The sequence below is a fragment of the Nannospalax galili genome, unplaced genomic scaffold (assembly GCF_000622305.1).
Source record: "Nannospalax galili isolate Female #2095 unplaced genomic scaffold, S.galili_v1.0 scaffold309, whole genome shotgun sequence".
NCBI classification, from domain to species: Eukaryota; Metazoa; Chordata; class Mammalia; order Rodentia; family Spalacidae; genus Nannospalax; species Nannospalax galili.
The window spans coordinates 1,322,512-1,383,724 of NW_008359589.1; the positions used below are offsets into that span (position 1 = coordinate 1,322,512).

The following is a 61,213-nucleotide window of genomic DNA, read 5'->3' on the forward strand; positions in this document are numbered from 1 at the left end:
CTTGGTTTATTTCCTCCCTCATGGGGTTTGAACCTTAGGGTCTGGTCTGCATTCTTCCTGGGATCAGGGATTTAACTTGATTCCCCTAGTCACTTCAAAATTGAGTTTTCCAGGAGTTTCCTTAGGGCCCTTCCTAAGGAAAAAAGACAAAGGAGAAAATTTCAACACCAGCCACCACACTTCTGATTTTGTGTGTCAAGCTCATCTTCCTGGATCAGTACATTTGATTACAAACATGAAGCAGAAATGCTCAGAGGGAAAAGAATACTTTATTGCCCTCTGGTCACCTGTCTGAGATGCTCAGGTTGGAGCAGGATCATGTTCTTGCCTCGAGATGGCTGAAATCCCCATCCTACTATCACTTTTACACTTCACAAGCCCTGGCTCACAACCCAAGGGAAAAGACATAATAACATAATTTCCTGATTATCCAATTCCCCAGCTGTCTCATGGCTATAAGACAATCCTCCCAAACACCTGAATTCTGCCATGCTTTCTTTCAGGAAGACCCAGTTTTACATCACCCTCAGCCAGACCTTGAAAACTGAGGTCCCAGTGCAAAAATAAATAGATAAATAAATAAAGAAATAGACATGGAAGAGACTGGTTCAAGGCCAGCCTTAACTACAAAGTGAAACCTTGTCGCCCCCCAACAAAAAGGTCTTTTCTAGAAACCCCAGAGCTCTACCTTCCTGCAAAAATATCTGAACTGTTTGTTTGGTGCTTAGATAGAAGATCAATGAGAAATCTAACCCCCTTTGTTTCTACCATGGAGGTCCTAGAACTTGTCAAGAACATTGTGGCTGATGACCGAGTCCAGTTACATGTGTTACGAGCCTTTGACCCCCTGCCCATCAGCCCCTCTGATGACCAAGCCTTGGGCTACCAGCTGCTCCAACAGACCATACATTCCGTCTTCCCAGAAGTCACTGTTGTTGTTCCTGGTAATGACTTCATTAGCTGTGGCTGGAGGGAGGTGGGGTCTGGAACTGTTTCCTATCTGATGCCCCCTTCCCTACCCCAACCCAGCTGTTCATCCTGGAAACAGCTGGCTGCTTCTGTTCCTGATGGGCCTGGAACTATATTTTCCCCTTGGGGTGGAAGTGAGAAAGCAAACAGGAAAGGAACAAAAACAATAAATTAGGTCCGTCAAGCCTGGGTCTTTGCTTAACCTAGGCAGCAGCAGTCTGTGCTTTTCTGACATTAAGGAAGATTAGCTGAGAAACCACCTCTCTGGAGGAGTTACCTCACCACCATCCTAGGATAACAGTTTAGCAGCAGGGCTCAGAATGTCAACCCAGAAAAGCTTCCAAGAAGTCCATGACATTCACATTAACCCTGTAACTCCCAGTATAATCCTTGCAGCTCCCTCTGCATTTTCCCCCATCCAAATTAATCTATGACAGCTGTTCTCCGAGAAAACTTCATAAAATGTAGAACACCTGAGCCTACTCATAAATTCCAGCTAGCCAGACTGAACGGTACCCTAGAATCTTTTTGACAGAATACCCCCAAGGGATTCTGACACAATGATGACTGAGTAGATTCAGAATACCAGTTCCCTCTATGTAGGTTTAATTATTGCTTTCTCTGAACATTCAGGAATCCTGGACCTCACAGTCCCAGACCTTCCTCTCTCCATCTCAAAGTCTCTCTCCCTTCCCATCTTCTTCCATGCCACTGGCCATAATCCCATCACTAAGGTCAGGCTGCAATGGAAGTGGGGGAATCAACAGGAAGATAGCCACAAAGCACAGAATTGGGAAGCACCTAGATCCCCATTGAAGCCAGGAAAGAAAATAGAACAAAATAATGTTACCATCTTGAATCATCTCACCATACTTGAATAGATGCTGAGAATGTCTTTTCCCGAAGAGCATGCCTCTCCAGGACAAGTTCCAGCCCTAGCAGGGTGACCTGTCTGCCTGCCTTTGGGAAAGTGGGAGACCTGGAGGAGTTTCCTGGGACTTTCCAACCTGAAATTTGCCTCTAGACTGGAATCATCCCTCAGAGGATGAGAAGAGCCAAACTTCTGTTCCATTAAAAGAAGGCATTTCTTCTCGGTGAAGTGCCCTTGGAGGCTGATTATTTCTGATGGGATGATACAGAATAAAGGCCAAGTGATAAAGAAGTGATCTCTAGATTAATGATTTCTCAAACAAGAATTGTCTTGACCATAGGGTATAGAATGAACACTTTGGCCTCCCTGGTCACCATTGGACCATTCAGGGGATAGCTCACCAATGCCTTCAGGAGAGTCCACCTTCCTGGCTGAAGTTGTAGTTTTTATAAGGTTTTGAGAAAGGGCAACTTAGAAAACAAAAAAAAAAAGGTCCTAGATGTATGCTCTTAAGAGGTCCCAGACCTCTACAGTGACCCAACATCCTAATCCCCCACTCCGTCATCCTGTGCTTCATTAGCTTGGCTGCTCATATAAAGTCCTTTTTCTCTTACTCTCCCCTTTCTAGGTATTTGTATTGCTAATACAGACAGCCGACACTATACCAACCTCACCAATGGCATCTATCTGTTCAACCCTGTCTACCTACAGCCTCAGGCCTTCAGTAGGTGAGTGGAACAGGTCTAACCAGCAAGGGAGGGAAAAGGAGATACATCTGACCTCCCCCTTCCCACTCTGATGATTCACAGAATAGGGGAAAGCCAGATTCTTACAAACTAGAGAGATTATAAAAGCCAAGCTGCCCTCATTTATTGCCACTCCTCAGAAATTGTGGGAATTACCCCTCCTACTTCTAAAAGGATAGAAAGAATTGGGTAATTCATGAAAATAAGATTGTTGGGTAGAGATAGATGTGGTGGCACTGGTTTATAATCCCAGCACTTGAGAGATTGAGGCAGGAGGAATGCCATGTTCAAATCCAACTGGAGCTATGTAGTAATATTGTTTAAAAAAAAAAAAATGGAAAACACCCTTGGGGCTGGAGAGATGGCTCAGTGGTTAAGAGCACTGGCTATTCTTCCAGAGGACCCAGGTTTGAGTCCCAGCACCACATGACATCAAACAACTGTCCATAACTTCAGTTCCTGGGGATCCGACGACCCCCTCTTCTGATGTCCATGGGCACTGCATGACACAGGTACACTTAGACACATGCAGGCAATACACTCATTAAAAAAAGAAGAAAAGAAAAATCCCTTTGTGTTCTTCCTCCCTTTGGGAGCATACTCACCCCTGGGCCTCACTTTCTTTACCTATAAAATATGGAGACCCTCCAACACTCTTTGAAAAAGCCAACACTTGAACTCAAAGGTGGGCATGTGTTTGCCTTCTCAGAGGAAATACTACAGAAATCTAAGGTCAGAGCACCAATTTTAACTGCCATGCATGACTGTTTTGTGGATTTCTCAGCAATTTTTTTTTTTTTTGGTCTTTTTGAGACAGGGTCTCCCTGTAGCCCCAGCTGGCCTGCAACTTTGTAGACCATGCTGGCCTTGAACTCATAGAGATCTGCCTGCCTCTGCCTCCCAAGGGCTGGGACTAAAGGTGTGTACCACCACACCCACACCCAGCTGTCAGCAAATTTTGAATCCTGAGGTATGGGAAGATAGTTTCCATTTAACTCTCTGCAATGAATCACATCCAGACTTGATTTCTTTGCCATACCACAAACCACTTGTAGATAGAATGAAATTATTTAAATATGATCTTAAGAATATCTTTTATGTTTGCATTTGTTAAAGTGGGGGAAGGGTTAGTGGCTGCTCTGTTTCCTATCATCATTGGGGTTACAAGTATAGTTTGAGGCCTGGCATGGTGATGCACACACACGTTTAATCCCAGTATCCAGGAGGCAGAGGCAGGCAGATCTCCGAGTTCAAGGCCAGCCTGGTCTACATAGTATGTTCTAGGCCAGCCAGGACTACACAGTGAGACCCTATCTCAAAAGAAAAAGTGTGGTTTGATTATCACTTGGTGAGTGAGCATGAGATCTGACAGCAGGGTTCCTAGATGAAATAGAATCTGATAGGTGTCCCAGCCAGTTGCCTTCCTACCCTCCCTTACCCTAGCAAATGGAAGCTTAGAAAAAACCTAGCAGGAAACTCTGTCCTAAGAGAAAAGAATCAGGAAGATAGTTCTACCAGAGAGGTAATTATTGAATTTCTCAGAACAGAAAGCTGAGTGAAGTCCCCAGGAATTTATTCATTATTTTCCTCACTGTTCTTTGCCATAAGCATAGATAACTTGAGAAATGACAAGTATGTCACGTGTATGTCATCACTGACATATGTTTCTCTCACCTTGTCCAGTTGGAAGGTCAAAGATCAGTGGTGTCAGGTGATGAGAGGAGAGGCAGGATGAGTGCCCTGTGATGGCACTTGTGCTGTAGCGTTTGGCCCTTCTCTCCTCTCCTAAATATTTCTTCCCTCAGTATCCATGGAACCAATGAGAAGATCTCAGTCCAAGCATATGAGACCCAGGTGAAGTTCATCTTTGAGTTGATCCAGAATGCTGACACCGACAGGAAGCCAGTTCCTCACCTGCATGAACTATGAGGCAAGGAGCCAACTGGGGTAGGGATGCCCAACACTAGGCCAGGACTAACCCAAGGCGGAAAGCCGATGTTGATGGAGGGTTTGGCCAAAACCACATTGTAATTCATAGCTCACCTGCCAGACTCCCTCCCCCACTCAGCAGAGAGCAACGCCAAGGAGAGAAAGAAGATGAGCAGAATCTGGCCTCTTTTCCTCTCAACATCTGTGTTCCTCCACTGAGTGGCATTTACTGCTTTTTGGTCTCTCCTGTCTTAGGTACTAGCCTATGTTATGCTGGTTATTTAACTGTCCCACCTTCCCAGCCTGACTTAACAAATGCAGATTTTGAGAAAAGTCTCAGCCAGGTTTTATCTGAATAGACTGTTAATTTAGGGTGCTCTAGCTGGGTTGTCTTCTAGCCTCTAGCTGCCTCTTAGCCTCTCCTGTCCCTGCCTCTTTCCTCCACTCTCCAGTCTATTCCACAACCGTAATAGGACTCAGTGAAACTAGAAAGCTGCAGGCAGGCACCACCACAGTTGGTCAAATAAAGGGATTTATGTAGCATCAGGTGGTCACTGACAAGTGAACCTGAGGTGAACACTTTGAGAAGAACCTCAGCACTCCTGGTTCTAGAGGCTAGGGCCAGACAAAGAAAGCTGCTGTCCTTGGACTCCTGCAACTTTGCTCTCTTCCCTGCCATGTTCCTGCCACCTGCCACTGCTGCCCCACCCCAAGAAGCACTAATCTGTGGAAACATTTCCCTGGCACAACCGATGGACTAAGCTCCTGAGGGAGGAACACTCGTGACCTAGCCTCTCAGTGGAGCTCAGAACCAGCAGAGCTCTGGTCCTGGCATGTCCTGGTTCAGAATGGCCAAGGAGAAATGAAGGGCATGGGAGGGGGGAAGTTAGACGAATTCTGTTCTGGACTAGAGGGGCAGAGGGAGGTGTGAGCTAGCCTCCATTAGAGGACAGCAGAGCGCCTGTCTTTCTCTCTGGACTCCAACCCTGAGCATATTTGAATCTGCTCACTAGCTGCCAGGTGGAAGGAATTGGAAAGCAGCATTCTTGGCTCAAGGCCAGGATCTGTGCTTTGTGGATCACAAGGGAGTGGAGGTCACAAAGGGAGACAGAGAACTGGGACTGGAGAGACTCCCTCTTTTCCTTCAGCAGGCTAGGACTTCCCATGCCTTCCTGGGGTTTGATAGCAGTGGGTTTCTTTGCCCTCTTTTGAGAACTCCCCAACCCAATTCTTTACCTTCCTCCCATGGATATGAACTGTTTGTTGGAATTCTGGCTTAATTATCAGTGTTAGAAACAGTGTGGGAATTATTCAAGCTTTTTGCTACTTCTTCTAAGATTCACATTCCTTCCCTCACTCTCCCTTTTTGGCCAATTCAGTATTTATTCATTCTTTGTTAGAGAACAAGCTTAAGAACAAAAATAATCCTTCACTTTGTACACAGCCCTAGTAAGTGGTTTCATGCACCTATCTCAGCAAAGCCCCGTGAACATGGCATTATTATTTCTTCCTACAGGGGTGGAATTGGTTGAGTGGTTACACTTCCAGCTGGAGGCAGTTGCTCAAACCCACTGTTATTCTGTGATCCTGAATCACCTACATCCCACTGATTACTTATTTAATCCTCGGAACAACTACTGTGGTGTGAGTGTGTTCCCCAAAATTCACATGTTGAAACCTTAATCATATGAGAATGGTATTCAGAGGAATACCAAATGAAACTAACCAACTATAGTGGATAGTGATTAGGATTAGACATGGCCATCAGGCAGAGCCCCATGTTTGACTTACTGGTAGCTTTTTAAGAAGAGAATTTGAGGAGATAGACATTTAACCTGATTTAAACATTGTACAATGAATACATGTATCAAAACATCATATGGTACCCCATTAGAATAAAGATGAAGAGAAAAAGACCAGAAGACAGACAAATTCATACACACATTATCTGTCCTTGATATGTGATAGACTGTGCTACCTTTGGACCCCAGCAAGAAGACCTTCACCAGAAGGCAAACCAAAGCTCCCCACCACATGATCTTGAAGCTCCACAACTGTGAGCCAAAATAAACCTCCTTTCTTTATAACTCACCTGGTTCATGATATTGTATTCTTAGAATTAGAAAACTGTAATACAACTCTAATGTGTTATTGCCCCATTTTATAAATGAAGTAATTGAGAGTCTCAGGTTTAAAAATTCTAAGGTTGGGAATGGAGAAATGACTCAGCAGTTAAGAGCACTGGCTGTCTTGCAGAGGACCTGGGATCAGTTCCCAGCACCCACATGGTGACTGACAGCCATCTGTAACTTCAGTTCCAGGAGATCCAACTCCCTCTTCTGACCTCCATGTGCACTGCACGACACGGGTGCACTTATATACATTCAGGTAATATAATCATACACACACAAAAAAAATTTAATAATTAAATAAAAAATAAATTTAAAAAATAATTAATTTTTTTTTAATTCTAAGGTTGTCCAAGATCATACATGTGTTAGGGACAGGATCTGTCTGAATCCAAAGTCTGTGCTAATATCTCTGAAGAGAAAACACTCCCAGAAACCCCAAGATAGCATGATTCTTTAGGGACAGTTCCAGAATTAAAAGGCAGGTCTAAAATCCCCAAGTATAGCCTTCCCTAAGAACCAGTAGTATTTGGCTTGTTCATTGTGACCCAGAGAGATGGTGAGAACAAAGACTCCTCTGCTCCTAGTTCCTAGCTCTAGCTTTCTGTTCCCCTGGCTGACCTTTCCCTATTCACACACCTCTTCCTTTGTCTGCTAGGATTTCTTACCACCCTACCCCTGGTATCTAGGTTCAACTCTTTTCCCTTCTCTGAAAATAACCCGATCTCTAATGATCCACAGAGTAACTGGGAGAATGACCAGGGGACCTGCCCCCATCCATTTCACTTCCTTTTCCAATTTTAGGAAGGATAAGCTTTCAGAAACCCCAGTGGAAAGGAAGGTCCCTGAGAGGGAAATACTCTAACTTCTGGTCCTAAGAAAACATAGATGCCAGCTCAATGGCTCTGAGGGCTTCTGGAGGGAGCAGCTCAAAGTGCTGGCTTGGCTCGAATAACAGGAACCTCAAGACTCTGGGCAGAATGGGACAATAAAGCTGAGTCACTCCTCCAACCCAGACCCTACCAATCTACCACTCCTCCAGCAGACAAATGCCCCCATATACATCCCCTAACCCCAACCAAAGCCATAGCTCAAGTTTTCTACTCAGACCTCACTTCACTCCCACTTAGGTGGGAAGGAAGACAAAATATGCATAAGCAAAGAGAATGGGGAAGGAGGGTAGGTTGGGCTGGAATCCTTGATTTTAAGTCTTTTTTTTTTTTTTTTTTGACTTTATATGTATGAGTGTTTTGCCTGCATATAAGTGTATCACATGCATGCAATGCCCGTGGAGGTCAGAAGAGGACATTGGATCCCCTGGAACTGGAGTTATGGATGGTTGTTAACTACCGTGTAGGTCCAGGGAACTGAACCTGGGTTCTCTGCAAGAGCAGCCAGCACTCTTAACCTGCTAAGCCATCTCTCCAGCCCTTTGTTGTGAATCTTGTTGCTAAAAATACCAAGTATTCTTTTCTTCCAGGGAAGATAATAGGAGGCAAAGTTCCTATGTAAGAGCTGAACATTTCATCAAATGTTTTTGAATTTTTAAAATATTTTATTTATTGTTTTTATAACTACTGAGCCATCTCTCCAGCCCCATGTTTTTTGAATTTTTAAATCAAATGTTTTCATTAAAGTGAAACAACTTGCAATTTTAGTGTTCACTGTCCAGAACAACTGTCAATAATGAAAATTCTCTTTATATATGCTGTATTTAGGTCTAAATGGAAAATTTTTAAAATAAATTGTTTAAGAATACAAAATGTTCCTTGGCCATCATACAATATTGTGAATACTACACTACACTAATTCATGGGCACCCAGACCAGGGATTAGAACTCAAAGAATAGCAAGAAAATGGACACTCGACACTACTGGCAAATAGCATGTCACACAAGAATCTATTGCATTCATTCTACCTAAAATGAAAGATTTGACAAGTTAATTTTATTTGTCTTAGCATTTTAACAGCTCAGTGCCTCCCTGCACTCCAAAGCCATGTCAATCACCAAACACAATGACACAACCCACAAGCCTTTGGGGCAGTCAGACATGGTTAAATTTTTTGTGAAAACTTGGGGCATACTTGCTTTGGCAGTACATACACTAAAAAATGAAATGATACAGAGAATGGTAGCATGGCTTTTGTGCCAGATGGCATGAAACTTTTATAAGGCATTCCATATTTTTAATGTATACCTATACTTCAAAACATCATGAGATACACCAAAATATGTAAAATTTCATTTATCAATTTAAATAAAGACATAGGGTGGGGCTGGAGAGATGGCTCAGTGGTTAAGAACACTGACTGTTCTTACAGAAGACCCGGGTTTGAATCCCAGCAACCACATGGCAGCTAACAACTGTTCATAACTCCAGTCCCAGGGGATCCAACAGCCTCTTCTGACCTCCTGGGGCATTGCATGACACGGATGCACTTATCTACATGCAGGCAATATATACATACAAATAAAATATTTTTTTAAAGACATAGGGCAAGATAGAGAAATAGAAAATAACAAATGTTGGTGTGATGGCTAATCTTGGTTGTCAATTCGACTGGAGCTGTGGAGCTGGAATTAACTGAAATGAGACTTTCTTGATCAGATTATTTGAAGATGGAAGACCCACCCTAAATGTGGGTGTTACCTTCTGATAGCAGCCCGTATAAAAAGGTTATGGCAGAATGGCACTTTCATTTTTTGCCTGCTTGCCTTCTCTCTCACTGGCAAGTTCATCTTGTTGCCATGGCATTCCTCCACTGATAGAAGAACCAACTTCTTCGGATTCCAATGTAGACTGAAGACTAGTAGATCTCCAGGAATACTTCAGGCCTCCAGTGCCAGATTGGGACTGCTGAGACATTCAGCCTCATGGACTGAGCAACTACCAGATTCTCAGCCTTTCCAGCGTGATACAGCCATTGTTGGACTACTCAGACTCTATCCTGAAAGCCAATCTAATAAGTTTTATCAGTTCTGTTCCTTTAGAGAACCCTGAGCCCTGACTAACACAGATTGTGGTACCAGGTGTGGTTCTAGAGAAACATAGTTGAAAGGATGAATTTCTTCAGTGGGCTTGGTGGTATCTGAAGCAGGTTCTCTAACTCAGGGAAACCTACAGTTGCTAAAGACTCCCCTGGTAGCATGGAGAACACTGAAAACCCATAGTGTAAACTATTTAAAGAAATTATGAAGATAATTTCCAATTCACCTCTTGTGAGGAACAGGGAATTCAGTGACTCTATATATAAAACATTTGACAATTTGTGGAAAAATAAGGAAAACAATGATGCTGACTGGCTGCTTCTAGCGTTTCTGGATAAAGTGATGATGGGAAAAGCATGAGCTCAATGATAAAATTCACCCACTCCAGATTCGCATCAACAGCCTAATGGTTTCTAAATGTGCCCTGGAAGAGAGCCTTCTCTCCAGCAGCCATGGAGCTCAAATTGCAGAAAATCAAGCCAAAGCCCTTATTATACATTTGGCTGACTTTTAACACAAATTTAATTCCTAGCCTCAAAGAGTATCAGCAATAAAAGTGAGGGTACTCTTAGAGCAAGAGTGGGATCCAGTAACTTAGGCTGGAGATGTGTGGGAGAACCCTAATGAGGCTGAGGACTTAGAACCCTCAGACTCTGAAGGGTTTATTTCACTTGGTAAATTCATCTTTCCACCCTCAGCAGAAAATGCATCTCACCCCAACCCCTGCAGAACCACCCTCCCCATCCTTGCCTGAAGGAATGGCCAGACAATGCTAATGTCTCACCGCATCCACCAAGTGTTGCCTCTAGGTCAGACTCAAGGCTAAGCAGTCCCCTAGATGTGAGATAGAAAGTGTGGTCCATGAGTGCACTACACCACTAAAGAACGTAGGGAGTCTGTTAATTCATTTAAGAAGTCTGGGAAAATATGTGGGAATGGATTTTAAGAGTATGGGATAATAGTGAAGCATAGAATTGGATCATGTTGAGTTTATCAACATGGGTCCAGTGAGTGGAGATTCTAGGTTTAATATGGAAGCTCAGGCAGTTTAAAAAGGTGCCAAAAGTGTGGTTGGTTGGCTGAAGTATTTATCAAAAGATGGCCTACTGAGAAAGAACTGGAGATGCCTGGTATCCCTTGGGTTAGTTGATGAAGGGATTTTAAGGCTCAGGCAAATTAGAATGCTCAAGTGGATTTGCTGTGTAAAACTGAATCCTCTACAATAGGAGGGTCCAAAGGACTTGCCTTTCACTGATGTTGTAATACATAAAATGGTGAGAAAAGCACCAGCACACTTGAAGGGTTGTGTTTTTGCTCTTTTCCTTGTGCCAGAGTTGGAGATGCCGCTGCTCAATTGCATAAATTAAATGTGATGGATTTAACTGGACCTTGGAATAGGGGCCAAGTGGCAGCATTGACTTAAAGGCAAGATGAGCATAGCTACCGTGATGGGCAGCAAAGGCAAAACAATGCATGTAGTGGCAAAACTTGCATGGACTTTTGGTACTGGCTAATCAATCATGGTATTTTCAGGGACAAAATATATAGGAAGCCTACTAAGTTTTTATTTGATTGTGCAAGCAGAAAAGCTCTAGAACAAATGACAGAAAGTCTACATTGGATAATAGCAATGGGGAATCTCATCCAGTCAACCAGTTTCTAAACTTGAGCCAGTTTACAGAACCAGAACTCCTTGAATGAAGGGAAGACTGAGTCTCTTTGAGGGAGGACCTTGTTACAATACCTAAGAGTTATAATGTTAGTCTTTCTCTTCATCCTTCCCCCGAGGGCCCTGTGGCCATTTACTATGGTAAATAAGGAAATAATCAGACTTTCTGAGGCCTATTGGATACTGGTTCTGAGTTGACACTGATTCTGGGAGACCCTAAAAAGCACTGTGGCCTTCCAGTTAAAGTAGGGGCTTATGGAGGTCAGGTGATAAATGGAGTTTTGGCTGAAATCTGACTCTGAGTCCAATGGCTCCCCAAACCTGTCCTATGATTATTTCCCCAGTTCCAGAAAGTATAATTGGGATAGATATACTTAGAAGTTACCAGAATTCCCACAGTTGGCAAGGATGTAGAGAAATTGGAACCCTTGCACATTTGCCAGTGGGACTGCAAAATGATGCTGCAGCTGTGGAAAACAGCTTGGTGTTTCCTCAAAAAGTTAAATATAGGCTGGGCATGGTGGTGCACACCTTTAGTCCCAGCACTCAGGAGGCAGAGTCAGGTAGATCTCTGTTGAGTTCAAGGCCAGCCTGGTCTACATAGCGAGTTCCAGGCCAGCTGGGGCTACAGAGACCCTGTTGTTGGGGACTCCTGCTGTGTAAAGTAGCAGTTTCTCCATGTCCAGAAAGCCCACGGGCTCGGATTCAAATGCAGACACTCCCTTTATCAAAAGGGTGCCTTCCCAGCATCTTCCTGACTCATCTGTGAAGTGACCGCCACAGATGCCCTACCATAAACATGGCCTCTGGCTCTGAAACTGCCAGCTTTTCCTGTGTGATTTTCAGACAATGTCTGGCAGCCTGGCAGGACCCCACCACCACATGTAAATGAGGCATCCTAAAAGTACCTATCAGCTAAGGCTTTTACCACTTTACTGTGGGGGTACCACAGTATAAAGTATCCTGGTTTTCCCTCAATAATCAGAGCTGGATCACTAAGGCTTGGAGCCGAGCTGAGTCACTGAATAAAGGGGCTGTACCACTGACTGAGCTGAGTCCTGTGTCTTACTGCCTACGGTCCAGTCTCCCCGGGGGGCGCTATCCTTCCGTCATCGACTCAGCCGGAAATCCAGCTTTCGCCATCCTCACACATCCCCACGTGATCCAGCGGCCGGTGGATTTCGTATCTCGAGGGAGTGCACGGTGGAAATTGGGACAGAACCCGACCGGGCCAGCCCCAGTAGCAGAGACCCACAGCGACGCGGTGCGGGACCCGCTGCACCCCAGGTGCACGCAGGAAACCGGAGCCACGCCCAGCAGCTGGCGCCCCGAGATTCCTGCGCCCCCATACCCTGTCTCAGAAAGACCAAAAAGAAAAAAAAAAGTTAAACATAGAATAACCATAATACCCAACAATTCCACTTCAAAATATATGGTCAGGAGAAATGAAAACAAAAGGTATCCAAACAAAAAACCTATGCATGGATGTTGACAAAAAAAATCACAGAAATATTTATATAAAGTATATAAATGTCTATGCTCAAGCAGTTTGTAATGTAGACTGAGAAACAAAATTATTATAATGAAAAAACAAGTTCATGAGCCAGCCAGATGACTCAGTGGGTAAAAAGCACTTACTGCCCAAGCCTGACCACCTGAGTTTGATCCCCAGAACCTACATGGTGGAATTAAAGAACTGACTCCCACAAGTTGTCCTCTGGCCTACACACACACACACACACACACACACACACACACAGAGAATCAATCAGTGTAAAAGAAAAGGGGGGGGATAATAGGGCTGGAGGTATAGCTTGGTGAAAGAGTACTTACCTTGCATACCTGAAGCCCTGTGTTCCATCCCCAGAAACAGAAGGGAGAGAGAGACGAGGCAGAGAGGGAAGGAGGGAGAAATCTATCTTAGAACTCTTGAGCTATGTGGCGTTTTCAAAGCCTTGCTGTTTCATCTCCTACTTCTCTACATGTTCCCAGTCAGTAAACTGCTGTCCTCTGCTAATGCCACATTCTACCTGCCATTTCACTGTTCCTTTTAACCTGAGTGATATTCCCCCTGCTTTCAATTCTTCTAGGTGCTTAGTTAGGGGTAAAACTGCTCGGTGATATGGAAATTCTGTGCCTAACTTTCTGAGGGAATACATGTTCCTGCAGCAGCCAGCACCACTTTGCTTTCCCACCAGCAAAATGCATTGATGGGTGTTATTCTCTGGGGTTTTGTACTTTTTTCTAAATGACCAATGTAGTGGTTCTGAGTGTGGTTTTGATTTGCATTCCCCTAATAACTAACTCAAAATAGCTTTTTAATCATCCTATCTTGTTTTCTATCCACTCACTCCATTTTCTACTTGTTACATTGCAACAAACTTCTTCATAGGGTGATTACTAGGAGCAAATGAGTTTTCATATACACCCACACTATCAGATTTGATGAGAATACTATTGTGCCATTGGATACTTCCTGAGCCTTCCTAGCAAAGGCAAATGTCTCTTGCTATGATGAAGGCATGCTCTTATTAAAGATTTTAATATAAAGCCACTAGGCTAGGGCACTGTTATTCAAACTAGTCAGATCATTAACACATTGCCTAGGGCACTTCTAATAAGGTATATTTTCAGGCCCATCTGCTAACTTTTGGAAACAGAATTTCTGGGAGGCCAGAAATCTATATTCTACAAGTCATTCCACCAGTTTGGTAAACTCTGAATAAGGAGTAATACAAGAAGAATGAACACAAAGGGTAGTTGGAAACTACATAATGAGGTTTGAGGACATGGTCTTGCTTCCTGGCTTTCACAAGATAAAGCTTCCTTTCTCTGACTTGTGACCCACTGCAGTGATGACATCCCTTTAGGTCCCCACCAGCATCTACATGCTGGGATTGCTCATCCTTAACCTTTGCACTCTGCAAAGTTTAGAATTCAGTGTGAGGCCCAGAGAGCACAACCTGACCCTTTCAGATTCTTCATGTGTGACTGTGGCTCTTCCTCTTTAGTGAAATCAGAACAATCCTACTGTGTGAGAGAATTTTCCAAAAGACTGTCATGTCTCCACTCTACAGATGTGGCTCAGAAACATAAAGGAACTCACCAAGGTCACATATCTATCATGTAGAATACAAAGCTGTGGCACATTCCACTCTGTCACACTGTGTTAGTTGTAGCACAGCCTCCTGTTGCATAGTTCATTGGACTATTTTACCTGCTGCTATTTTTCCAACTATATTCAGTGATTTTAGCACTATAGTTCCAAAACACCTGGAACCATCCTGCTTGAAGGGATCCCAGTGTGGGTGTCAAGGAGAGTTTGGGAACTGAGAGATTATTTAGAAGCCAAAGGGAGGGTGGCAGCAACTAGCTCTAAGAACAGATGGTCACACTTCCTGATACCACCCGCATCCCTACATCCTCCTAGAACTGAATGAAGCCGGAAGGAGCAATCACCTCAGCTCCTGACTGGAAAGAACTTGACCTCCGGGAGGGTGGCAGTAGGGAGGGGTTGCAGCAAGGGAAAAGTGGGAGGGGGCACACTCTCCCAGAAAAAACAAAAGGCAGGAAAGTTTCCAGCTATGTTGGGTTAGTCTTGTGACTGAGTCTTACTAGTAAAGGATTCTGGGATGTATGGGACTGTGCTGGATAGCTTTAGTGTCAACTTGACACACCTGGGTTGAGAGAGCCTCAATTGGGGAATTTCCCCCATAGAACTGGCCTGTGGCCATGTCCGTTGGGCATCTTCTTGATTGTTGAGTGATGTGGGAGGGCCCAGCCCACTGTGGGTGATGCTATCCCTTGGCAGATGGGCCTGTGTTGCATAAGAAAGCAGGCTGAGCAGGGGCCAGGGGAAAAAGCCAGTAAGTAGTGTTCCGCCATGGCCTGTGCTCCAGCTCCTGCCTCCAGGTCCTTGCCCTTGGCCTCCCTGATGAACTGTGACCTGGGAGATGTAAGCTGAATAAATCTTTTCTTCCCCAAGTTCGTATTGGTCAGAGTGTTCTGTCACAGCAATGGAGAAACAAACTAGAACAGGGGCTCTGGAATTTTATGATGCTACAAGAGGAGTATCCACGTAGGCCATGGAGAAGCCCTTAGTGGTCAGGCAGCTATTCCTAAAAGAAAGCCATGGGTTTTGGAGGACCACAGGACAGAAGCTAATTGAATGGCATATTAAGATGGTGCCAAGCAAGTCTGAAGAAGGCTGTCCCTCAGAAGCCTTCTTCTCATGGGCTCCTCATGGGCCCCTAGTTGTGATCAACAATTCTGTTTTCCCCACAAACCCCTCTCCATTTCCGCAAAAGAAAACTGTGCTTCCCACACTAATGTCATTTCACAAACCATTCTGCTTCTCTTCAACTGGCCCACTACCCCATACTCATCCTATTTAGACATTTCTGGAGCTAGTATTAGCCTCTGGCTCAATGCCACATTGCTTTTCTAGAACCTGAGCTAAGGACACTGAGTGTTACAGCTGAAGCTAGAGGAGGACACTAGAGAGAAAGATAGCAAGTAGAAAGTACTACACAGTACAACAGACCTTTGGAAAGACTTCATGGAAAATAATGGTCTTCTAGGTTCACAATGAACATTATAGGCTATGTGGAAGTTAAAGGCAGATCTAAGGGGCTGAGAGATGGCTCAGTAGTTAAGAGCACTGACTGCTCTTGCAGAGGACCCAGGTTCAATTCCCAGCACCCACATGGCAGCTAACAACCATCTGTAACTCCAGTTCCAGGGGATCTGACGCCCTCTTCTGACCTCTGTGGGCATTGCACAACATGTGTGCACTTGCATGCAGGCAATACACTCATACATATAAAATAAAAATAATAAAATACTTTTTAAAAAGAGTAGCCATGGGTTCAGACCTGGAGTTGGCTTGGAGGCTGGATGTTCACTGTGAGCACGGAGAGTCTGCTGCGTCAGGCCAGGTACTCCTGAGACCGGGATAAGGGTCAGAGGAGGTGACAACCCAGCAAAATTGCAGGAGGAGCTAGAGCAGGTGCTGGGACCTGCTGGACAGGAGGGAGAACCCATGTCTGCAGCCATAGGAGGTCACAGCAGAGCGAGGCTGAGCCCAGGAGCTGGAGCCTGGCCTTTTCCCAGGGCTCAGGGACACGGGACCAGGCCAAGAAGAAATCCTCACCATGTCTGCTTCCCAGCTGGCTCGGACTTCCACCTAACTAGCAGGGTGTCCCTTCCTTCCCAGCTAGCAGGTCTACAACCTGATGGTACTTGGTTAAAAGAAGAAAATGCAACCAGAAGTCCAGGCCTGCTGCAGTTGGTAAACTTCAAAGGCAAAAGAATAAATTTGGATTCTGGGATGGGCCTACTGAATGAAAAGGTTAGAATGGGTGAGGTCTCTAGCATGCATCTTAAGGAACAAAAACCTGAAAGTTAAAAGTTGAGTCTGTAAACAAGGCAAAACTCTGACACCCTCTTCTGGTTTCTTTGGGCTTTGCACAACACAGGCACACTTACACACATGCAGGCAATATACTCATATACATAAAATTAAAAAATAAATTTAAAAAAAAAGTGGTCTACTTTTGGGCTGGTCAGATGACTCAGCTGGTAAAGGTACTTGCTGCCAAACCTGATTACATGTGTTCAGTCCCTGGGTCCCACATTATAGAAAGACAAATTGTTCCACAAGTTGTCCTCTTACCTCCACAACCCCACCCCACCCCCACACACACACATAAATAAGTAAATTTTAAAAAAAAATTTTTTTGTCTTTTTGAAACAGGGTACCCCTGTAGCCCCAGCTGTCCTGGACCTCACTAGGTAGACCAGCCTGGCCTTGAACTCACAGAGATCTGCCTGCCTCTGCCTCCCGAGTGCTGGGATTAAAGGCATGTGCCACCACACCTGGCCAAAATTTTTTTTAAAACCTCCCAACCAGGCAGGCGTGGTGGTGCACGCCTTTAATCCCAGCACTTGGGAGGCAGAGGCAGGCGGATCTCTGTGAGTTCGAGGCCAGCCTGGTCTCTATAGAGAATCCAGGCCAGCTAGGGCTACAGGGAGACACTGTCTCAAAAAGACCAAAAAAACCCCCAAAAAACAAACCTCCCAACCTAATTCACGCAGATCCCCTAGGAAAGTGCTTTGATGAATGTGGTCTGCCCCCATAGCCTGCCCATGAGTATACAGCCCTGCTTGCTTGCTTTCAGTAGTGGGTAGCTGAGGCAGGTGATCTCAGATCGAGGCCAGCCTGGTCTATATAGTGAGTTCCAGGTCAACTGGAGCTACAGGGAGACACTACCTTAAAAAATTAATTTTTTAAAATTTATTATTATTGTGTGAACAGGTACACATGCCACGGTGCACTGTGGAGGTCAGAGACAACTTTTCAAAGTCAGTTCTCTCCTTCCACCTTTACATGGGTTCTAGAGATTAAACTCAAGTCACTAGACTTCTGCAGCAGTGCCTTTACGTACTAAGCCATCTCACCAGCCCAAAAGTAGACACTTTTTTTAAATTTATTATTTTAATTTTATGTGTGTGAGTATATTGCCTGCATGTGTATAAGTGCACCCATGTTGTGCAAAGCTCAAAGAAACCAGAAGAGGGTGTCGGATCCCCTGGAACTGGAGTTACAGACAGTTGTTAGCTGCCTGCCATGTGGGTGCTGGGAATCAAACCTGGGTTCTCTGGAATGTTCTTAATTGCTAAGTCATCTCTCCAGCCCTAATTTTTAAATTTATTTATTTTTATTTTATGTGTATGAGTGTATTGCCTGCATGTGTGTAAGTGCACCCCTGTTATGAAAGCTCGCAGAGGCCAGAAGAGGGCATCGGATCCCCTGGAATTGGAGTTATGGACAGTTAGCAACCATGTGGATGCTGGAATTCAAACCTGGGTCTCCTATAAGAACAGCCAGTGCTCTTAACTGCTGAGCCATCTCTCTAGCCCCCATAAGTAGAAAACTCTTAAGGCCAGGAGATGGACATGTGTCTTGCTCATGTGGAGGTTCTTGTCTTACAAAGGTCCACAACAATGCTCAGAGACTCACACTATCTTCCTGACACTCCCAACTGAGTCCCTCCTGGAGTCTCTGGCTGGCTTGCTATCTGCTGCTAGTTCCTGTCTTTTCATCTGTGACCTCTGCTCCCTTCATCTGTACTTCTCACTTCACAGACTGTAGTGTTTCTGCTTTTTCTGGAGAGAAGGTGGGATGTCTTCCTCTTCTCAAGGTTACAGCTGCCTGGACTAGGAGGAAATGTGCTTCCCCCCAGGCCCTCTTGGTGTTTGACTATAGGAATAAGCACAGCATAGAGCACACAATCTACCTGAATCTCTACTATCTCATCCATCAGCCACATTACTGAGCACTTACTTGTGCCAAGTGCTAGAGACACACAAGTGACCAAACATCAAGATTATATAATCTTGTTCCAGTGGCCCTGACACTTGAGGATACCCCAAAATAAAGTCTTCTGTACTTATATACTCATAGAAATGTTTGTGATTCCTGAAACTAACAAAAGACTCATCTGAAATGTATGGTGTGGAATACAGTCTTGAGCCTAGAATGGAAGTCCTAGTGACAGCCATACAGCAGGCCTGAGGCAATGGCCCAATGCTGGAGCCACGAGGAATGTCTTGTGATTATCACTCCATTTGGCAAGTCATAGGGCTGACACTTAAGGCTTTCCACTCCCTAGTCGCCACCCCTTGAAATTCCAGGTTGCGGTTTATCTACAGCTTGCAGCACATGGGCATAACAACAGCCATGGTCACATGATTTCCCAGAACCAGGGCTGCCCATATATCACATAGTCATATCCTTGTCTGATTGGTCCCGGAACCCTATATAAGCTTGTAAATTCCTCAATAAAATAGATCTGCATCACTGAACCTGGTCTCTGGTCTCCTGTGTCTGAATGCGGCTCTGCTGACACAGTCTCCTCACCAGCCCTGGGGTCCAGGATCGGGTGGCGGCGACGACCATGAAGGTGGATTTGATGGACGGCTGCAGTATGGAATCCTACAAAGCAGTAAGACAAAAAGCCCAATAGAAAGTTGGCACAATACTTGAACAAATGGCATAGAAATATATGAAAAAAGTGCTCAACCTTATGGTTATCAGGGCAATGCAAATCTAAACCTCAATGAAATACCACTACATATCTACCAAAATGACTAAAATTTTTAATCTTTTCAGATTGATAGCTCCAGTGTCAAATTGCAAACATTACTAGCAAGAATATAAATTAGTGGTCTGGAGAGATAGATCAGTAGTCAAGAGCACTGGCTGTTCTTGCAGAGGACGTGCGGTTTGGTTCCCAACATCCATATGGAAGCTTAGAACCTTCCTTAATGCCAGTTCTAAAGGATCTGACACTCTTTTCTGGCCCCTGTGGGCATTGTATGACATGAGTACACTTACATACATGCAGATACTCATATACATAAAACTGAATAATTTAAATCTATGAAAAGAATATAAATTAGTACAAGCACATTAGAAAATTATTTAGTAGCTAAACACTTGCCTGTCCTATGTCCCAATAATCCTGTTCCTATGTGTATTTCCAACAGAGATGACTGCAAGTGTAGCAGATTACATAAAGATGCCACAGCAGTCTTATAGAATAACCACACCTGGAAAGAATGTAAATGTCTATCAATAGAATAGAAATTGTGGTATATTCCTATAATGACATATTACACTACAATAAAAGTAAATTAGTGTTATATGTATGAGTGAGAGGAACCAGACACAAAATCATACCTCCTAGGTGGTTCCATTTATAAAAAGTTCAAAAGCAGGCAGACAAAATTGTTAAAGGTTACCTTTGGGAAAAGGGATAATGACCAGGAAGGCTTCTGGTAATGATCATTAGTAATGATCTAATTCTTTTTAGCATTTAAAAAAAAATTATATGTATCTGTGCCTATGTGAGATTATGTGCATCAAGTGCATGCAGGTGCCCTCAGAGGTCAAAGGGCATCATCAGATCCCCTGGAACTGGAAATATAGGTCGCTGTGAGCCACCTGATGTGAGTGCTGGGTTTTCTGTAAGAATAGTTCAGTACTCTTAAGAGCTGTTGCTGAGCCATCACTCCAGCTCCCATACTTTTTTTTTTTTTTTTTTTTTTTTTGAGACAGGGTCTCACTATGCAGACCTGGCTGACTGGAACTCACTATGTAGACCAGGCTGGCTTTTGTCTGCCTCCGCTTCCCCAATGCTGGGTTTAAATTTGTGAACTACCAAGCCCCGTTTTCTTCTTATTCTTGTTCTAGGTGGTAGCTATGTGGGCTTGTTTACTGTGTCATAAGTTGGTCTATACTTGCTTTTATACACTTTTCCATGTTTTACTTCAATAAAATAGGGCAACTGTTTTCAAGTGTGTTTTAAAAAATGGAAAAACAGGAAGCATAAGAGACCAAGATTTTATTCATTGTTTGTTTGTTGTTAGGGAATTCTTTTGGTCTTTGGAGACAGGGTGTAAACTATGATTCTCACTATGTAGCCCTGGCTGGCCTGGGATTCTCTGTGTAACAGACTATAGCCTCAAATTTGCAAAGATCCCCCTGCCTCTGTCTCCCACAGGCTGAGAACACTAACATGAGCTACCATGCTGGGCACCCAACCTACATCCACTATTCACAGACATAATCCTTCTGGAGGAGACCTGGTGTTAATCTGTGTAGGAGTAACTTTCATGCCAGTCCCTGAAGCCAAAATTGAGATTCTACCACAGTAACATTTGCTTTGCTAGGTCCTTTAAGACTGTAAGGCCTTGATGCCCCCCAAGCAGCTGAACTGGCTTGGAGAGTGGGGACAGGTTTGTGCAGATATAATTTGTCATCGTTGTGCAAAGGAATGACCCGCTTGAGTTGGCTGTGTACGCGCATGCGAGCCAAAGCTCAGGTAGCCAGTCAGCTCCAGCTCCTCTCCCCAGGCACACCTCTGAAGTCGGGAGGTATGTTCTAATGCCCCGTGAGCACCTCTGTGGGAGGAAAGACAGGAAGGAACTGGTCACACGTTCCACTAACAAGAGGGGAAAACCTGTGAGTGGGAGTTCCTTTATGGGGGAGGTCACATCCTCATGCACAAAAACATCCCAAAGAGAACCGGTGCTGAGGTTGCACTGAAAAGTGGAGACACCCCAGGGAGGAAGTGGCAAAAAGCAAGCAGGAATCACTCCCCTTTGATCCCACCAGATGCGTCAGGGAAAGTTGGATTTCATTTCGCCCGGGATGGAGACATCTCTCTCCCGTGGGACCACGGGTCAAAGGAAGCCAGCTCACCTCCGCCCTCACCTCAGGTGATGCTGGTGGGCTCCCAGCCCTATTTTCCCAGTCTAGCCAATTTTCCCTCCAGCTTGCCCATCTCCACCCCTTTCCAGGCTGGGACTTTATTAAGGGAGATCGGTTAGGGATCAGTCAGTTGCTGAGAGGAACGTGGAACCTGACGGAAGGACGTGCCGGAGGACAAGGAACTGAGTTCCAGAACGTGGTAAGAACCGGGCACTCCCGGGCTGCGGGTGCCCGCGCGAACAGCCGGTGGGCGGGCCTCCAGGGGTGTTGGGGACTTCGGCAAGGCCGGAGGCTCAAAAGAGACACTCGCGATACCGGGGTACGTGCGCCAAGGCGCCCTCGCCTGCTAAGGCAACAGGAACTCGGCCGGCGGAGCTGCGCAAGGACTGCTGCGGAGTGCAGTGTCCGGACGGAGCTCGGCCACCCGCCGCCCAAGGTTCCCATCACTCCTCGCCGGCGTTCCCGACACCCCGCCCCCAGTACGCGAAGCGAAAGAAAGGGGCGTGGCCTGGGCGGGGCTCACCCCCTTCCGACCCTGATTGGCTGCTTCGGTTGTCCATCCAGAATCTATTTTTGATGGAGGGGGTGCCACCCAGTTTGTCCCAGATCACGTTTGCCACCCACAGCCAACCACTCTTGCCCAAGTCGGCGGGCAAGAAGTGATTGGGGGTGAGCGAGCTCGGTGCCCAGGCCCCATCTGGTCCCCGCCGGCCTAAGGCGGTATATCCTGCCGTCCCGGCCACCTCCCTGCAGTGTAAGCGGAGTTGCGGCCTCGCCGGCACGCCGACACGAAATGTAGTGAGCCGGGTGTCCGGGCTGGACGCTCGCCTCGGCTCGGGGTGTAGCGGGGCACACGCGGGAGCTGGAGGACTGCCGAGGGGGAGGAGTGATGAGAAAAGGGGATAGCCTGCACCTCCCGAGACCTCGGGCCCCTGCTGCCACTCTCCAGGCGCCCTTCCTCCCCAGCGAGGGGCAGGTCAGTGCTGTTGGGTCTGGGGGATGGGCGGCGAAGGCAGGGGCTCTGGCCCGCAGTGGAGTTGCCAAGTGCGAGTTGCGAGGAGACGGTCGAGGCCACCCAGTTACTTCGCCCCTTCCCTGTGGTTGGGGATACCAACGCGGCTCTCTTTTGTCTGCCCCTCTTGGGAGGAGATGGGTGTCCCAGAGCCTGAGGCCCGTCCGTCCGTCCGTCCGTCCGTCCGTCCGTAGTGGCCTTACTGGGGATGTAGGCCAGGGGTTGGCCTTCCAGGAAGACGGGAGAGGGGGGTGTCAGATTTTAGCGTACTCAGAAACTTTGTTGGCATGGGGGCTGTGTCAAGAGTGTTCCTCTCGGCTGACGAGTAAGGACCTTTGAAAACAACAGTGGTGTGTTAAGGGTCTTGGCAAGAGACTGAGTTGATAGAAGACCAATAACTTGGGTCCTCGAGTTTGATTCAGCCATAACCAAACTGATGTTGACTGTGAGTGCTTGGAATATATGCCAGCCTGTTTGCCCTACCTGTGGAAACCCTCTGGAAATTTTTTATTTATGGGAACCATTCTGGTGAAATGCAACAAGTTGGAATCAAGGCCTAGAGATTCGTTTAGGCAAAGGAAAATGAGGGCCTGGACAGCCAGAGACATGATTTAGGAGTGAATGCATATCAGCTCCTTGCACTTGCCTTTGCCTCGTTTTGTTTCTCTTCTCCTCTTACTGATACTTTGGTTTGTTTTTTTAAGAAGTCCACTATATCCAGCTGTCAGCAACCCTAGAAAACAGGGAGAGCCTAGGTTACCAAAATATATAGGTAATAACCAGTAGTCTGACCCTGTTTCTTCAGCAGAGATAACTGCCATGTCCTGTCTGACAGAGGGAGAGAAGTAGAGCCAGAGGTCTGGACCAGAGTCAGCCTTTGAGCTTTCGGTAACACTGTTGACTCTCAAGGGCAGGAGTGGGTAGTAGGCCTCTGGTTCTTGGCCTTGGTCTGGCAGGCTTGCCTCGCTGCCTGGGGAGTGCTCCTGGCATATCCCCCTAGGGCAATTAGAGGTCTGGGGGTGTTTCTCTGAGTGACCAGTCTCCCTGTTTATTTGCACTCTTTCTGTTCTTTGATGCTAAGTCTTCTACAGTGGAGTGGCTGTGCTGGGAGTTTGCAACTGAATTTGTAACTTACCATTAAGGGACTACACTTAAGTAATATTGCATTCTTATTGGTATTCAATGTAACAGCTCCCTGAAGACAGCCCTGCCTACCTTAGGTTGCTCAAGCAATACTTAGCTCTGCTACACCACCTCTTTCTGTGGGGTAATGGGTCGCAAGCTGGGAGGATGCTAGGAATGGAACCTAGAAGTCCTCCAGATGAAGTAGGCAGGACTGAGGCATTTTAATGCAAAAGGAGTAGCAAATAACCAACTCTAGCAGACTGCTGTGTTCTGGGAGATTATCCCAGTAGGAACTGCTTTTTGCTGAATAGTAACATTCTCTTCTCTCTTTCTCTTTTTTTTCTTTCTCCCACATAAGGTGTTCCACACAGATACTTGTGACTTTAAGGACCAGGCGACTAGGAAAGCACAAAATCTTCTTGAGAAGGGAGGAGATCTCTGGAAGAAAGGGGTGAAACAGCAGATACTGCCCTGGGACTAGCTGAGCCTGAGGTGCTGTGAGAAGCAGAAGGCACCCAGCAGAGGGAGTGGGAAGCCCCAGCCTCAGGTTATATTGTGAACAGCTTCTCACAAGAGGCTGCTGAAGCAGACACTCCAGACTCAGGTTGAGCCCTTCCCTTCTGCATGTGCCTGCTCTGAGGAGCTGGCCACTGACCAAAGATTCCCCCCAGCACCACATAGAGCTGCTGGAGGCAGGCACCTGCACGCCTAGTGGAAGCTGCCTCTGCATCTGGTGAGGAGTTTCTTGTTTCCCTCCAGCCCCTGGCAGCATTGCTTCATTGCTTGATGGGGCTGCCTGTTGGTGAATCACTTTTAACAGTGCCTAGTAGGAGCAGAGAGCCGTGGGAAGAGGTCCCGCGGCACCCAAGCTTGGGTTCACCCCAAGACTAAGTTCTTTCCTAAGTTAGAGACAGAGAGAAAAAGAGGGAAAATAAAAGGAAGTTCTCCCCTCCTCTCCTCCCTGCCTGTCATGTCCTCTAAGTCAGAGCCAAAGGACATCTACCAGCTGAACAGTAGTGGCCCTACTCCCTCTCCCTGCTCATCAGATGGCCCTGAGCGAGAGCCCTTGGCTGGGACCTCAGAGTTCCTGGAGGCTGATGGGGCTGGGGTGGAGGTGGTGGTGATTGAGTCTCGAGCCAATGCCAAGGGGATTCGGGAGGAGGACGCCCTGCTGGAGAATGGGAGCCAGAGCAATGAAAGTGACGACATCAGCACAGACCATGGCCCTGCACCACCCTCCCCACTCAAGGAGACCTCCTTTTCCATTGGATTGCAAGTGCTGTTCCCCTTCCTCCTGGCAGGCTTTGGGACTGTGGCAGCTGGCATGGTGCTGGACATTGTGCAGGTAAGACCTGAGTAGGGTGGCTTCTGCTTTTGAGCCCTGACTACCTTTGCCTCCGAGGAAACTGTGAGTCTTGGAACTTCCTTTCCACCTCTCTGTCAGGAGCAGCTGCTGCTTCCTAGAATGCAATTTCCCCTTTGGATCACTTCCTTGGTTTCTTCATTGCTTTCTACAGACGCCTCAAGGAAGTAGCCTGGGGAGGCAGTCAGGGCAGTATTGCCTGACAGAAACACATGTAGTTCTAGAACTCAGACTTAAAAAGGAGGAGAGAGGCAGGACTGTTGCTTGCCATACCTTAGTATTGCTAAGTCCAGTGCAGTAGGAGAGTCTAGATGAGTCTCCTCTTTATACCTTCTTTCCCATTACTTGAGGTTTCAAGGATACCCAAGATAGAAAGCTCTGTTTCAAGTCTCTCCTCTGTTCTCCTGCTGGGCAGGAATTTGCTCAGCTGTCAGGAGGGTCTCAGATGAAGTGAGAAAGCTCTTAAAGACATTCTGTGTTGCTTATCTTCCTGCATCCTTGGCACGGTCTCCTTGGAGAGTAAGGATGGGCACATGCCGAAGCATGATTTGAAACTGCTATAAGTGTGGCCAATGGGGGAAGAAAATGTAATTAGACCTGGGCACAACTGTCTTTCTTTGCTTCTCACCTGTCATGAACCTAATCTTGGCAAATGAGGCACTTCATGGGGATACTGGGTAGAAAGAACAGTAAGCATTGGTAGGACCTGGGAGCTAAGAGCTAGAACAGCGTGTGCTGTGTTTAGTGTAATAACTTACTAAGAACTTCCAGGCTGGAGAAAGAGCCTTATTTCTAGGTTAAAGTGGGTTGTTTTGTGGTTTTGTTTGGTCTGGTTTGTTTTGACACAGGGTATCTCTCTGCAACCCTGGCTGGCCTGGTACTTGCTATGTAGATCAGGCTGTCCTCAAACCCATAATGACCTGCCTGCCTCTGCCTCCCGAGTGCCACCATGCCTGGCCTCAGGTAAAAGTTTCTGAAGCTCAGTGAGGCACACAGAGCTTTCTAATAGTGCTAGGTTTCTCTGAATTATTAAGAATGTATTAAGCAGCAGAATGTATTAAGTTCCTGCTAAGTGCTGACTCTGAGTATTCTGAGAAATACAGAGACAGGAGATTTGATCTGTGACCTTGGGGATCCCCACACCCCCAGTGCCTCACTATACCATCTCCCAAAAGAGCATGAAACTCAGCATCACCTCATCTTTGCACAACTAACACTGCAAGTCATGCACATATAATGATACAGTGACTATCCCAGGGCCTGAAGGTGGTTAGTTCTAGGTGTAGTCATTAGTGTCCATGTAGACCCTGAGTCCCACAGGAGAGCCCTGCACCTTTGGTAGCTAATAAGAATGGCGTTTGTGCCTTGCAAATGTGCCTGGTGTTGCCTCTCCTCTTCCCAACCCTGTTATTGTGAGTATTGTTCATACATGGACATTAGCAAGCCAGCCTAGCGCTTAGGACTCCTCTCCTGGTAGTTGCCTCTCTTCTTGGGGCAGTGAGCAAGGGAAGGAGGAAAAGGAGAAAGAAAATATGAGCCTGGTTTTGCAGTCTGCTGTACCTCCTCCATCCCTTTCCTGTGGCCCTGGTTCTCATTACATTTTTGGGATTCCATCTTGGTACCTCCAAAGGAGGACAGGGCTAGAGATGTAGTGCTTGCCTAGCATGCTCAAAGGCCCTAGCTTTGAGTCCCAGCACTATAAGAAGATAAGGGGTCAGTGTCCAGTGGTAAACATGGTTCTCATACTGTCATAGTTTCTGGATAGTGATGATGGTAGTGGGGCATTTGGGTTGTTTTGCTTTGTTTTGTTTTGGTTTTTAGTAGACATAAGAGGTAGGAAAATGGCATTCATCTCTACTGTGTTGTGGATAGGGAAACTATGGCATAGAGATGCCACTGGCCATCTGTCCCCAAAGCCTGCAGCACTAACCTCTGACCTTCATCATGGCCAGGGTTTGCTTCCCAGCTTATGATTTCTTGAGGAGCCTGCTGTTTTTGTCTTGTCCTGAAGAACAGGGCAGACTAAAATCTGGAACAGTTGGAGTTAGCTTTTGAAGTGAACAAGAACAAAAGTTCTTAGAGAAAGAAGAGAAAGATCCAGGCCTCACCCTCCTACACATCAGGGTTCCAGGGTGGAAACAGCCCTCTGATACCTTGCTTTATGCCCAAGTGACCAAGGGGATCTGGAGCTGCCCAGTGTGTCCACAGAGAGCTGGCATCTGCCCTCAGTGTGATACCTCAGCTCACACACCACAGCTAGTGTCCAGCTGGTATGGATGACAATGACTGGCTTGTCCTTGTACCCCTCCCCCACAGCTGGGCTAGAGCATGGCTGGCAGATGGCTGCAGCAAGAATGTAGGAAGAGAGGCTAAGTACAGGAGAGCAGGGCAGGGGGCCATAGGAAGATTCTTAAGTCTACATCCAGGGAAGTAATGGGGATGTCTGATGTTCCTGAGACAGGAGTCACACCTATATTCTTCCCTCACAAGAGAAAATTACCTGTAGTGAGAAAGTCTAGAAGTACCCAAGATGGGGCCCTCTGGAAGAGGTGACTGCACAGGGTCCCATTCACTCAGAGACCCAGGAATCGATGTGAACTTCCTTGGCCCAAAACTCCCACAGCAGCTAAAGATTGGGGCTTTCCTGGAAGACCCTTTCTGTCTCTTATTTGCCCTCTTACTCTGCTCCTCATGTGCAGTACCCTCTGCAGTGGAATAAGGAGCAGGGTACTTTGCAGAACAGTCTGTTCTGACTTACCAATGGAGCCAGAAAAGTTCCTGCAGCATTTAGGAGGAAAACAGGCATGGGTCCGGAAAGGGAATGGGAGCTTCCTGGTACCCATGCTTCATGGCCCTCTCCCATTTCAGTCCTGGGCTCCTGCAGGGTGTCACACACTTTCCATCAGCCTTTGTGAGAAATGGCTAGAGGTGCTATATGACCTCTACTGGAAGTCTCAGCTAGGTTAGGGCAAGGGGATTCTAAGTCCTTATTTTAACCTACCCCATCTTTTTTTAAATACATTTTAATATTTTTTATTATTTTATGTGCATGAGTGTATTGCCTGCATTTATATAAGTGCACCCATGTTGTGCAATGTCTGCAGAGGCTAGAAGGTGTCGGATTCCCCTGGAACTGGAGTTATAGATGGTTGTTAACCACCATGTGGGTGCTGGGAACTGAACTTGGGTCCTCTTCAAGAGCAGCCAGTGCTCTTAACTGCTCAGCCATCTCTCTAGCCCCTTTACCCACCCCATCTTATCAGGATGAAAGTCGATGGCAGCACAGCCTTGGGAAAGTAGTGTGGGAAAGTAGCAGAACTTTCAGCTGGTCTGCCCTGAGGTCCTGGAGCTCCTGGGCAGGATGCTCAGATCCTGTCTCCCTTGACTACCCTTCTGCCTTTCTCTGTCTCCTGCATGTCAGGGCTGTTTCCTTTTCTCAAGCTGTGTACAGCTCTGTACCTGCAGGTATTGCCCTGAGGCTCTTCTGTTTGAATACCTCCAACATGCTTCTCAGACTAGCCTCTGTCACATGGAGGTTGGGCTCACTATGATACAGCCTGGTTACCTGAAGGGTCCTTGGGCAGCCTAGTACCTGGCACTTGAATAGGGGTAGGGGTCATCTTTTACCAGCCCTGACTTAATTTCTTACACTAGCCTTCTGAAGCAAAAGGCTCTACCAGATGAGGTTGGGGGGTCGAAGAGCAGGTTGGATGGCCAAGAAAGAGGTCACAGCAGGATCTCTGAGCTGCGAGGCTTAGGGCATTTGTTCTGGGTCAGGGTCAGTTTTGAGTTGGAGGTAGCTGTCTCATCCCTTACTTCCAGAATATCAGTAACTGAGGAGAGAGATCAAAGAGAAGAGGGGCTGAGTTTCTGAGAAGCTCTAAAAATCCAGGGGTGCTCCTCCCACCCCTAAGCCAGGCAGTTTTCTGGACCCTTTTCCATCCCCAGTGGTACAGGACGGTGTGGGTGGTAGCTTGACTAGGCCGACTAGTTTGATTTTAGGGGCAGACACTCCCAGCCATGATGGGCCTGAAGGAGGCCAAAGGAGGAAGAAGAACCACTCTTAGTTACCCTGCTCTATCCTCAACTCCTAACCTCAGGGTCCCCCTGCTGTGTGTGTATGCAGGTCACAGCCTCCCTGCCCAAACTGAATCTTTGAGAGGGTTTTGTGAAGGAAAATAAATGTGAAGGAATTGGTTCTTCTGACCCAACTACCAGCTTAGGGCTTCAGTGGGCCAAAGATTAGGTGGTGTGAATTCCAGGCTGTGTTCTGTATAGGTTGGGAAGACATGGAACTGTTATTGTAACTGATCCATTTCCTTTCCCATCTGTCTTATCCTATCCCTCCTAAAACCCCACAACTTCCAGGTCCTCTTGTAGTTAAAAGCAGAGGGTACGTATGAATTTGGGGTGCTTATGGTAGCAGCCAGAGGGGTTAGCTAAACTTCATATGTTCTTATTTTTCTTTTACTGTTTTCAATTTTTTTAAAATTTATGTGTATGTTACATGTGCCTGTGTGAGTTTATGTACAACATGTATGTGTGGGTGCCCACAGAGGCCAGAGGACATCAGATCTGGAACAGGGGTTACTAGTGGCTGTGAGCCACCTGATGAGGGAGGGGTGGGAGCTGAACCTGGATCCTCTTAAGAGCTGAGCCATCTCTCCACTTCTCTCCCTCCTTTTTTTGTTTTTGTGTCTTCCAGATAGGGTCTCCCTGTAGCCTCAACTGACCTGAAACTCCCAAGTGCTGGGATTAAAGGTGTGCAACACCATGCCTGTCTTCCTTCCCCCCTTTTTAAGACAAGATCTTGTTGCCATGTAGCCCAGGTTGGCCTCCAACTCTTAATCCTGCCTCAGCTTCCTGAATGCCAGAATTAAAAAGGGTATGCCACACCCAACCACATTCTTTTCTCCCATACACTTTGAGTGCTTCTTTCTGGGTCTTTTCTCTTTGCTGGCATGTACCCATCACCTTAAAAAGGAGAGCTGAGCTTTCAGAGAGCTAGCAGCTTGGGAGCATGTGGGCAGATGTTTGGGGTGAGGATAGGATGTGGGATTTGTGTTCTGAGAGGAGCTCCAAAAGCCTACAGTCAGCACACTTGTTAACAGAGGGAGAGGAGGAGGGAATTTTTCCCTCTCTGGAACTGCTTATCCAGTTTTAGAGACATAAGCCTAGTTGGGCCTGGGCAAAAGAGAGCTGGATAGCCAGGGTTGTATGTCACAGCCCTGTTAAAGAGTAATAGTCCCAGGGCTCATGAGGCAGTCCTGGGGGCTGTCTCACAGGGAAGACTCTACCTTCCTCACAGGGGAGAAGAAATTCACCTCCCCCAGTATTTGGAAGGGGCTGGCTCTTCCTGTGACTGCCTGAAAGGCGGGAAACTGGTGTAGAGTTGGGAGCACCTCCTCCCCTTCAGGAGTCCTCAGAGAATCTAGGTCCCTTAGGAGACTCCAAAAAGAATCCTAGGTCCAGGAAGTCAGACAAGGGTCTGCTCTAGCCCTGATGAAATGACTCTTGTATCAGTCCTGTTGACAACACCCTCCTCCTCCTCCTCCCACACACACCAAGAACATTAATGGAAAGGCAAGGTTCTTACCTTATAGAACCTCCTAGTGTCCACCCTTCTCTGGGTCCTGGCCCTGACCCCAGCCCCTTGGATAGCCATGCTCATTTTGCTATTTGGTTTTTTGAGATAAGGTCTCTCTATGTCACTCAAGCTGTCTTCAAACTCAGAATCCTCCTGCCTCAGCCTCTGAATACTGGGATTATAGACACACCAACCTGGGTTGGCTGGTTGTTTTTAGTGCAGAAAAAAAAAAAAATCACATGAGACTTATAACCATTTTTAAGTGTATTAAATGTATTCACAGTTCCCAGGAATGCACAGCAGGTGTCTAGGACCTTTCATTTTCCCCAGCTTAAACTCTGTACCCATGAAACACTGACTTTCTTTCTCTAGGCCCTCAGCCCCCAGCAGCTACCACTCTAGTTTTTGTTTATATAAATGTGATGACTACTTCAGATAGCTCACAAGTGGAATTGTACTAGCTTGGTTGGTATAATGTCTTCAAAGTTCATCCATATTATGCATGTAACAGGATTTCTTTAAGGCTAAGTAGTACTCCAGTATTGATACATCGTGTATTATTGGTCCATTCAGCAGTTGACACTTGGGTTGCTTCCACCTCTTGGCTATAATGAATAAGTGAAGCTGTGAAGATGAATGCACAGCTATTTCTGCAAGACCCTGCTTTCAATGATTTTGGATGAGTACTCAGTATTCAGGGCTAAGTACTCAGGAGCAATACTAGGATTGCTAGATCATATGTCCATTTTACGTACTCATTTATTTGTTTATTTATTCATTGTGTGTATGTGATGTTTACATATATATGTGTTCATGGGGGTATTGCACATATGCATGCAGGTGCACATGCACATGTAGGCCAGAGGTCGACAAGGGATTCCTTACTCTCCCATCTTACTCTCAGTGAACCTGGAGCTTACTGATTGACTGTACTAAGTGACTACTGAGCTCCACGGATCTGCCTGTCTCTGCACACTCCATGCTGGGGTTACAGATGTATGCTGCTATGTATGTGGATGCTAGGGGGTCAAACTCAGGTACTCATGCCTACACAGTAAGCACTTTACTGACTGAGCATCTCCCCAGCTTATTTAATTATTATGGGGGCAGAATCTTACTATTTAGACTAGATTGACCTTGAACTTTCAGCAATGCCTGTGTCCCCCCAAGTGTTGAAATTGCAGCTTATTTTTTATTTAAGGAACTGCCATACTGTTTTTCATAATAATCAACTTTTACAATTCTACAAATAATGTACAAGTGTTCCAGTCTCCACACCCCTATCAACACTTGGTATTTTTTTTTTATTCCATTAGCCATCTTAACAGGTGTGAGGTGAGGTGATACCTCACTATGGTTTTGATTTGCAGCCTTCCTCATTCTTGGTCTTTTTGAGACAGGGTCTCTCTGTAGCCACAGCTGGCCTAGAACTCATTATGTAGACAAGCTGGCCTTGATCTCACAGAGATCCACCTGCCTCTGCCTCCCAAGTACTGAGATTAAAGCATGCATCACCATTTTAATAGAGCAACAGGGCTGGACTTGCCATTAGAGACTCTCTCATCTGGCCCCTGAACCAAACACTTGAGGAATTTGAGGCTTTTGTAACTTGTACAAGGTCCCCAGCTGGTCATTGTACAGAAACATGCTGGGGAGACAGCATGAGATCCTCTCCTCCCTGCATCTCTTGTAGGAGGCCAAGACTTTCAGCCCAGTGTTCTTGCCCATCGTCTGCAGATACCTAATCCAGCCTGCATACATCTAACCTGCATACCTCTACCTGCTGCCTGATTCACCCCCTTCTCCAACCTATAGGTTTTCCATTCTTAAAACAAATACAGAAAACTGCATTGCCCTTTAGAGCCAGGAAGGGAAACATAATCCCAGCTTCTACTGCAAATCAGTTTCAATTAGACTAAATAGCTAGCTCTGCTTCCTACACTAATTAGTGTAATACATAATATTTTCTGAACTTGCAAAGCAGAAACAAACCCCCCCCCCCGTTGGCTTGTTGGAAAGACTAAATGAGAAGATGCATGAAAGAAGTTGGTAGGAGCCGGGTGTGGTAGTACACTCTTTTGATCTCAGCACTCGGAGGCAGAGGCAGGCGGATCTCTGTTGAGTTCAGGGCCAGCCTGGTCTACATAGTGAGTTCCAGGCCAATTGGGGCTACAGGGAGACCCTTTCTCAAAAAAACCAAAAAAAAAAAAAAAGTTGGTAGGAAAGCCAGGACTGATTGTCTCGGAACTAGAACCCGTCATACTCCCAGGCCATACTACAGGGGTATACTTGCTTGTGCTGAGGGTAAGGGAGTGTAGCATGAAATAAAAATTTCCCTGAAAACCAGTATGGGGAGAGCACAGTCTGAATTCAGAGCCTGCTTAAGAGAGTCACTGTGGCTGAGGCCCAAAGCCCTTGGAGAATGAAACCAAACAAATGCTCTAATCACCCCAGCCCCATCCCTGTGGAGCCCAGCTCTCCACAGCTGAGACAACACCACCCAAGGTTGAGGCCACAGAGAAAATGAACAAAAGGCAAAGGGCTACAGAGTGCTATTTGAGAGGGTATCACAAAAGAGTTCTGGAGCAAAAGCCACCAACATGGAGGCCTCACTACCCTTTTCTGTCTTTAGGAAAACATACAGAAGAGGCGGAGTCAGGTCAGAGTCTCCCCTGTTCTTGGGGCAAGTGGTGGGGGTAGTAGGGCTGTATTTTAGAACTCATGGGCTTACTCTACCTCTAGGCTTCTTGGTTAGGACCCTCATATGCTCTCTCCTGTTTATCCTGTTCCTGTCTGCTGACCACACACTCTGCCCAGCCTCAACTCCTGTCCTTTGGGGCACTGAAATTCCTGGGTTCTGTTTTCATCTAGCACTGGGAGGTCTTCCAGAAGGTGACGGAAGTCTTCATCCTGGTTCCTGCGCTGCTTGGGCTCAAAGGAAACCTGGAAATGACCCTGGCATCGAGGCTGTCCACTGCAGTGAGTGTCCTAGCTTGGGGGAGGAGGGGAGGGGCACAAGAAAGTGGAGACTAGGAGGTGGCCATGTAACTGCTTAGGAGAGGGGAGGAAAGGGCAGGCCTGGCAGGCCAGGTGAAGGGAGATTCCAGACTGGGTGTCCTGTTCCTGGGCAGGGGATCCCTGCCCATAGTGGTTCCCAGGCTCCAATTCTGGATGTCCCAGCCATCCCTGGATGCCTGCCCCACTCCCTGCTTTGCAACCTGCCTCGTGACTGTTTGTGCAGCTTTGACAGGCAGGCACCATGCTGGTCCCTCCAGCTGCACAGGTGGGGGCCTCGTCTGATCTCTGGCCCTACTCCACAGCTGGACAGGAGCAGAGCCAGGCCCTCTGCACGCCCCTCCCAGCTGCCTCCTTTCCCCATGGTAGCCTGTTCTTCAAGAGGATAGATACTTCCACCTCCCAACAACCATTCAGTGACTGAGCCTAATAGAGGGGCTGGAACAAGAAGCAAGAGGTGATAAGATTCAGGGGGCCAAGCATGTTCCTGTATGGCCAAGAGTCTGGAGAAGATGGCACAGAAGACAGCCAGCCTAACCCATCTCAATGCTTTCTTTCATTCTCTTGGCTGGTGTTACTCCTTCCCAAATACTGGCAGCCTCCACCCTGGGCCAGACACTGACCTTGCTTTCTCTAAGAGAACAAGCTGCTTCAGAGCCAGGGCAGGGTCATGCTGACCCATGTGGGAGAGGGCTACCCAGTTCAACAAGACAGGGTTGAGCCTGCTTCAGCTTCCCTCAGATGCTGGGATGCAGCTTGCTGCCTTGGGAACCTCCTTCAGCCACCCTGCAGGAGTTAATTCTTTTTTTTTTTTTCCAAAGATTTATTATTTTGTGTGTATGGTGGGGGGGGGGGGTGAGTATGTGAACAACATGCATGCAAGTACCCATGGAAGCCAGAAGATGGCATCAGAAGAGGGTGTCAGAGCCCCTGGAACTGGAGCTACAGTTGTGAGCCACCCACATTGGGTGCTGGATATTGAACCTGGGTCCTCTGCAAGAGTAGCAAATGTTCTTAAACTCTGAGGCATCTCTCCAGCTCTAGGAGCTGACTCTGGTCCTTCCTTCACACCCAAACCTTCTGATCCTACTTTATTTTTCTAGGACTTTAATGTTATAATCCCAAGGTCTTAAACCTCATGTACTACTTTGTTGTATTCAGTCTAACAGATGGAGCCCCGGGTTCCGTGCAGCCTGGGAGCTCCAGTACCTTGCCCTCCCTCTTCCAGGCTAACATTGGACAAATGGACACACCCAAGGAGCTCTGGCGAATGATCACAGGGAATATGGCCCTCATCCAGGTAAGAGTTGGGACCAGAGAGGAATCCCTGAAAGGCTCAGGTCAGCCCCACTGACTCCTGAGTGGCTCTCCAGTATCCTGCAAAGTAGGCTAGGAGGTGACCAGTTTACTCAGGAAAATGGCCAAGATAGGAAGAGCTCCAGCAGCTCCCATGCTGCATGTCTAGGCTCCAGCTGGTACTAGAGCCTTCAAACCCCAGCAATCCATGCAGTAGAATCTTTAGATGCATGAGTGCTATGGTATCCTCTACCACTGTTGTCCCATCTCCCCAGGAGGCCACACAGATTCCATACTGATCCACCCCCTTGAGTCTCAGGTCTTGGCAACCCTGAAGTCTCTGGATTGTTGACCCTCGCCCCATCCCTAGAGCAATTCCCAAGCAGCAAGTAACAGGTCCTAGGTTATGCAGGGTGACTGCCCTATACTGGTATTGAGTAAAACTAAATAAAGACATCTTTCCAACCTACAAGAACTATACAGTCCAGCCTGCCTGCTGGGCCAGGAAGAGTCCCCTGGGTGCTCAGTGACCTCATCTAAGAAACTGCTCCAGGCTCTCCACATCACCACAACTCTCCCCAGGTGCAGGCCACAGTGGTGGGCTTCCTAGCATCCATTGCAGCCGTGGTCTTTGGCTGGATTCCTGATGGCCATTTTAGTATCCCGCATGCCTTCCTGTTGTGTGCCAGCAGTGTAGCCACAGCCTTCATTGCCTCCTTGGTACTGGGTAAGGAAGGGGAGGGGACACAGGGGTGAGGAGGTTGCTCCCAAGGTGTTGACTCTTCCTGGAACCTCTGCTCTCTTGTTTGTTAATACCCCTTTTCTCTTCTCACCCTATCTGGCCCACCTCCCCTTCTTCACCAGGTATGATTATGATTGGAGTCATCATTGGCTCTCGAAAGATTGGGATCAACCCAGACAACGTGGCCACACCCATTGCTGCCAGCCTGGGAGACCTCATCACCTTGGCACTCCTCTCGGGCATCAGCTGGGGACTCTACCTGGAACTGAGTAATTCTGAAGCCACTAAGAATGGCTCTGGTGGACTCTGGGTGGGATTGGGAGAGGTGGAGACCATTTTGCAAGCTACAAGGATTTTTCTTACCTGAAAAGCTTGTCAAAACTCCTGATCTTTGGGAGGCGAGGCTAGGCACTGACCTCAGTTCCTGCAGGCAGTAGCAGAGGGAAGAGTGTCAGGAACACATTCCTGCTTGGTCCTGTGGATTGTACTTCCCTTGGAGGGACGAAATGTGGAAAGGAACTGAAGACTAGAATCTGTGTGCAAACTGAAGAAGGGGATGGGAGGTAGTGATTTCTGGGATCAGACCAAGAGATGTAGTCTCTGCCCCTAATAAGTTTACTGCATGAGCTGGACATGATTGTGCACACCTGTGATCCCAGCTAAAGGCTAAAGCAGGACTGTAGGTATAAGCCAACTTGGGCTACACAGCAAGACCCTCTCTCAAAACAAAAACAAGTTAGTGTCTGAGTAGTTCTCTGCCTTGGGTTATCCCCTACAAGATGGACAAAGCTTGCCTCACCTACGTCCTAAGTGCAGTGAAGCTCAGATGAGGTGTTATGTTTCCGGGCATTTTGAGTAGAATTCCTGTTGATCTGTTGGTCTCTTGGGACATGTGCATGCTAAGCTGGGCGCTGGGGCCATCGTACTCATCTCTCTCTGGTCTGTCCTCTCAGAGCACTGGAGATACATCTACCCCCTGGTGTGTGCCTTCTTTGTGGCCCTGTTGCCTATCTGGGTGGTGTTGGCCCGACGGAGCCCAGCCACAAAGGAAGTGTTATACTCAGGCTGGGAACCTGTCATCATTGCCATGGCCATCAGCAGGTAGGCTGAGGCTCCAAGTCCATGCCCCTGCCCCACTCCTACCTTGCCATAAACTCCACTTGAGACCCTGGAGAAGGGAATATGGGGAAAACCCTGAAAATACATGAACAGTGACAGTTACATGTCCTTCAGTTGGAAATGACAAGAACTATCTGAATTGAGTTTCATTCCAAAGCAGAATATATTGACCCCAGGAACAAAAAAAAATACAGCTACATTCAGGGGTACATACAGTATCATCGGCCCAGGACTCCACCTCTATGCTTTTCTCTGTGATGGCCAACACGCTAGGTTTTTACTTTTCTGACTTCCCAATTCCAGTGGAAGGAGAGAGATTCTTTCCTCATTGAAGCATTCTTACCTGAAGCACAGTGACTGAGTTTGAGAGTGCTAGTTCCCTTGGGAAGGAGCCCAGGGCTGTTACCAGAAAGAAAAATTAAGTACAGAGCAGGCAGGTGACAGAGGTCCTCACAGGAAGGTGGCTCGGCTGACAGACAGTTACTCCTTTAGCCAATGTGCAGGGTAGGACAGCAGGCAGCTGCCTGACTCAATGCCACTAGCTGACCCAGGGTCACTGGGCCAAGTCAGGAGATTATTAGCAACAGGTGGTTCAAACAAGGAACATGAAGACTGAAAGAAGAGCCTCTTGAGAGCCTCTTTGCTTCTCTTTGTCCCCAAGTTTAGGTGGGCCTGTGCCTCTCATCCCAGGGACCAGAGAAGTGTCCTTCAATCATCTTTCTGTCATTTTTGTCTTTGTGTCTCTGTAGCGTGGGAGGCCTCATCTTGGACAAGACTGTCTCAGACCCCAACTTTGCAGGAATGGCTGTCTTCACACCTGTGATTAATGGTGAGGCCTTAGCCTCAGCTGCTAGGGGGATGAAAAGGGGCAGAGAAAGAGGATGAAGGGGGTTGGCCTCTATGTTACCCAGGGTTCCAGAAGGCAAGAGAATCTAGCTCGGAAAGGTCAAGACTTTAATGAAGGTGAAAGTGGGGTAAAAAGACCAATAAGGGGTGATGAGGCCCGCAGAGATTAACAGCATATAAGTTTCTAGCCTAAAGGGTCAAAGGAACCCAGAAACTGGCTTCTGGAAGTCCAGTTAGAAGTCCTCTCTACCCTCTGCAAGGGTAAGCCCCTGCCACAAAGGATCCAGAAAGAAACATCAGAGCCTGCCCTTTGCTCACCTTCTGGTGCATCCCACTGCATAAGCTCAAGTAGAAGCATCCAGCAAGGGAGACTGGTCAGCAGCCAATACAGTCTACCTCCCAGGCTCAAGGAAAGGCCGAAAAGTGAAAGGTATAGGTTGTGGCATAAAGACAAACAGTAACCAGCAAGTTCCTGGCAGCAGAACCAGATTCGATCTAAAAGTCAAATCTATTACCGGAAACTGGTTATTGAATGAGTGTATGAGCACCAGTGTCTGGGCCAGCTCTGGAGAGGGCTGAGGCAAGCAGGCTTCTTTCCCTGTTGTGTAGGTATACATGCTGTATGGGTACAGCAGTCAGGATGGGGAGCTGCAGAGCTTCCTGTATCCCTGAGCCACTCCAAGGATGCATGAAACTGTAATATCTCCATAAGGGAAGATGAGGGAGCTTAAAAGAGTCCCTGGGTCTTGGGGTTGAGGATTTAGCTCAGTGGTAGAGTGCTTGCCTAGCAAGCACAAGGCCCTGGGTGCAGTCCTTAGCTCCGGGAAAAAAAAAGTTGCTGGAAGCAGGGATGTATTTATCTTCTTAGTGTTTCTTCTTTTGGTATCTGGGGGCTAGATGATGTTTACACAGACCCTAAATGAAGACAGAAGACAAATGCCCCTACAGATAAACTACAAGAACAATATGATGATTTCCTCCCACTCCTCCCTGCCTCTGAATCTGAGTCCTGTGTGTCTCTGTAGGTGTTGGGGGCAATCTGGTGGCTGTGCAGGCCAGCCGCATCTCCACCTTCCTCCATATGAATGGCATGCCAGGGGAGAACTCTGAGCCAGTTCCTCGCCGCTGCCCCAGTCCATGCACCACCTTCTTCAGCCCTGGTAACCAGAGTCTCAGCCTCCCAGGTCCATTCCCTACTTGGAGGGAGGGGGTCTTCAGACATGGACTTCACTAGGCAACTGGGGCCTAGGTCCAGGGTTATCCTCTGCTGGGCTGTGCCTGCTGTTCTGAAGAACAAACCCAGATCAAAGTCATCTTTTCCCAAAACTCCCTGGAGAAATAGTCAGCTGTCTATTACCCTAGCATACAGTGTGGGCCCTCTTGTGGCCTTCTGGGGCCAATGCTTCTCTCTCTGTCCTCTCTTCTCTGATCGCAGATGTGAACTCACGCTCAGCTTGGGTCCTCTTCCTCCTCGTGGTCCCAGGACACCTTGTGTTTCTCTACACCATCAGCTGCATGCAGGGTGGCCACACCACCCTCACTCTCATCTTCATCATCTTCTACATGACAGCTGCACTACTCCAGGTATGGCCCAGTGGGAGCAGGGGACCAGGAAGACCCAGATGGAATAAGAGACCCAGCCTTGGCTCCATCAGACACCCTGTCACTTCTGTGTCTGAATAGCCAGCATCAAATGGCATCAAAACCAGTGTGCAAGATTAACCTATCTTTGACCATCCAGCTTTGCTAGTAATACTAGCAAATGCTGTGATACCTTCTCCCTATGTATTACTACATCTTACATAGCCAGCCCCCTACTGATAAGTACTTATCCCTCCAACTCCTACCCTCAATCCAGTCTCTAGAAAAAGTTGTGTTAGGAATTGGCAAGGGCTAGGCTGAGAATCATATGCTGTTTCCCAGCAGCAGTTATCTAAATCACTGTGCTCCCTTGCAAGGGTGATTAAGTGCACTGCCTGATGGGAAGGGGAGGTCTGTACATGCCAAAGGTCTATAGTGGATGTTTCAGTTCATCGCTTGGCCTAGGTTCCAGTACCCATTATGAATAGCCTGGGGTCCATTTTACCTCTGCTTCTTCTCTATATCTGGGGAGAAGCAAAGTGTGACACTTGCTCCCTGTAAAGTTCCTCCAGATCCCTTTGCCTCCTATCCCTGCGCTATTCAAGAGACGAGAAGTGAAGACAATTGCTGTTACTCCATCCTGGGGCTTGTCCTAAAGCCCTCTAGCCACACCCTTTTTTTTTTTTTTTTTTTTTTTTTTTTTTAGAGACCAGCTTGGAGACCCGGCGGGCAGCGATTGAGCGGACCGCTGGGGTCCAACAGGCGCCCGCCCCACCCAAGCTGCGGCCGCGCGGGAGGAAGCGCGCCACGGCCGGGTGCAGAGTTTCCTTTTCTGCCTCCTCGTCAGAACCGCTTCGGCCGGCGAAGGTGGGAATGCCTAACCTCAGACTGAAGAGAACCCGGAGCCAGAGGGGCTAAAATTCAGCGCCTTCCCGCGTCCGGAGCTCGCTAGCCATGGGCAGCCGAGATCACCTGTTCAAGGTGCTGGTGGTGGGGGACGCCGCGGTGGGCAAGACGTCACTGGTTCAGCGGTATTCCCAGGACAGCTTCAGCAAGCACTACAAGTCCACCGTGGGAGGTGAGCGCGGGCAGGGGTGCTGGGCGCGGGGCCGGGTGCTGGGTTCGCCGGCCTCGCGGCGGGGGTGGGCGAAATGCTGGCCTCAAACTCACAAATACCACCTGCCTCTGCCTCCCAAGTGCACCTGGGATTAAAGGTGTGTGCTACCATGCCCAGCTTCTTCTGCAGCTGCTGGAAAGGATGTGAAGTTACAAGGAGGCTGGACTTCACCCAGGGCCAAGGCCACTGGAGTGTAAGGAAGCTGTGTGCAGAACGAAGGGAAAGTGAAGGGTTCTAAAATAGTAAACCCTGGCTTCCTTAGAGACAAGACATGAGAGCAACCAAGAGGCCTGAAAATAGGGATCAGTTCTGGCTTCTGTCTACCTTAAGTCCTGCATCTGAGTCCCTTAAGGCAGAGTTTTCATACCACATTATTTGCAAAGTACAGTCATGAATAAAACCACCTGATGACCATATTGGGGTTAACTGTTAAAAAACATCTCATTCTCACAGAGCCATAGTCATTTAATGGGAATCCCAAATTAGGCACTGTCAGGTGTAGGCTTGCTCCACCACAGTGTTCTATCTAGATCAAGTACATCTCCCATTTCAGTGTGCATGTGAATCCTCTTAAAATGCACACTCTGGTTCAGGAGGTCAGTGTTAGGCCTCATACTGTGCATTTTTGATGTGTTCCAAGCTATAATTGATATGACTGGGCTCGGTAGCAAGATTCTGATCTTGATTATTCTCAGTACTCTATAAAAGGCAAGGGTGCAGTAAATCAAAGTAGCTGATAATCTAAAATGTGTTTTTAATTGCTATGCTTTAGCTGACTTGTTCATAATTCTATTTGCTAGAACTAATGTTAACATAAACTTTGAGCTCACAGCAGCACAATGGAAAGGGTCAAGAGAGCGCAGCTTCAGACAGTCAACTACCACCACACAACAGTGCTAGCAGCAGCCTCAAACACTATCTCTTTACTATACCCAGAGAAGAAAAAAGCCTTGTAGGAGAAGCTGGTTCTAACTGCCATACCCACCAGGTTCCTGGAGAAACTAACATGGCAGAATTGCTGTGAGTCTAAAATGAGCTGACCCAGAATTTAAGGCAAGAGCAGAATTTCAGGGGGGTGGGGGGTAGGTTAGAAAGCCCCTGGTTTGGTAGACTGGGAGAGAATGCAGAGCTGAGTTGACTGGCCCCAAGGAATCCTGACATCTTTCAAACGTGCAGTAGAAGAACATAGAGGGGTTGCCACCATGGAAGGTGAGCGGTCCATGCACAGGGGTTGTGGCTGACCAAGCCTTGTGATAAATTGTACTGGTACAATCATGTGGTCTCTGGCTCCCCCTACAGAGAGAGGATGGGTACAGGCAGGACCCTTCTGTCTCTCCAGGTGCTGATTCTCCTGTACATCGCAGACTGGATGGTGCACTGGATGTGGGGTCGGGGCCTGGACCCAGACAACTTCTCCATCCCATACTTGACCGCTCTGGGGGACCTGCTTGGCACTGGGCTCCTGGCACTCAGCTTCCATGTCCTCTGGCTCATTGGGGACAGAGACACAGATGTCGGGGATTAGCTTAGCCATTCAGCCTTTTCCCCATCCCTCTGCACTTTCTATTTGGATTTTTTTTTCTTTTGTTCTACCCTACCCACTCCACACTCCCACATCTTTCTGGGACTTCACTTTGATACCAAATTCTCATTATTTTCAATGGGAATTTTTATACATTGAGCCAAGTTTGAATAGCAAAAATTCAGGAAGGACAGATGGACTGAAATAAGCAGTACACGTAGACTTTTGAGACAATCACCAAGTGCAATTCTATTGTGGGTGCCTCCAAATGAGGTGGCTTGGGACACGGGTGTTCTGTCTGGTATCTGGGGACCTATGGATTAGCTTTAGTAACCTCAGCCATGGCCCCTAATGAGAAATTCTTTGTAAATGGGCTTTGGGTTGTTTGATTTGGTTAAACAGAGGGATGAGAGATAGACATTCCCACACATACACATATTTTTATAGAAATGGACTGACTTCAGAGCACTGAGCAGGAGATTGTTACTTCAGACTCCTTATAATCACAGCCCTATTCTAGGCCAACCAGCACTCAGGTGAGCTGACTGTTCCATCTGTGTATATGCACTTTGCCCAACTACCAGATTGTTTTCTAGCTGAATGGGTGGTGGCCTAGGCTCATGAAGGATCCATGTCATCCACAGGTTTCTGAAGGTCCACATTCCCACCTCCCACCCTCACCCTGGGCCAGAGAACCAAGTATCTCTGTTCAAGCCTTCTCTCTAATTGTCTCCAAGCACTCCATTCCCCACAGCTTGCCAGGTGGGCTTCTGAGATTAGGGACAGGACAAGGGTATATGGAGAATGACCTGGAGATTGAGGCAGCTGGGGTGTGTGTCTTGCTGCTGTTTGTCATGAGAACATAACCACATAGTCCACCTTGGCCTCTGTCACTTCCTAAAAGTATTCATTCTGTTGTGCTGCGGAGGCCAGTTGGCCTCTCTCTTACTCCTGTCCACAGATGGTCATCATCCATTCGCTCCTTCAGCAATTTGCAGCCTCCCCGGATGAGCTCTTCTGCAACATGATCTGAGATTCTCATTGAGGTATTCATAGTGTGCCTACTATGTTAGGTACTGTGCCAGGCATTCATGAGCCAGTGGTAAGGGGATCACAGCTCTAATCTTACTTCATTCCCTAGGTTACAGAAGCCATGTGCAAGTTCCCTTATTGTAGGTGTTTGTGCCTACTTCATCAAGGCACGTTCTGCCTTGTCCTCCTTTTAGACCACAACTCCACAATGCTGGCCAGCCCAAGTTGCCAGCTCCACTGCTCAACCAGTGCTTATGTCCTATAAAACACCCCTCACCAGGGGCGGTGGTGCACACCTTTAACCCCAGCACTCAGAAGGTGGAGGCAGGCAGATCTCTGAGTTTTAAGCCAGCCTGGTCTACATAGCAGTTTCAGGCCAGCTAGAGCTGTCCAAAAAAAAAAAAAAAAAACTTTCCTCTCCTTCATTCCCTGAGGTTTTCATTCATGAGGTTTTAGAACTAGCTGGACATCAATTGGCTGTTTCAACATCTGTCTGCCTTGCACAAACTTTGAAGAAAACTATATTCTCTTCCCCCACACATTGCTCCAAATAGTTCAGCAAAGGTCAGGAGCTTATAAACACTGTAGCCTAAAGGGCCAGCCTCCAAGAAAGGCTTAAGCAGTGGCTCTGTTTATACTAATAGCATGCCTAGACTTCCAGAGATTTTTTACTCCCTCATTTCCTCCCAGGCCACCTAAAATCATAGAACCTTGGAAATGGAAGGTGTCATAGAAGTTACCTAGTTGAAGTTGTGTCCAGCAGATTAATACCAGTTTAGCCTTGTTTCTGTTCTTCCCTTTTGCCTCCTTTCATCTTTCCCTCCACCTCAACATACTTGCACACAGACTTTTGTACAGGCATCAAACTCTGAAACAGCCCCTGTGAGCCCCAGCCATTTACCCTGTCCTAATTTCTGGAGTTGGATCAGGCTGTCTGGAAACTGAATTATCCTTCTTCCTTTGCCTCAAAAACAAAGATAGGCACACCCGAGTCTCAGCATGTGTGAGCAGAGGAAGACCGGAGCGAGAGGGAAGGAAAATGAAGTGGACTTCAATAGAAGATTCATTTCTTTCCCCCAATTGCACCATTGCATGTACTTTTGGCCTGACTGCAAGAAACAAAATTGGTTTACTCTCCTATCCTTCAAAAGTTAAAGAACTGTGTCTTAAGACAATTATTTATAGTTACTATAACTGAATTGACAAATGTCAACTTAACTGATAAATTATATTTGGTAAAATAAAAAGGAAGTTTATTTCAGTGGTTGGTATTTTCTCATCAAAAAGCACCTTCAGCCATTTTCTTAGACCCACTCTGTAGTCCTTCAAGTGGGAAGGGGGCAACATGTGACAAGCAAGGAACCATCTCTTCAATACAGAGATTATGATACAAACACACATTGAGAAGTGGTGCTCTGGGACAGGTTTCAGAATTGGAATGCAGTGTCCTTGTGTTCCAGGGGACCAGACTGTGGTCTCCATGCATTAACTCAGTCTTTTTATGTGCATTAATGGTATGAGCATCTATGGATTAGGATTTCTTCCTTGAAGAGGTTTATAGCTGAGTTGTAGCAAAGCAAAATGCTATTACTAGTCAGGTGTGGTAGCACATGCCTTTAATCCCAGCACTCGAGAGACAGAGGCAGGTGGACCTCTGTCAGTTCAAGGCCAGCTGGGGCTACAGGGAGATCTTGTCTCCCCACCACCCCAAAAAAGAAAAATGCTACTGCCTTGAGTATTTACTATGTGCCTTCACTGTGCTAAATGCTATAAGCCTTTAGAAATTTACAAAATGACTGCAAAGGGTTTGGTGTCAGACAGGCCTGGGTTAAGAGTCCAGCTCTTGTGCTTTTATTTATATGACCATGGGCAAATCATTGACAGCCCTGGGCTCTAACACTTGTTAATAAGGCTGCTTAAGCGTTGATAATTTACATAGTGTTTTACCATACAGTATGTTATACCATAGAATATACTTTTAAATAATAACCTTATTTACAATTTCAATATTATCTGTAGTAACTATAAAATAGACATCACCATTTTAGAAGAGAAAAACACGAGAATCAGAAGGTTAAATAACTGGCACAGGTCATTTTTTCACATCTAGCTCTCTCAACCTAGTGCCTCCTGTTCATTGAGCCAGGTGAAATGGCTGGCCAGGGCACCCTTCTATAAGAAACTCAAAACTGCTTAAAATTATTAAATTTGAGACAGGGTCTCCTTGTAGCCCCAGCTAGCCTGGAACTCTATATAGATCAGACTGGCCTGGATCTCACCTGCCTCTGCTTCTTGGGTGCTGGGATTAAAGGCATGTGTCACCACACAGTTTAAGAAAATAATTGTAAAACATTTGAAACATTTTATGGCTCTATTCACTTGTAAAGTGTAGAGGGTAACATAATCTAGGTATTGGTGACCTTAAAAAAAAAATGGACATCAGTGTGGTGGTACACACCTTTGATCCCAGCACTCGAGAGGCAGAGGCAGGCGAATCTCCGTGAGTTCCAGGCCAGCTGAGGCTACAGGGAGACCCTGTCTCAAAAAAGACCAAAAAAAAAAAGTCCAGAATGGAGCTCAGTTGGTACCGTGCTTGCCTAGCATGCAAAGGGCCCTGGGTTTGAACTCCAGCACTGCATGTAAATGAGCATGGTTATGCATACCTGTAATCCCAGCACTAGAGAAGTAGAGGCAGGAAGATCAGAAGTTCAATGTCATCCTCAGCTATAGTGCAAGTTTGAGGTCACCCTGGTCTACATAACACTCTATCTCAGTTTTAAAAAAATAAATAAGCCCAGTTAGATATGGCAGCATATGCCAGGATTTGGAAGACAAGAGTCAGGACAGATTCAGGAAGGCAGAAAGCACTACCATTGCCCAAGGAACTCAGAGACATACCTTCAAGCCAAGAGTGTAGCCACTCATTTTCTTCCCAAGACTCCCATGCTGTGGAAAACAGAAGAGTCTATCATGTGCCCACTCATGCCTCTACATTCTGTTTCTCACTAACTTAGTAGCTAGGCTATCTGGGTAAAAGATAGCAGCCAGAATTCTCTAGATACATCAGACTTACACAGAGTTCTCCTGCAAACCAGTCAAACTGCTAGGCTGCCTTCCCCAAGGCCATATTCTTACCTTTTTACTTATGTAAGTAGGGGTCAGTAGTCCACACACCACTAATTTAATAATAATAATTAGAGGTAGACAGATTTGGATCCCAGCTCTCCCATTTTGTGACCATAATTAGCTTCTAAGACCCTAAATTGGATAGTAATGGCCTCTGTTGGTTGTTGAGTACATGGAAGGTTCAATAAACAGAGATGATGACCATGATGACGATATGAGTTGAACTGTTTGACATTTTGAAGCAAAGTAATAACAGAAATACCCAGAATATATGATACATGAGTGAACTAGTGAGTGAAAAAGTAGGTTGACGAGCGTCCCTGGGTGCTATTCATCCATGACATGAGGGCAGTTGAAGTGGAACCAGTTCCACAATGAGGAGGACCAGCCAGCTGAACAGAGAGATTGTCACTGATGAAATGCACTGTGGCCGTGGGCCAGCATCCTTCAAAGCTCAGAAATTCAGTCCTATCCAGAAATCATTTCACACAGGGAGGCTGACCCAAACCTGAAAGTCAGAGAGGTACATAAGGCCAGATGCCAGTGATCAGTAAGCTGGATAGATAATGTTAGCCTGATAGACACAATCATTCCCTGGAAACAAGCTTCATGGAAAAGCAGATGACCAGGAGGTACCTGGGAAGTGTGGAATCCTAGTAGAGGAGCTGGATTCAGAGTTCAGTGGCAGCAGTCCTTGTTGGCTGGCTGCACAAATCTGCAAAAGGGACACCTGAGAGGGTCAGATATTCCTGGAAGACCCTGGTCCCTCTGTCAGATGAAGCCCTAAGATGTGTGGCCAGGATTCCTGCAGAGACTCCTTTCTTTGCCTTCATGCCAACCAGCTTCTCTTTAGATCAGCATTCCTTTTTGAAAAAAATATTATTTTTATTTTATTTTATGTGTATGAGTGTATTTCCTGCATGCATGTAACTATACCTGTATCATGTGATGCCCACAGAGGTCAGAAGAGGTCATAGGATTCCCTGGAACTGGAGTTATAGATGGTTGTTAGCTGCCATGTGGGTGCTGGGAATCAAACCTGGGTTCCTCTGCAAGGACAGCCAGTGCTCTTAACCACTGAGACACCTCTCCAGCCCAGATCAGCACTCCTTTAGACATGTTTATAGAGTCATATAGCTAGCACTTTGCTATTTCCAAGCTTTTGGGGAGGGTTTCAGTGAACAGCTATGGATAGTATACATGCTGGCAGCTGTGACCATACACTCCATTTTTTTAAGCTAAATTACTCTCTAGCTTCTGCTCCTTTCCTCTCTTTTTTCCCTGGTCCTTATTTGGAGGAAGAGGGAAGACTAGTAATGAAGAAGGTAATCTGGCAACAAATACGGTTAAAAAAAACAAAACGAAACAACTTTTTTTTTTTTACTGTCTCCCTTAGTTACAACACCAAGACTCCAATTTTGCACTAGATTTGGGTACAAACTGGCAGAGGAGTGATCAGCTGATGGCCTTTTAAACCTCCCCACCTCTCTTGGGATACCTTGTTGTGGAGCCTTAGGCTGATGGCTTAGCAAGGCCACAGGTATTCCACCAAACTGCTGTCCCTTCTCACAGCAATCACTGAAACACCAGGATTGGGGTTAGGGTATAGTTCATTTAGTTGGTAGAGTGTTTGCCTGGCATGCATGAAGCCCTGCCTTCAATCCTCAGCACTGCAAACAAACAACAAAAATATGATCAGGAGGGCTGGAGAAATGTTGCTCAGCAGTTAAGAGCACTGATTACTCTTGCAGAAAACCCAGGTTCAATTCCCAGCACCCACATGATGGCTGACAACCATCCCTAACTCCAGTTCCAGGGGATCCTATGCCCTCTTCTGACCTCTATGGGTATTGCACAACATGGATGCACGTACACACATGCAGGCAATACATTCATAGGCATAACATAAAAATAATAATAAAATAGCTGGGCATGGTGGTCCCAGTACTTGGAGGCAGAAGCAGGTGAATCTCTGTGAGTTCAAGGCCAACCTGGTTTACACACATATTGAGTTCAAGGCCAGCTGGGGCTACTCAGAGACCCTGTCTCAAAAAGGACAAAAAAAATTTTTAATATAAAAAAAAATAAATATGATCAGGAGAGCCTGGGCTAAGAGCAGCTGAAGGATGGTGGCCTTACCCTTCTCTGGGTGTGTCCTTTTCCTTTGGGCTGTTGGGCACCTTGTTGAGTCACATTTGTCTTCATGTTATAAAGCGTTTTGCATTCTTTCTAGGACAGTGGTGAATCTCCAAGATCTGGGGATTTGAAGACAAGCACTGAAGCTTTTAGAAGATTGCCTGCCACAAGGTCATTTCTTCTTTGAGGCATGCTGTAGGCATCACCAATAGTTTCCTGACAGTAGCGACATATTAAGATGTACACCACATCCTCTGTGGAGGCACTTGCCAAAAATGTTTTTCCTGTTTTCTTAATCTTGAGGAAACAATCGGACAATTCAGAATGTGAGACTGTCTCAAAGACAATTTGAACTACATTTGTTTGGTTTGTTTTTTTTTGAGACAGAATTTCACTTTGTGGCCCAAGCTGCTGGCCTGCTCTTTGGAAAACAAGTCAATGCTATTTAAAAAGAAGAAGCTGAGCCAGGCGTGGTGGCGCATGCCTGTAGTCCCAGCACTTGGGAGGCAGAGGCAGGCAGATCTCTGTGAGTTCAAGGCCAGCCTGGTCTACATAGTGAGTTCCAGGACAGCTGGGGCATATAGGGAGACTCTGTCTCAAAAAGACCAAAAGAAGAAGAAGAAGAAGAGGAAGAAGAAGAAGAGGAAGAAGAAGAAGAAGAATAATAATAAGAAGAAGAAGAAGAAGAAGAAGAAGAAGAAGAAGAAGAAGAAGAAGGAGAAGAAGAAGCTGAGTATGGTGGCTTGTGACTTTAATCCTAGTACTTCTAGGACTCTGGAGTCAGAGGCAGGTAGATCTCTGTGAGTTTGAGGTCAGCCTGATCTACATAGTGAGTTCCAGGTCAGCCAGGGCTACATGGAGAAAGCAGAAGTGGGCGGGGGAAAGGAAAAGAAGAGGAAGGGGAAGGAGGGAAAGGAGGAACTGAAGGGGAAGGAGGAAAAGACAAAATGTGCTGTTATCCAATATACCGTTTTGTATGACAGAAATAGTGTATGTCTGTATTAGTCAGATTTGTATCACTGTGATAAAATACCTGACCTAAACCACTTAAGGGAGGGAATATTTATCTTGGCTCACAGTTTCAAAGGTTTCAGTCCATGGCAGAGGCAGGTGACATGACAGAGTAGAACAGCTCACATTATGGCAACCAGGAAGCAGAGAAAGAGAATGCCTGTGAATAACAGGCTTCCTCTTTCTTCCCTCTTTATTCTACCCTGGCCTCTGGCATGTAGGATGACGCCACTCACATCCAGGGTGGTTCTCGCCCTTTAGTTCTCTCTGGAAACACCCTCACAGATGCACCCAGGAGTATGCTTTACTAATTTCTAATTTTCTAAGTCTCTTTCTCCCATGAATACGAGGCAAACACTTTATAATTGAGCTACAGCTACAGCTCTCATTATGATGTTTTCATACATGTATACAATGCATTTTTATAATATCCACCCCCAATTACACTTTCTTGTCTCACTACCACTGATCCTCTTCCTCTTCCCTACTAATCCCCCTTCTCATTTTCATATCTCTTTAATTTTTTTATTAAATGAGTTTAAGATTACTTACAGGAGCATGGGTGAAAGGTTAGTTACAATAGCATGGGCAATTTACCAGTTGCTGTACCACTGGAAAAAAAATGTCCCCCCACCAACCATTAACTTGCCAATAGATCCTCAGGGAGGAGAAGGGCTTCATGAGCCATGCCACCCTCCATAATGGACTGTTGGCAGGCCTAATCTTGTCAAGTCTTATGTAAGTAATTGCAACTGCTATGCGTTCACAAGTGCAATAGCCAGAAGACAGCATTCCACACCCCACCTCTTCTTCTGAATTTTATATTCTTTCCACTGCCTCTTCCAAATGTTCTCTGTGTCTTGGATAGAGTGATATAGGTGTCCCATTTAGGGCTGAATCGCTTACTCTTAATACTTTGACAAGTTAGGAATCTCTGCAATAACCACCACTCACTATAAAAAGAAGCCTCTGGAACTCACTACACAGTCTGGGCTGGCCTTGATCTGACAGAGCTCTGCCTGCCTCTGCCTCTCAAGTGCTGGAATCAAAGACATGCCACCACGCCTGGCCAGTCATGAGCTTTAGACTAGGTATACAGTATAAAGTATAAATGCTTGGGCTGGAGAGATAGCTCAGCAGTTAAGAGCACTGACTGCTCTTGCAGAGGACCTGGGTTCAATTCCCAGCACCCACATGTCAGCTAACAACCGTCTGTAACTTCAGTTACAGGGGAATCCAATGCTGTCTTCTGACCTCCATGAGCATTGCACTCATACACATAAAACGAAAATAAATAAGATTTTTTTTAAAAGATGTAAATTCCCTCCTTGGGAGCTAGCCTTACATCCAGTTAGAAAGTGATTGGTTGTCCCTACAACAGCCCTGTCACTACTGCACCAGTGGACAAATCTTGCCTGAGGGGTTGGTAGTATAACACGCATGCAGGGTTTATAGCTGAGTAAAGACCATTAACTTTTCTTCCCAGCAGCCTGCATAGCACCTCCTAGCACTATGAAAGCTAGCCAACAGGGAAGAAGTTCCTAGTTCAGTTCCAGTTTGATTTCACTATGACCTACAATCAAAGCATGTGGTGTCTTTGGCAATAGGATCTACCACCTACTTCTGGTAGGCAACCAACAACAGTAGCAATTACCTTTATTGGTTTGGGGCCTCAGAGGCATGCCTGAAAAACATTTTTGAAGCATCACTAGGATATGAGAGTACATTTTCTAAAAGGGGACTTAGAGTAAATGAATGTACATAAAAAGAATAATGCTCAAAAGATGAAGTTGACTTGAATAGCAGAAATGATGAGGCAGATGGAAAGGGTAGGACAGCTGAGCAAAGGAGCTATTTTTGTAGTCATGAGTTCAAGGGAGGCTCTGGGGGGGGTCCCCAAGTAGAGGCACCTTTCTGACAGTTGCACATAATTGGAGACAAAGAACAAAGTGAGACAAAGAGGGAGACATTTGAAGCCAAAAGAAATTCACTAAAGACTATAGAATGATCAACAAAGGCTCAGAGTTAATTAAGCCTTGGGAAATACTTAGAGGGATGGAGATACCGCTCAAAGGAAAAAAAAATTTAAGTGATCAAAGAAATAGAACAACAAAGAGGAAACAGCACCACAGAAGCCATGTGGCAATAAATGTCCAGGAGTGTTGAACTATGTCAAAGTAGTAACAGAAAATTCAGTCCTTACAGATGAGTGGGGAAAGGAAGACTAACAAGGGGGGGGGTGATTAAAACAAAGAATATGGACATGCATGTATGAAAATGTTGCAATGGAAGACTTTGGTTTGTGTATGAAAAAAATGACAAAAAGAGATAGGAAGAGGGAGGAAGGGAGAGAGCAAGAGAGGAGAGAGAAAGAACACAGACACACATTGGTGTGCATGCACTCCTGTAGAGGGGGTAGAGGCAGAGAATCTGCAGTTCAAGGCCAGTTTTGGCTACCAAAAAAAAGTGAGGCTGGGGATGCGGTACTCTGTACAAAACAATAGTAGGTAGAGTACTAGCCTAGAATGCCCTGAGTTTGACTCCAAGAACTGCAAAACTGGGTGTGATTACAGGAGAATCACAAGTTCAAGGCTATGAGGTCAGCCTGGGCTATGTAAGACCCTCTCTTTTAAAAAAAAAAAAAAAAAAAGTAAAGCTTGGGGCTGGAGAGATGGTTTAGTGGTTAAGAGCTCTGGTTGCCCTTGTAGAGGACCTGGGTTTGGTTCCCAGCACCCACATGGCTCCTAACACCTGTCTTTAACTCCATTTCCAGGGGATCTGACACCTTCATCTGGCCCCCATGGACATTACACACACGTGGTGCACTTATAGGCGAAACACTTCATACACATAATTTTTTTTTTTGGTCTTTTTGAGGCAAGGTTTCCCTGTAGCCCCAGCAGTCCTGGAACTCACCATGTAGAGCAGGCTAGCCTTGAACTCACAGAGATCCACCAGCTTCTGCCTCCCAAGCGCTGGGATTAAAGGTGTGCGCCACCATGCCTGGCCTAATTAATTATTTAAAAGTGAAACGTATTCTGCTAGCCTTAGAGCTCTTGTCTTACTAACTCCCATCTAAAGGACAGGCAGGGAAGAAAACTGACAGGCTGGACATATTTTAATATTTGCCAATTATTTTATGATGTTTAGAAACAATAGTAGCAACAAAAGGAAATGTCCCCTTGCTCCCATTAGCTTTTGTTTCAAATGATAGGTCTGGCTGGTGTGGCTAGTGAGGAATTGTGGAAGTGTGAATGAGGAACTATCCCTCTTTATTGTCTATTGCTATGGCTAATATTAAATTAAGTTATATTATAACTTCTGGCATGAATTTTTCTAAGGGTTGGTCTCTTAATCAAATTTCCTTGAATTTGCCCATTTTGGGGTCATATGGAAAACATGAGATTGTGTTCACAAGGTTTGAGAGTTGATCATCTATTTGGAACAACATGAAATGAACTTCACTTGGAACATGAGGAATGATGTTTGGACTTGTTGTTGAGCTAGGGACTCCCTGTAGCCACAGCTGGCCTCAATCTTACAGAGAACCACCTAACTCTGCTTCCAGAGTGCTGGGTTTATTAAAGGCATGGGGCACTGATGCTTGGACTTTCATTAATGGAATAACTTTTTTTATATTTTAGTGCCATAAAAGCCTTAAAAATACAAGAAAACTATCTGGGGAAAGATTTAAACAGGATTGATCATGGACTGTGATGGTGTAGCCCAGGCTGACTTCAAACTCACTTGAATCCTCCTGCCTCAGCCTCTGGAGGACTCTGCTTTAAGAGCTCCACCACCAAGTCCAAGGTGTGTAATTTGTTGGGGTTTTGTTTCTTTGTTTTCTTCAAACACTATGTAGCCCAAGATGACCAACCTCAGACTGTTTGATCTTGTTTCCATCTCCCTATGGCTGGGATTACAGGCCTGAGGCACCACGACGCTTTTCAGAATTGTTTTAAAATAAGATTGAACATTTGGAGGAGTCGGAGGATGACTCAGTGGTTAAGAGCACTGGCTGTTCTTGCAGAAGGCTCAGATTCCAATCCGAGCATCCACATAGCAGCTAACAGTGGTCTGTAATTCCAGTTCCAATGGATCCAATGCCCTCTTCTGTCCTCGTAGGCACTGCACAACAAGGGTGCACTTACATGCAGGCATAACACTCATTCACATAAAAGTAAATAAGCCGGACGTGGTGGTGCGCGCCTTTAATCCCAGCCCTCGGGAGGTGGAGGCAGGCGGATCTCTGTGAGTTCAAGGCCAGCCTGGTCTACATAGTGAGTTACAGGACAGCTGGGGTTACAGGGAGACCCTGTCTCATAAAGACAAAAAAAAAAAAAAAATACTTAGGATGTCGGGGAGGACTGGAGGACACGGTCCGCAGATGAGCCCCTTGTGAGATTCTGGTCAGGGCTGATGAACTGTGTGGGTAACAAAGGTAAACTAGGAATTGCTGGGAAATGTGAGGAATTCCTAAAAGAATGTCTCAAAAAAAAGTAAATAAATAAATAATAAATGAATAAATTTTAAGAATTTTTTAAAAAAGAATTGAACGTTTGGAAAAGATTGAAAGCCTCTGAAACTGCAGATTTTCTCAAAATACATTGCCCAGGAGGCCATGCGGGGAAATCTTCACCACCTCTAGGTCGCTTCACCGGAAGGCACAGTGGGAAATGTAGTGCTCTGAGCCGCCTGGCTTGCCCCGGCTATTAGGAAGACGACGAGTGCGCCGCCAGCGCCAGTCCGGGGTAGGAACATGGAGTCCGCGCACCCCCAATTCGGCGGGTGCTGTTGGACGCGGGCTCGGGAACTCGTGTCCCCCTCCGAGTAAGGGGCTGGACCGCACTCGGGCGCCAACCAGCCTCTCGGCAGTCCGCGGGACAGGCTCGCGCGCCGGGCGCAGCTTGGAGACCCGGCGGGCAGCGATTGAGCGGACCGCTGGGGTCCAACAGGCGCCCGCCCCACCCAAGCTGCGGCCGCGCGGGAGGAAGCGCGCCACGGCCGGGTGCAGAGTTTCCTTTTCTGCCTCCTCGTCAGAACCGCTTCGGCCGGCGAAGGTGGGAATGCCTAACCTCAGACTGAAGAGAACCCGGAGCCAGGGTGGGGGTGGGGGCTGCCAGCAGGGGTGGGACCAGTGGGAAGGGGAGGGTGGCGGGGAAGGCTGCGCTCGGTGGCGTGCACCCCGCAGCCTCGCGAGATACCAGGAGCAACTTCTACCAGCCTGGGCTAGACCCTCGGTAAGGCCAGGTTAGTGCCCGCTGGGGCTGTTGTCCTGCCCTTCCAGAGATTGAGACAAATGTTGAGGAAGGAACCGAAAAGTGACTTGATCTAAGGAAGAGAACCCAGGACTTAACTGGTTAAGACTTAGGATGTGCGGAGCGTGGTGGCGCGCGCCTTTAATCCCAGCTCTCAGGAGGCAGAGACAGACCAAAAAAAAACCATTTAGGATATGGGGAGGATTGAAGGACGCGGTCCCCAGATGAGCCTCTTGGTGGATTCTGGTCAGGGCTGATGAACTGTGTGGGTAACGAAGGTAAACTAGGAATTGCTGGGAAATGTGAGGAATGTGAAATGCACCCTCTACGTGGCCTACCTTTTCACCCTTTTCCCTCACGCTTGGGAAGGGGGGTAAGGGTAGAGAACACCAGAAGTTAATTTATTTCTTTCCCTGTGTGGCCTTTGGACTCAACTGTTTTTGATTTGTTTTGTTTTTTCACAAGGAGTCAGAGGCAGGCAAATCTCTGTGAGATCAAGGTCAGTCTGGTCTACATAGCCAGCTGGAGCTACAGGGAGACCCTGTCTCAAAAATAAATAAATTTTTAAATATTTATTATTTTATGTGTATGCATGTATTGCCTGCATGTTCATAAGTACACCCGTGTTGTGAAGTGCCCATAGAGGTCAGAAGAGGCCATCAGATCCCCTGGAACTGGAATTACAGACAGTTGTTAGCCACCAGGTGGGTGCTGGGAACCAAACCCAAGTTCTCTGCAAGAGCAGTCAGTGTTTTTAACTGCTGAGCCATCTCTCCAGACCCATAAGTAATTTTTTTTTAAAAAGCTTTTTTTCTGCCAGGCGTGGTGGTACACGCCTTTAATCCCAGCACTCTGGGGGGAGGGAGGGCAGAGGCAGGCAGATCCCTGTGAATTCAAGGCCAGCCTGGTCTACATAGTGAGTTCCAGGACAGCTGGGGCTGCAGGAAGACCCTGTCTCAAAAAGACCCCCCCCCAAAAAAAACAAAGCTTTTTTTCTGCGGAGTACGGTTGCCTGTACCTGTAATTCTAGTACTCAAGAGGCTGAGGTGGGAAAATCCCAAATTGGAGGCAACCTGAACTGCATAGCAAGTTTGAGGTTGTTTGGGTGGTTCCCCTGGATTACATGTTCAGCCTTAATTCATGGAGACTTAGCACCCACAGATTGATGGCAGATTCCAGCACAACCCTTGCCTCATCCTTCTAGAAATCTGGGCCCCTTTTTTATTTATCCCATCCCTGCAGCTTTATGGAAGATGTGGCATTTCTCATTGTGTTTTCTCGTAATATGGTTAGACACCAACAGTGAAGTTGAATGTGGAAGATACAAGATTGGCCACATTTAACTCATTTCCTCCATCTCTTCCATCATATCGTCCCTGAGAAAAAACCCCTGCAAGCTCCCAGAAAAACCATTCAACCTGAGAATAGGAATTCTTTTCATAATCATTTCCACTTCCCTGTTCTTACTCATGGAGAAAAGTACTAGCAAATAACTTGGTGTGATAAGAGAGAGCCTTTGGAGAGAGTGAACTATCTGCCCCACACTTCATACACCTGATGGGCTCACCTCCACCTATTGAGGACTTAAACAGTTTCATGTTCCTGGGGTTGTGCTTTTGTATTTGTTCTGATTTATCTCTGAATTTTAAAAAACATTTAAAAATTTATTTTGTGTGTGTACATGTGTTGGGCATGTGTGTCTCTTGACACATGCATGTGGAAGTCACAGGACAACTTGTAGGGGATTGGTTCTCTCCTTCAACCATATAGGCTCTGGAGGTCAAACTTGGGTTTTGTTCTAGTTTGTTTCTCCATTGCTGTGACAAAATGCTCTGACCAATACCAACTTGGGGAGGAAAGGGTTTATTTAACTTACATCTCCCGGGTCACAGTTCATCAGGGAGCCTAAGGTGGGAACTCAGGGCAGAAACCTGGAGGCAGGAGCTGAAGCACAGGCCATGGAGGAACACTGCTTACTGGCCTGCTCCCTTGGCACATGCTCAACCTTTCTTTCTTTCTTTCTTTCTCTTTCTTTCTTTCTTTCTTTCTTTCTTTTTATTTTATGTGTATGTGTGTATTGCCTGCATGTAGGTAAGTACACCTGTGTCGTGCAATACCTGTGGAGGACAGAAGAGGCTGTTGGAGTCCCTGGAACTGGAGTTTCAGACAGTTGTTAGCTGCCATGTGCATGCTGGGATTTGAACCCAGGTCTTCTACAAGAACAGTCAGAGTTCTTAACCACTGCACTATCTCTCCAGCCCCTCAACCTGCTTTCTTATACAACATAGGCCCACCTATCCAGGGGTGGCATCATCCACAGTGGGCTGGGCTCTCCCATATCACTCAATAATCAAGAAGATTCCCCATAGACATGGCCACAGACCAGTCCAATGGAGGCAGTTCCCCAATTGAGATTTCTTCTATCCAGGTGTATCGACACTAAAGCTATCCAGCACAACTGACCTCTTGTTAACTTACACACAAAACATATCACTATTAAATCACAACCTTTCCATTTCTTATCCCCAAGATATGTTAATATTAACATCCCAACATAAGACAGTACAACCTTAAAAGCCCCACAGTCCTTAAAAAATCCAAACACTTAAAAGTTCAGTCTCTTTTTTAAAAGTCTCATAATTGTGAGCTCCTGTAAAATCCAAAACAAGTACTATCTTATTTCAAGGGGAAGAATCAGGCACACCTTAAGCAAAACCTAAGTCCAGCAATGTAGTTCAAGGCTGGACATCTGAGATTCACTCACGATCTTCTGGGCTCCAAAGGGTTTGTTTTGGCAGCTCCACTCCAGGCCAGCTCCATTCTACACCTGCTGCTGCACTTGGTGGTCATCCCATGGTCCTGGCATCTTCAAAAAGCTGGGATCTCTACTGAAACCTTCACCAATGACCTCTTCTGGCCCCTCGGGGTGGAAAGCCTCAGATTCCCACCATGACCCCCTCAATCCTGGGGTCTTCACTGCAATTGAGGCTGTACTTTCACCACTGGCCTTTCCTGGCTTCTCAGGGTGCCAAGCCTCAGCTGCTCTCTGTGACCCCTTCATGCTTTCAACACCAGAACCATGCAGGAGACTTTTACACATTACCAAATCCCACTTCCAGCTTGAGATGGAGACTCGGGTCCCCTCTGTACCACAGCTTCTGTACGCTGACCCTGAGGAAATACTCCCAGAAGATTTCACAGTGATGCTAGTCTCTTGTTACTTACAGCTGATTTTTCAGCCCCAGCTAACCAGCATCAGTTGTCCCAGTAAAGCAAAGGTTTTACTTCAGGTTCTGGTCTCTTCTTAATCACAGCTGATTCTTCAGCCCCAGCTGACCAGAACCCACAGAGTCTCAATCCAAAATATCACAAAGTTCTAATACTCTCTACTTCCCTTTGACGCTTCACACGCCAGGCTTCCATTGTCTACAGCTCTTTCAACATACCTGTTCCAAGCTCCACAGCAACAAACTCTGAGCACTCAATGGCTTTTCCAGCCCAAAGTTCCAAACACTTCCACAGTCCTAAAAACACCAAGGTCAGGCCTGTCACAGCAGTGCCCTGCTCTCTGGTATCAATTCCTGTTCTAGTTTGTTTCTCCATTACTGTGACAAAACACTCTGACCACTACCAACTTGTGGAAGAAAGGGTTTATTTGTCTTACATCTCCTGAATCACAGTTCATCGGGGAACCCAAGGTAGGAACTCAGGACAGGACCCTAGAGTGGTTGGTTGTGGTCAGAGTGTTTTATCACAGCAATGGAGAAACAAAGTAGAACAGATTGTCAGGCTTGGTAACAAGTACATTTAGCCACTGAGCCATCTCACCAGCCCATCCCTGATTTTTTATTAAATGCAGATTTTTATTAAAGTGTAATATGCATATATTTTCAGTGGATTTTGCTCTGAAAGTTCTCCAGTGGTCTGACTCAGAGATGGTGCGACTTCAACTGTGGGATATTGCAGGTAAACTGGGAAGGCTAGATAGGAAGAAGGGAAGAAATCATTAGATTTAACCAACAAACTGTCAGGAAAAAAAAATGGAATGGCAAAACTGAAAAAAAAATTTTGCTAAAGCTACAGTGAGCTGTTCTGAGATTTTGAGATAATTTTTGGAGATATTTTGCCCAAAATAGATGTAAAGCCCTCTCTGCGTGGATGGAAGGCTTGTAAGGTGCAGTCCATAAGTGGATGCTCCCCCAGCAAGGGCAGGTGTTTTTCTAGATTTTTCAGCTGACTTTAGTAAGAAACAAGATCCCAGGAAAATAGAGATGACACTGAGCCCTTATTGAGGCAATAATAATAGTGAACCCTTACTATGCGAACTCTTCTTTGATTTATTTCAAATTTACTGCCTCATCCTCACAACAGCCCTATCATGAAAACTTATATCTTGCTTTCCACATGACAAATCTGAAACACTCAACCTGCTTTCCTTAAAGTCATATAAGATGTAAATGGCAGAACAGAGATCTGAATTTGGGCAACTTGGATACAGAATCAGAGTTCCACTGTAGATTACTTCAGTAATTGGGTTTAATAATCACTTAGTGGGATTAAATGGAAAACCAAGAGTCATAGGAAAAGGGCTCCCTTTACCACATGTACAACCACCCATCCCCCAGTGACGAGAGTAGCCAGGTTGTCAGAGATGCTGCTTATTTTCAGGATCACTTTCTTGAGAGCTCTCTCTTCTCTCCAGGGCAGGAGCGTTTCACTTCAATGACACGACTGTACTATCGAGACGCCTCTGCCTGTGTTATTATGTTTGATGTCACCAATGCCACTACCTTCAGCAACAGCCAAAGATGGAAACAGGACCTGGACAGCAAGCTCACGCTGCCCAGTGGAGAGCCAGTGCCTTGCCTGCTCTTGGCCAACAAGGTGTGTGGCCAGTTTAAGTAAATGGTCCCTGGCATCTGTTTGTGGCCAGAGTAAAGGTGTCTAAAATGCCCTGTGTTTCCAGGTTCCTATACTCTACCTCCTCTCAATTCCCTTTTCTGTTACCTGTTAGTTTTTGAGACAGAGTCTCACTGTGTAGCTAAGGTTGGCCTAGAACTTAAAATCCTCCTTCGACCTCCCAGGTACTATAATTAGCACCACTCCACCTGACCACTACTGTGCCTAGCTTGTTTTCCCCTTCCTTTGAAGAGACACTGAGAGAGTGACTTTTTTTGGGAAGAATGTTGGCTACATAGTTTTGATGTTGGTGTTCTTAGCCACTGATTGAAAACTGTTCTAAACACATAGGTATCTGAGCTATGTTCCTATTCTTATGAAGTTTATGGTGTTGCCATTTATGTGGTTTTTTTTTTCAGAGTGATCTGTCCCCTTGGGCAGTGAGTCGGGACCAGATCGACCGGTTCAGTAAAGAGAACGGTTTCACAGGTTGGACAGAAACATCAGTCAAGGAGAACAAAAATATTAATGAAGCCATGAGGTGAGTAGCTCATAGTGTTCTAGGGACAAGCAGCTGGATGCACTCATTTCCCACCGTGGCCCTGTGGGACCCTCTTTTCTGGTTTCTAAGCAAACAAGAATAGATTGAGCCACTGGAATGCCAGCTTCCCCAAGATAACTGGGGACAAAGGGCCCTTAAACCAAGTACTGCCTGGTGATAAAATAATGTCTGCCATTCTCCTTTTCCTCCATCTGCTTTCTCAGGCTTATTTTTCTTATTTTCCTTTTTTTTTTAAGAGTCCTCATTGAAAAGATGATGAACAATTCCAGAGAAGATAGCATGTCTTTGTCTACCCAAGGGAACTACATCAATCTCCAAACCAAGTCCTCCTCTGGCTGGACCTGCTGCTAGTTTTGTTTGCTCCCACCCAGTTTTATGAGTTTTTCCATCTCTTCCTGTTGGTTGCCCATCCAACATAAAAATTCTGTTAGGGATATTTGAACTGTCATGCTGCCAGCTGCCTATAAAGGAGGTCCATTGTGACATAGGAAATGATGCCTGGGACCCATGTACATTTTTATACCTCCTGGATTCTGTCTCTGCCTTACTGCTGGCCCATGTAGTCCAGTTATACTTTCATCCCTCAACTGTGGTCTGAATTTTGTGGGAAAGATTAAAACTTAGCATCTGAGCCGGGCACAGTGGCGCACACCTGTAGTCCCAGCACTTGGGAGGCAGAGGCAGGCGGATCTCTGTGAGTTCAAGGCCAGCCTGGTCTACATAGTGAGTTCCAGGACAGCTGGGGCTACAGGGAGACCCTGCTTCAAAAGGAAAAAAAAAAAAAAAAACAACACAAAACTTAGCATCTGTAGCCAGGCGTGGTGGCACACGCCTTTAGTCCAGATACTTGGGAGGCAGAGGCAGGCAGATCTCTGTGAGATCAAGGCCAACCTGGTCTACATAGCAAGTTCCCGGCAAGCTGGGACAACAGGGAGACCCTGTCTCAAAAAAAAAGAAACTCGGTATCTGTGTGTTTGTGTTTTGTGGTGCTAGGGATTTGACTCAGGGCCTTGCACATACTAGGCAAGCACTTTACTACTGGTGCATATCTCTAGCCCTAGCATCTATGCTTGAAATAATTTTCTGGGCCAAGGAGATGGCTTAGTGGTTCAAGGTGCTTGCACCAACCTGATAACCTGAGTTCAGTCCCTGGAACCCACATGGTAGAAGGAGAGAACTAACTCCCACAAGTTGTCCTCTAACCTCCACATGCTTACCATGGCACTTGGACTCACTCTCTGTCTCTGTCTCTTTCTCTCTCTCTCTCTCTCTCTCTCTCTCTCTC

The 61,213-nt window shown here is 46.4% G+C and overlaps 3 protein-coding genes and 1 non-coding gene across 9 annotated transcripts in view; all 4 read left to right on the top strand.

Annotated features, from left to right (window-relative positions):
- Pm20d1 (peptidase M20 domain containing 1) overlaps nucleotides 1–6,606 on the top strand; it is a 22,814-nt gene extending 16,208 nt beyond the window's left edge. The window contains exons 11-14 of the mRNA XM_008823301.2: nucleotides 776–944; nucleotides 2,469–2,568; nucleotides 4,392–4,516; nucleotides 6,032–6,606. Of these exons, the coding sequence (XP_008821523.1) occupies nucleotides 776–944; nucleotides 2,469–2,568; nucleotides 4,392–4,515 (393 nt within the window). The 3' untranslated portion in view covers nucleotide 4,516; nucleotides 6,032–6,606. The remainder of the gene's footprint in view (nucleotides 1–775; nucleotides 945–2,468; nucleotides 2,569–4,391; nucleotides 4,517–6,031) is intronic.
- A 2,120-nt stretch (nucleotides 6,607–8,726) lies between these two features.
- On the top strand, nucleotides 8,727–8,834 carry LOC115068505. The gene has a single exon (XR_003847855.1). It is a non-coding gene; the product is annotated as a U6 spliceosomal RNA (small nuclear RNA).
- A 12,754-nt stretch (nucleotides 8,835–21,588) lies between these two features.
- Slc41a1 (solute carrier family 41 member 1) lies at nucleotides 21,589–44,197 on the top strand. 4 transcript variants are annotated; one of them, XR_606881.3, is made up of 12 exons: nucleotides 22,179–22,555; nucleotides 24,075–25,061; nucleotides 33,538–33,645; nucleotides 34,910–34,981; nucleotides 35,560–35,704; nucleotides 35,842–35,988; nucleotides 36,673–36,820; nucleotides 37,588–37,667; nucleotides 38,710–38,844; nucleotides 39,120–39,268; nucleotides 41,722–42,950; nucleotides 43,914–44,197. XR_606881.3 is itself a non-coding variant. In XM_029558754.1 (11 exons), exons 2-11 carry the CDS (start codon nucleotides 24,687–24,689, stop codon nucleotides 41,905–41,907), a joined length of 1,545 nt encoding a protein of 514 aa, XP_029414614.1. In that variant the 5' UTR covers nucleotides 21,589–21,778; nucleotides 24,075–24,686; the 3' UTR covers nucleotides 41,908–44,197. The 4 variants fall into 4 exon arrangements, 3 of the variants coding, with proteins under 3 accessions (XP_029414614.1, XP_008821527.1, XP_017651144.1); XM_029558754.1 differs by lacking the exon at nucleotides 22,179–22,555 and adding an exon at nucleotides 21,589–21,778 and having other exon boundaries at nucleotides 41,722–44,197; XM_008823305.3 differs by having other exon boundaries at nucleotides 41,722–44,197.
- Rab29 (RAB29, member RAS oncogene family) lies at nucleotides 39,982–60,565 on the top strand. 3 transcript variants are annotated; one of them, XM_008823302.3, is made up of 5 exons: nucleotides 39,982–40,343; nucleotides 58,362–58,433; nucleotides 59,170–59,351; nucleotides 59,786–59,907; nucleotides 60,165–60,565. In XM_008823302.3, the coding sequence occupies exons 1-5, from the start codon at nucleotides 40,220–40,222 to the stop codon at nucleotides 60,277–60,279; spliced, it is 615 nt and encodes a 204-aa protein (XP_008821524.1). In that variant the 5' UTR covers nucleotides 39,982–40,219; the 3' UTR covers nucleotides 60,280–60,565. The 3 variants fall into 3 exon arrangements, with proteins under 3 accessions (XP_008821524.1, XP_008821525.1, XP_008821526.1); XM_008823304.3 differs by lacking the exon at nucleotides 39,982–40,343 and adding an exon at nucleotides 54,383–54,449; XM_008823303.3 differs by lacking the exon at nucleotides 58,362–58,433.
- Nucleotides 60,566–61,213: the final 648 nt, after the last annotated feature.

Excerpts from the sequence above, each read along its gene's own strand:
- Slc41a1 (XM_029558754.1), top strand. The coding sequence starts at position 24,687 with ATGTCCTCTAAGTCAGAGCCAAAGGACATCTACCAGCTGAACAGTAGT. Across the intron at positions 35,705-35,841 it reads CATTGCCTCCTTGGTACTGG|GTATGATTATGATTGGAGTC; the intron begins GTAAGGAAGGGG and ends CTTCTTCACCAG. Across the intron at positions 38,845-39,119 it reads CACCACCTTCTTCAGCCCTG|ATGTGAACTCACGCTCAGCT; the intron begins GTAACCAGAGTC and ends CTCTGATCGCAG.
- Rab29 (XM_008823302.3), top strand. The coding sequence starts at position 40,220 with ATGGGCAGCCGAGATCACCTGTTCAAGGTGCTGGTGGTGGGGGACGCC. Across the intron at positions 40,344-58,361 it reads CTACAAGTCCACCGTGGGAG|TGGATTTTGCTCTGAAAGTT; the intron begins GTGAGCGCGGGC and ends ATATATTTTCAG. Across the intron at positions 59,908-60,164 it reads AATATTAATGAAGCCATGAG|AGTCCTCATTGAAAAGATGA; the intron begins GTGAGTAGCTCA and ends TTTTTTTTTAAG.